The 60,948-nt window shown below is 51.4% G+C and overlaps 4 protein-coding genes and 1 pseudogene across 8 annotated transcripts; 1 reads left to right on the top strand and 4 right to left on the bottom strand.

The window, feature by feature from the left end:
• Positions 1–638: 638 nt before the first annotated feature.
• LOC114695220 lies at positions 639–2,093 on the bottom strand (annotated as a pseudogene).
• Positions 2,094–2,164: 71 nt separating this feature from the next.
• Atg4d (autophagy related 4D cysteine peptidase) lies at positions 2,165–11,540 on the top strand. 3 transcript variants are annotated; one of them, XM_028872449.2, is made up of 10 exons: positions 2,165–2,597; positions 3,635–3,718; positions 3,800–3,973; positions 4,907–5,183; positions 5,264–5,328; positions 7,422–7,552; positions 10,055–10,133; positions 10,220–10,296; positions 10,402–10,494; positions 11,002–11,540. In XM_028872449.2, exons 1-10 carry the CDS (start codon positions 2,363–2,365, stop codon positions 11,182–11,184), a joined length of 1,398 nt encoding a protein of 465 aa, XP_028728282.1. In that variant the 5' UTR covers positions 2,165–2,362; the 3' UTR covers positions 11,185–11,540. The 3 variants fall into 3 exon arrangements, with proteins under 3 accessions (XP_028728282.1, XP_028728281.1, XP_037063613.1); XM_028872448.2 differs by having other exon boundaries at positions 2,166–2,597; positions 10,375–10,494; XM_037207718.1 differs by having other exon boundaries at positions 2,547–2,616; positions 10,375–10,494.
• Positions 11,541–11,636: 96 nt separating this feature from the next.
• Positions 11,637–25,067, bottom strand: Kri1 (KRI1 homolog). The gene is given in 20 exon segments (XM_028872447.2): positions 11,637–11,977; positions 11,980–12,014; positions 13,244–13,342; positions 13,409–13,473; positions 13,807–13,937; positions 14,029–14,155; positions 14,377–14,465; positions 14,549–14,624; positions 17,291–17,461; positions 18,154–18,249; positions 18,353–18,479; positions 18,909–19,033; positions 19,581–19,658; positions 19,784–19,880; positions 19,992–20,041; positions 20,116–20,170; positions 22,438–22,552; positions 23,513–23,618; positions 24,771–24,844; positions 24,936–25,067. Coding segments are annotated over 20 exon segments (2,103 nt in total). The 5' UTR covers positions 25,033–25,067; the 3' UTR covers positions 11,637–11,687.
• Positions 25,068–25,563: 496 nt separating this feature from the next.
• Cdkn2d (cyclin dependent kinase inhibitor 2D) lies at positions 25,564–28,097 on the bottom strand. Of its 2 annotated transcripts, XM_037207719.1 has the most exons (3): positions 28,017–28,097; positions 27,590–27,745; positions 25,965–26,442 (listed from the first exon to the last, which is right to left on the bottom strand). In XM_037207719.1, the coding sequence occupies exons 2-3, from the start codon at positions 27,728–27,730 to the stop codon at positions 26,083–26,085; spliced, it is 501 nt and encodes a 166-aa protein (XP_037063614.1). In that variant the 5' UTR covers positions 27,731–27,745; positions 28,017–28,097; the 3' UTR covers positions 25,965–26,082. The 2 variants fall into 2 exon arrangements, with proteins under 2 accessions (XP_028728283.1, XP_037063614.1); XM_028872450.2 differs by lacking the exon at positions 28,017–28,097 and having other exon boundaries at positions 25,564–26,442; positions 27,590–27,999.
• A 3,520-nt stretch (positions 28,098–31,617) lies between these two features.
• Positions 31,618–47,566, bottom strand: Ap1m2 (adaptor related protein complex 1 subunit mu 2). Of its 2 annotated transcripts, none has more exons than XM_028872591.2 (12): positions 47,423–47,566; positions 44,863–45,019; positions 44,434–44,501; positions 41,507–41,637; positions 41,264–41,411; positions 41,052–41,178; positions 38,216–38,364; positions 38,052–38,123; positions 35,103–35,261; positions 33,682–33,807; positions 32,536–32,611; positions 31,618–32,021 (listed from the first exon to the last, which is right to left on the bottom strand). In XM_028872591.2, exons 1-12 carry the CDS (start codon positions 47,462–47,464, stop codon positions 31,999–32,001), a joined length of 1,278 nt encoding a protein of 425 aa, XP_028728424.1. In that variant the 5' UTR covers positions 47,465–47,566; the 3' UTR covers positions 31,618–31,998. The 2 variants fall into 2 exon arrangements, with proteins under 2 accessions (XP_028728424.1, XP_028728425.1); XM_028872592.2 differs by having other exon boundaries at positions 38,216–38,358.
• Positions 47,567–60,948: the final 13,382 nt, after the last annotated feature.

Below are 60,948 nucleotides of genomic sequence, written 5' to 3'. Positions count from 1 at the left end.
GAAATATGACCTGGAAGCAGGGAACACTTCAGCCCTGCTCCAACAGCTGACTTTGTGATTGTATGGGCTGATTTTGCCAACTAACAGTTATACTGATCTTATCAACCAAATTATTGTTGTAAAAAGGGAAGACTTTCTACCAATGAAAATATGTATATACTCTGGTCTCACTGTTCAGCTCAACAGCAGCATAAAAAGAACTTAAAACCACAGTTACCAAACTGATTTACAGAATTAGAATGCTCCCTGAAATCAGGGTACTACCCCATGTAGTTATCTATACATTTCTTTATAGCAGAGATGACGTAGACTAGTTAACCAAAGAGCTCAAAATAAATTACCAAAATTACCAATTTGTCAATGATATGTAATTATTCCTTTAAAAAACTCTTTAAGTTTACATAGGAAGTTAATTACTCTTAGTTCATACCTAAACGACAAGGAATTCTAAAACTTTGGAGAAAAGTCCATCCCTGAGTTGTGAGGCAGAACAGTATCTCTAACAAGGCAGAGGCATCAGCCCTTTAATAACCTCTACCTTTTTTAACCATAACAAGTGTGTGCAATCCTGGAGCGTTCCTGCCTCTGATGATCTCATCTTTTTGTATTGAAACTACAAGTGCAACATTAAAAAAAAATCAGATAAATAGAAGCTGGTTTTATTGTCAACTTTACATTTTTTTGTCAGCTGCAAGATGAGTCTGTTAAAACATGAATATTCCAGTCACGATGGAAAGAGTAACTTCTGGGGCATCTCTTCTGAGTCTCTGGTTTCCCAATGTTCAGTCAAATAACAAAAGCAATACAATAGTAATTTGAGTTTACTATTATCAGTGGCACTCTCATCACGGTTCTTACAGATAGAATAAGGTTCATTAGCTGAGATTTAATCCCTGGCTCCTCTCGGAATCCGCCAATTCCCTGGTCTGTTCCCCAGCCAATGTTCTTGAGGAGGCGCTCCTCACGCAGCACGGCGATGGCGATGGTGTTCACGCACAGCAGGGCCGCCTGCAGCAGGGAGTACAGCGTGAAGGCCATGGTCACCCCAGACAGTTCCCAGGCCCGACTGACTCCTTCCCGGACGCCGCCCGGGACGTGGCGCCGCCACCGCCTTCTTTTATACTCTTACAGATACTCCGCATTATGCATGGGAGGAAACTGAGGGACAGAGAATCATGACTTGCAGGGACTGGGGCCAAGGATGGGGTCACATCCCCAGGGGTGGCATCCGTTCTGGGTTGATAGACTCTATAATGATGTTCAACAAGCTCTTTTGTTCTCATGAAGCCAGGCTGGCCTCAAACTCTCCGCACAGTGGAGGAGGAGCATCTGCTCCTGCCTCCACCTCCTGAGAGGTGGGACTGCCGGTATGCACCCCCCAACCCCAGCTAATGGGGTTCTGGGATAGAACACAGGGCCTCATGCCTGGGAGGCAGGCCCTCTACCAGCTCAGCTCCACCCACAGCAAGCTCAGGCTTTGAGTCGCCCAGCACTCAAGGCTGAGGCAGAGGACAGCCAAGAGTTGGGGGCCAGGGTAGCCTACACAGTGAGTTCTCTGCTTCGCCACTCAAATTTCACCGCAGCTGGGGCCACATCTTCTGGGTGTGACACCTGGGGTTAGTCATGCCTATGGATGGCTTGAATACACGGAACTTGCTCTCCTCAAGCCAGAGCGGTCTAAGTGTTTCAAAACACTAGAAAAGGGCCTTCAAATGTCTCCGCGGGTAAAGGTGCCTGCGGCCCAGACCGGGAACCTGAGTTGGCTCCTCCCAACCCTCAGGATGGAAGGAGAGAAGAGACTCCAGCGAGTTGCGCGTGTATATTCGAGCCCTCCAGAAACATGAGAAGCCCCAGGTGTCTCACCCAGAAGACGTGACCTCCGCTGCAGCGGGATTTGAGTGGCCCGGCGGGAAATCTCGCCCTGGAGCGAGAAAAAGCCCGATGTCCGCAGCCTGCGGTCAAAACCAGAGTCAGCGAGGCTTCAGGAGGGGGACGTACCGGGGGTGTGGCAACGTGCGTGACTTCCCAGGCTCTGACAACAGATAAGGCTGCAGGGGCTCGCCTCGCGCCTGCGCGGTGAGATAAGGTGGGTGTGGTGAGTCCAAGGGAGGAGGGAGAGTGCAGGGCGTGGCCTGCCGCAGGGCGTGCCCAGCGGGCAGGCCACGCCCACCCGTATCCGGGTGCTCTGGGCCGCCAAGATGGCGCTGGTTATAGAACCCCGGGTACCTGCAGCGGCCGGAGCCGGGCCCGGGAGCTCGGCGCCGGGTACCGAGTAGCGCTGTTCTGGCCACGGGGCTGCGCTCGAGGGTTCGCAGTTCCCCTGACCTCGGGGACACCTGCGTCCTTCCTCCCCGGCGCGTCCATGAACTCGGTGTCGCCGGCCGCGGCGCAGTACCGCAGCGGGAGCCCGGAGGACGCGCGCCGGCCCGAGGGTCGCCGGCCGAGGGGGCAAACTCGGATCCCGGATCCCAACAGCCTGGGACCTTCGGGGTCGGGCGGGGCAGCTCTAGGGTCATCTGGGACCGACCCCGCCGAGCCCGACGAGGTGGACAAGTTCAAAGCCAAGTTCCTGACAGCCTGGAACAACGTCAAGTATGGTGAGGAGGGGGTGCAGAGGTGGGTGTCCGAGGGGTCAGGGCGAAGCAAACCAAACCTTAGCCCTGTCCTGCGGGTGATCCCACCTGAGGGAGTCACCGGCAGGTCCTCCTCCCTGCTCAGTCGGGGACCCGGGACAGGTTGGATCGGAATCCTTTTCAAGCCCCGCCCATTGCTCCTGTTTGACCTTGGCCGGATTTCGTCGCTTTCTTGCGGTCTGTTTACTCCCCTTCTAAAATAGGTGCAATAGTAAGAACGGAGCTAGCAGGTGGTGTGGTTCACGCCTGTAATCCCAGCACTGGCGAGGCTGAGGCAGGAGGATTACCAAGAGTTTTAGGCTAGCATGGGCTACATAATGAGTTCCAGGCTGACTTGAGCCTCTGCCTCAAAAAAAAAATCGGAAAACGGGGCCTGGAGAGTTGGTTCAGAGGTTAAGAGAGGCCTGACTGCTCTTCCAGACAGACAGGGTTCACTTACCAGCACCCACATGGCAGCTCACAGCTGTCTGTAACTCCAGTTCCTGGGATCCAACACCCTCACACAGCCATACATGCAGACAAAGCACCAAAGCACGTTTAAAAAAAAAAAATCAGAAAAGGGCCAGTGAGATGCATCAGTACTTAAAGGCATTTGCCGCCAAGCCTCAGGACTGACTTCAGGTCTGGACTGACTGGACTCAGGACTCCTGGACCCACGGGGTGGAAGGAGAGAACCAACTCCTACAAATGATCTACCCTCCAGACCTAAGGTGTGGCACTTGTCCACACATACACAGGCTCACACACAAAAATGAAATGTGCTTTACACATTTTACAACAAAAATCAACAGTCAGAATAGAATGGCCCCGATTCCCTGAGTCACTGGTGGACCCTTATGAAGGGGTAACTAAGCACCACCTGTGTTTTAGACAGATGTGGCATGGATTTGCACCGCTGCCCCTGAGATCCCAGCTAGGACCAGGCCCATTTCACCGTTGGGGAATGGAAGGCCCACACTTGAGTGCTTTAAGTTGCTGGGAGCTGTCCCGTGTCTCCCCAGGTTGGGCAGTTAAAAGCCGGACCAGCTTCAGCAAGCTCTCCAGTGTTCACCTCTGTGGGCGACGCTACCATTTCGAGGGAGAGGGTAAGATGTCCAATCTGGGACCAGGGTTGGGGAGTCTCAGGCTTCTCCTTGGTTGGCAAGCTGACTAGTTGGCTCTCATAGGTGACATCCAGCGGTTTCAAAGAGACTTTGTATCTCGACTGTGGCTCACATATCGCCGGGACTTCCCACCCCTAGCTGGGGGCAGCTTGACCTCAGACTGTGGCTGGGGATGTATGTTACGAAGTGGTCAGATGATGCTGGCCCAGGGCCTGCTCCTGCATTTTCTGCCTAGAGGTGAGTTGTGTATGTGTGCGTGCGCATGTGTGCAGGCTGCAGAAATAGTGCCAGGCTTTTGAGTCAGCACTTTAAAGATTGCTTTCAAACTGAGAAGTTGAACAGTGCATTGGAATCCCAGCTCATGAGGTGGATTTTGAACTACAATATCCAGTCTGGGTACTTAGTGAGTTTCAGGCTAGTCAGGGATAAGTAAGTGTGTGTGTGTGCGCAGTGTATGTATATAAGTATATATATACACACACACTTATATACACACATATATACATATACACACATATACATATATATATATATGTTAATAAAATGAGACTTCAGTCGGGTGCGGAGCTAGAGCCTGGGGACAGAAATGTAAGGTTAGTTCCCTGGGCTACATGAGAATCTGTCTCAAAAAATTAGATAAATAATTAAGGAGGCGTGTTCCACCACGCCTTTAGCCCCAGTACTTGGCAGCAGAGGCAGGTGGATCTCTGGGAGTTTGAGGTTAGTCTGGTCTACAGAGTAAGTTCCAGGACAGCCAAGGCTACACAGAGAAACCTTGTCTTGAAAAAACCCAAATAAATAAATAAAGATGGCTCAGCTGTTAAGATCTTTGCTGCTCTTGAAGAGGACTCAGGTTCGATTCCCAGCACCCACGAGATAACCTCACACCCATAGGTAATGACGGTTTCTGGGATCTGACACCCTCTTGTGGTTTTTTTGATACCAGGCTCTCATAGAGCTCTTAAATACTTGGAGGCAAAACACTTCTGCACATAGACTAAAAATAAATAAATTTTTATTTAAGAAAATGAGTTTTATGTGTGTTTCAAAATGGTAGGTCAATTCGGAATTCACGTGAGTATTAGAATTATGTGTTGAATAAGAGGAAGTAGGAAAGTTGTCCCACACACACACTACATGTCTTAACTACAAATTTCATCTCTTCTGCAGACTGGAGGTGGATGGGGGGCACAGGCCTGGCTCCCCCTGAGATGTCAGGGCCAGCCTCTCCTAGCCGCTGCCGTGGGCCCGGTCATCGTGCGCCCTCCCGATGGCCCCAGGGTGCACTGGAGATGGAGCAGGATCGCTGGCACCGGCGGGTTGTATCCTGGTTTGCTGACCATCCGCAGGCCCCCTTTGGGCTACACCGGCTAGTGGAGCTTGGGCAGAGCTCTGGCAAGAAGGCGGGAGACTGGTACGGGCCCTCTGTGGTGGCACACATCCTCAGGTGAGGCCCTTTGCAGGGCAGGCAGGTGGGAGCTGCTGGTGACCCCAGGGACTCAGGCCAGTCTGCTTCCCTGCCCTCAGGAAAGCTGTGGAGAGCTGCTCGGAGGTCCCCCGCCTGGTGGTGTACGTCTCTCAGGACTGCACAGGTGAGACTCGGGGCAAGCTTGCACCCGGACCCAGTGCTGCCCAAGGCCCTCATTCCTCGGGCTGACGCGAGTTCTGGGTGGAGGGACACAGACAGAGATTCCACACCTGTGGAGGTGGAGTCAGAGTTCCCTCTCCTGCAGAACCCAGAAAGTCAGAGTGGAGGAGCCAGGACAGGAGCTCCTCTTCACCCTCCTTCGTGCCTGGCTCACTTTGAACAATCTCCAGTTACTTGTTTGTGTGTTTGGAAACCTGCATCACGGTGTGCGTGACATTCCGGGGGGTGGGTATATTCTCCTGTGGGTTCCAGAGATCAGACTTGGTCATCGTCATCTTGGCAGCGGAACCATCCCGTCAGCCCTACTCACTCTTAAACTCTACGAAACTATTCTGGTGTGCTGGCAAGTCTGGGCTCCTCAGCCCATCAGGTGCCAGAGGTTAGTGACTCAGTGATCCAAAAAATCCTGGGTTGGCAAGATGGCTCCGTGAGTGAAGGCACTGGAAAGGCTGGCAGCTCGAGTCTGAACCCTGTGGCTGGCGATGAAGTTGTCCTCTGACCCTGTGTGTGCTGTGGCGTGTGCACTCCCAGCCCGGGTCATACAGACACACAGTCAATGCCTTTACGAGAGGGCGGCCAGATAAAGGCTCGTTTGGCAAAGGGTTTTGCTGCTGAGCCTGAGAAGTGGGTTGGGTTCCTGAACCCCCAAGGTGGAAGGCAAGCACCGAGACATCCGAATCAATAAAACAGTGCTCACAGCAGATTGACCAAAGGTTAGCTATTGCTTTCTTCCCGATTGTCAGCGGGTTGTACTTAGGTAGCTTTGTTTATGTTGAGGTAAGGTCTCTTGTAACCCAAGCTGGCCTCAAAGCCCTTATGTAAGAATTGTGGGAATAACCTTGACCTCTAGACCCTCCTGCCTGTAGAGGATTGCAGTTTAAAAGGGGCCCTTTGGGACAGGAGTGGTGGCGCACACCTTTAATCCTAGCATTGGAGGCAGAGGCAGGCGATCTGGAGGCAGCTGATCTACAAGAGTTCAGACGCTACATGTAGACCGTTCGAGTAAGGCACTGCAGTGGGGCGAGGGGATGTCTGTGAGTTCGAGGCCAGCCTGGTCTACAGAGTGAGATCCAGGACAGCCAGGGCCACACAGAGAGACGTTGTCTAAAAAAAAAGAAAACAAAGAAGTGGTGGTGCCGGTGCCTCAGGGTGGAGTGAGGAGGTGGCTTGGTTGTTCGCAAGAACTGAGTTCCATCCCCAGAGTCTAGGCATGGTAGTAGTGTAGACGAGGTAGTCTCTGGGGTTCTCTAGTAGCCAGCCTAACCTAAGTCCTAACCCTCAAGCACCAAGGTGGGACCAGGCAGTGGTGGCCCACGCCTTTAATCCCAGCACTTGGGAGGCAGAGCCAGGTGGATCTCCGTGAGTTCAAGACCTGGGCTACAGAGCGAGATCCAGGACGGGGCACCACAAACTACACAGAGAAACTGTCTCAAAAACCAAAAAAAAAAAAAAAAAAAAATCCAAGGTGAGGTGTTCCTGGGGGACAGTACTCAAGATTGCCCTCTGACCTCAAGTGCCCCCCACAGGCATGCGCACACACACACACACACACACACACACACACACACACACACAAACAGGCTGGGTGGGGGCTGGTATATAATTTAATGTAAAGGCTTTACACTAATACACAGAGCTCTGAAATTCATCACCACCAGCACAGGAAGCACTCAGAACCCCCGCATCACTGGGTTATGGCTCAGCATGCATAAAGCCCTGGGTTTCATGCCCCACACTGTTCAAGCCACGTTTGGTGGCCCACACCTGTAATCTCAGCACTTGAAAGGTAGTAGCAGGATGATCAGACCTCACAGTCATCTGGCTATTTGAGAGTTCTAGGCCAGTCTGGGACACATGAACTCCTCAGGTCCTCGCTCACCCTTTTCGGTAACTCCTGGAGGCCCCAGGATTGTCTAGGACTTGGTGCACTGGGAAGACATCCTCTGCTGATGAGGATTACTCCTCAGGAGTTGCAGGTGGGATGTGCTGCTGGTGTAGAAGGCTGGTAGAAAGTGACCTGCTGCCCTGTCCCCGCAGTGTACAAGGCCGATGTGGCACGCCTGGTGTCCTGGCCAGACCCCACGGCTGAGTGGAAGTCTGTGGTCATCCTGGTACCTGTGCGCCTGGGTGGGGAGACCCTCAACCCCATGTATGTGCCCTGTGTGAAGGTAAGCGCCTGTGTGAAGGACCCCTGGGGGGGGTCCCTCCATACTAACAGTTGGGGGTCAACCACGGATGTCATTCTTGGGACCTGTGTGCTCTATCTGTGTGTGTTCTCTCTCTATGTAAGTGTGTGTGGTGCATACACGAGTGTGTGTGAGTGTGTGTGAGTGTGTACACGTGGAAGTGATGGGAGGCACAGGATTTCTGTTCTGTCACTCTGCTTCATTCCTTTGTGACAGGGTCTCTCACTAGCCTTAGAGCTGGGGTGGCAACCAGCATCCCAGTGATACCCCATTTCTGCCCCCACAGTACTGGGTTAGAGGCTAGAGGCATGTGTGGCCGTGCCCAGCCTTTTCCCTAGGTCCTGATGTTTTGAACTCAAGTCCCTGTGCTTGGTCAGCAGGTGCTTTTATCCTTTGAGCCATCTCCCCAGCACCCACCTTGTTTTCTGAGACCGTTACAGTCACGTGCTACCATGCTTTTGGCACAGGTTCTGGGGTTGAACACAGGTCCTCATACTCAGCGCTACCCACTAGTGAAGAGCTGCAGCGGATCCATTGACTATCCTCGGGGCTGGGAGCCAGACAGGGAAGTGAGTAATGTTGGGGAGAGGGGACATTCTGTTGAGAACAAGCTGGAATGTTCTGGAAGACTGGGGAAGGAGCTCAAGGTGGAGCTCCGTGCCGGTTGCATCCACACTTGAGTGTGGTCCCAGCACTTGAATACAGTTTCTTATTAAAAACAGACACATCTTCCCGTCCAAGCACTTAAGAGGCTGAGGCAGGAGGATCTAGACTCCAAGGCCAAACTCAGTTACCCAGCAAGTTTGAGGACAGCCTGGGCAGTGAGGCCCCATCAACAAAATTTAATCCCAGCACTCGGGAGGCAGAGGCAGGTGGATCTCTCTGAGTTCCAGGACAGCCAGGGCAGCATGGAGAAACCCTGGCTTGATTGGCGCTTCCATCTGGACTTAAGGGCAGGGGGTGGCTGCAGTGGAGCCAGAGGAAAGCTCCTCCTCGGCCTTCTAGAAGGATGAGGAGCTAGAGAAGTGTCTCAGGGAAGGGGCAAGTTCAGCGGAAAGCCCTGGCATGTTTGCGCTCAGATGGAACCCGACTTCTCCCTGTAAGATGAAGACACTGTCACCCTCATCGCTCTGCCCCCCTCAGCCCCAGCACGCTGGCCAGTGATGTTTGCAGCCTTCCTGCCCAGGCCCTTCACTCCTCTGCCCTCATGGGGGATTCCCCCCCCCCACAGGCCCATCCCTGCCAGCTCTTTGCTGAGAGCTCTCCGTGAGGCCTTTGCCTTATGAAAACATTTTTAAAGTTCTGGCTGCGTATTGGGTGTGGAGCTGTGTCAAGTACTTTTGTAGCCCAAGGCCAGACTTCTTTCCCAGCACCAAAATAATTCATAAAACTGGTTGTGGCGTGCACTCCTGTAATCCTGGAGGTTGAGGCAGGAAAATGTAGTGCTGAAGGCCAGCCTGGGCTACTTAGGGAGACTGACTCAAACATCGGTCGTCTTGGTACACTCCTGGCACTGTAGTGTAGTGGATACAAGGAGGATCAGAAGTTTCTGGCAAGCCTTGGCTATAATGAGAGTCTTATCTTAAAAAAAAAAAAAGTGCTGGCATAATGGTGGATCCTTTAATCTCAGCACTCAGGAGGCAGAGGCAGGAGGATCTCTGTGAGTTCGAGGCCAGCCTGGGCTACAGAGTGAGATCCTAACTTGGAAACAAAACAAAAAACAAAAACAGGTAAAAAAAAAAAAAAAAAAAAAAAAAAGGTGGTTAAAAGCAGTGGTTCTCAACTTGTGGGTCTTGACCCCTTGGGGTTGTCACAGGGGTTGCCAAAGACCATCAGAAGTCACAGACATTTACCTAACAATGCATAACAGTAGCAAAATTACAGTTATGAAGCAGCAATGAAAATAATTGTGTGGTTGGGGGGACAACATGAGGAACTGTACTAAAGGGCTACAGCATTAGGAAGGTTGAGAACCACTGGGTTAGAAGTGGTTCAGTGGTTAGGAGGGAACACTGCTCTTGGGAAGGACCGGGGTTTGATTCATAGCACACATGAGCTGCTCACCACTGCCTATAAAACATCAGGGATCTGACACCCTCTTTCACACACTGCACTCGGGTGCACATGCTCACACACAGATACACAAACATAGTTTCACCCTTTAACTCCAGCACTTGGGAGGCAGAGGCAGGTAGATACCGGAGTTTGAGACCAGCCTGGGCTACACAGTGAGTTCCAGGATAGGGAGGACTACATAATGAGACCCTCTCAGAAAAACAAAAAACATAAAATCTCTTAAAAATGTATGCAGCCATTTCTACGGTCTTCCACCTGACAGCCAGGTTTCTGCTCTAGAATCAGTGCTGGCAGGCGGGTTGGTCAGCGGGACAGCTGCTGTTGGTCCCCTGGCTTCCCAGACTTGCGCACGTGCGCGCAGACCTGCTGTTTGTCCAGCCCATCTGACGCCAGCTTTCTCCTCTACAGGAGCTCCTTCGGTCGGAACTCTGCCTAGGCATCATGGGGGGCAAACCCCGGCATTCACTGTACTTCATTGGCTACCAGGGTAAGCCACAGCCCCTTCCCTGGGTCACAGCCCTTGGCCTTCCTCTTACCCACCGTTTACACTTGCCCCTGCCCCAACCCCCACAGATGACTTCCTGCTCTACTTGGATCCCCACTACTGCCAGCCCACAGTGGATGTCAGCCAGGCTGACTTTCCCCTCGAGGTGAGCTGGTGGCTTTGGGTGGGAGCTGCAGGCACAGGCACAAAATTGGGGTACCTCAAACCTCTCTTATCTGCCCAGTCCTTTCACTGCACCTCGCCCCGCAAGATGGCCTTTGCCAAGATGGACCCCAGCTGTACCGTAGGGTTCTACGCTGGGAACAGGAAGGAGTTTGAGACTCTCTGCGCGGAGCTGATGAGGGTGAGCTGTAATCACTGGGGGGGGTGAGGGGGCTGTAATCTGGGGGGGGAGCTGATGAGGGTGAACTGTAATCACTGGGGGGGAGCTGATGAGGGTGAGCTGTAATCACTGGGGGGGGAGCTGATGAGGGTGAGCTGTAATCGAGGGGGCGGGTGGGGGGGAGGGGCTGTGTGTCTTGGTGGTAGAGCCCTTGCCTACCACGTGCTAGACAGACACTGGGTGCCATGCCCAGTCCTAGGACAGTAACACAGTGCGCATGCTTGACAATGGCAGGGGACATCAAGGGACAGACTTCTTCAGTCCAGGAAGCTCAGCCCGGAACAGATGAGAGCAAAGTGAAGGGCGCCTGAAAAGGCTTGGGCCACTGCTGGGGGGAGGGGTACCTGGGAGCTCATCTCAAGTTCCAGGGCAGCTGTTCACAGGCTGGGCAATTTGTGTATTGTCCAACTGCTGCAGTGGGTTCTGGAAGACCCTGCACTGAGACCATTCTCCTTCATCCTTCTGCAGATCCTCAGCTCCTCCTCGGCCACAGAGCGGTACCCCATGTTTACTGTGGCTGAGGGCCACGCTCAGGACCACAGCCTGGATGCCCTCTGCACCCAGCTCTCCCAGCCCACACTGCGGCTGCCTTGCACAGGACGCCTGCTGAAGGCCAAACGGCCCAGCTCCGAGGACTTTGTGTTTTTATAGTGGGAAGGGATGGGGAAAGATGCCAGACTATTTATTTTTTTATTTATGTCATGTCAGGTATGGGATCTAGAGCTCCGATGGCAGTGCTGGATCCCTGTCCTCATGTCCCCCATCCTCCCCAACAGCTGACATCTGTCTAGGCCCCCAGCTTGGGGCTGTGCCCTTTAGCTGCCCCCATGCCCCCTCAGGAGCCAGGGATGGAGAGTGGGCTGGCTCCAGGGCACTCACTCAGGGCCTGATTCAAGTTCTGTAGCCTGCACTGGATCACTGTACTCACTGGTCCCAAGGTCCCAAAGCCCCCGTCCTGGGAGAACCGACTGGCTGCTGGGTGGAGGCTGATAAAGACGCAGACTTGACCACGCTGGGGTTGCTTGACTTTCCAGGCTGTTCTATAGACAGCTCTGACAGCCTGTGTCCACACTGAGAAGAGACGGCCAGCACCCTTGCCTACAGGCAGATTACACAGGTTGCTTGGTTGTAGAGGTAGCCTGCTCCCTCGGCCCTCACGGGTGGCTCTGCTGTTTCCGCCTCTGGCGACCCAACTGGCGGAAGTGCAGCCGTTTTGGGTTGAGACCAAAGGCTTGCAGTCTCTGTCGGCTGAACTTGTGACCTCCAAGTGTCACCGTGGGACCCAACAGCCTGGCCTTCTTGTTCTTCTGCCTCTGGGAAGCTGGCTTCTCTGGGCAGGGTGTGTGCGTGAATTCTTCTTCCTTGGCTACTTGGAGCTTGTGGGAAGAGGCCAGAGTCTGAGACCCATCAGCCACAGACAGCTTTGCCTGTGGGCTGGCCTTGCCCGGGACTTCCCCGTGGCTTCTGTGGGCATTTCCATCCTACAAGAGAAAAAGTCAAAGTTCAGGTCAGCTTGAGTTCAGAACAGGCAGTGATTCCCCCATTTTTCTTTTGTTCTTTTTTTGGTTGTTTGAGGAGGGTATTCTGTAGCCCAGGCTACCCTCAAACTTGTACCCAAGGATGCCCTTTAACTTTTTTGTTTGCTTGTTTTTTTGAGACAGGGTTTCTCTGTGTAGTTTTGGAGCCTATCCTGTATCTCACTCTAGCCAAGGCTGGCCTCAAACTCACAGAGATCTGCCCGCCTCTGTCTTCCAAGTGCTGGGATTAGAGGCGTGTGCTGCCGCCACACCCCCCCCAACTGCCCTTTAGGAGTGAGGTGTTGAGAGGGTCTCACTAATATAGCTCTGGCTGTCCCTAAGCTCACTGTAGACCACACTGACCTTGAACTCAGATCCATCTGGTTTATCCAGTGCTGGGATAGAACCCAGGGCTTTGTATGTGTCAGGTAAGCACCCCGCCCAGCCCCAGCCTGTTTTGTTAAGATAGTCTCGTTATGGAACCCAGATGGCCTCAGCTTCCTGAGACAACTGTCATAAATATGACAGTCACAAAGTAGCTGGACAAGCTGAAGCCCTTTGTCTCAGGCTACTCCTTGTAACTTCAGTGCAGTTAAGAGTTATCTGTCTCGTTGGGCGGTGGTGGTGCACGCCTTTATTCCAGCACTCGGGAGGCAGGGGCAGGCGGATCTCTGTGAGTTTGAGACCAGCCTGGTCTACAAAGCGAGATGCAGGAAAGGCTCAAAGCTACAGAGAAAACCCTGTCTCGAAAAACCAAAAAAAAAAAAAGGTCTCACCTGAGTTGGGGAGGGAATGGCAATCATCCTTGTAATAGCTAACAAGCCTGTGAGGTGCTTCTAAGAATTTATTTTATCAATCGTGCTGTGTGGTGTGCACCTTCAATCCCAGCACTTGTGAGGCAGAGGGAGATCTCCTAGCTTGAGACCATCCTGGTCTACACAGGGAGTGTCTGGTGTAACGACAGGCTGTTGCTGTGGACTCGGGTGGCTTCAGATTTATCCAACTCAAACCCTGCCTCTGCCTCCCTAGTGCTGAGATTAGAGGTGCGTGTCCAAGTCCCCTGATCCTTACTCTTGAGTGTTTCATGCATGCACTCAGACTGAACCATGAAGTCCCCTTACTGAGAGGGACAGTGACTGGTCTAAAGATGACATGGCCGGGCTGCTCCATCCTCCCCAGGGCCCAGTGCTTACTCTTCCTGGCACAGAGATTTGAAGATCTGCCTCTTCTTCCACAAGTTCTGGGCCTTCTGGCTGTACACCCGCCTCTCCTGCATCTCTTCCTGCTCCGACCTGTGTGTCAGAGGTGTTCCAGAACTGTCCAAACTGGGTCCCCCACCCCCACGTCCCTGCCGTCACCTGTACATGCAGGTCTTCTTCAGGGAACACCAGCGGTTCAGCTCCTTGTCATCAGCTGCAAGGATCTGCATGGGAAGGAAGGTGTCTACTGTGGGCCTGGGGCTGCCTCTTGAGCCTCACTCACTCAGTGGGGATGTCAGCGGAGTTTAGGGTTTCCCTGTTGTTGAGACAGGGTCTTGTGTAGCCCAAGCAGGCTTGGATTTCCTGATTCCCCTGCTTGTACCACCATGCTGGCGCTATTTTTCAGGGTCACTGTATAGGTCAGGCTAGCCTGTAATTCTTCTCTAGTGCCGGCCTACATCAGCCCTATTTCAACTCCTCTTGGTTCAACACAGAGAATGGTCACCTCCTTCCATTCTCTGGACTCCTCTACTTTTCCCGTCTGCCCTGGTCCTAACCTCCTCAGTGCTGAGCCCAAAGTCGCAGGGCACCACAGTACGGTACTTGAAGCGACAGGGCAGGTCGTCGATGATGTCCTCATAGTCCAGCCGGTAGTACTCGTCCAGGTATTCCTCAAAGGTCTTGTCCCCTGCACATGGGACAATACACAGCCAAGGTATTGAGTGTTCAAGGCCCTGTGAGCCATGCTCCCACACTACCCATCATGCCTTGTGTCTCACCAGGGTCAAACGTGGGTTTCTGCTGCCCCACTGCAGCTGCAAAGGGAGACTTGCGCTTCTTCTTGCCTGAGGAGGGGGCCTCACGAAGCTTCTTCCGAGGTTGGCTGGGGTCATAGTCAGCATCCATCTATCAGGAAGCGCTGGTTAGATCAGGCCAGTTCTAATGCACTCTGGGAGGCTCCAGACCCCTACCAGGGACACTCGTTGTTCTTAAGGTCTCAACCCATGCTGGCCTCAAACATGCTGTGCAGCCAAGCCTTGAGCTCTGCCTCTCAGACAGGGCTTTGCTCATGGAAAGCTTCTGCTCTGCCAACTGCACCCTCTTGGAGCTCAGCCAGTGGCACTCACGTTAAAGTCAGGGTCCTCACAGTGCAGCTCCTGCTGGCTCCAGGCTCCATCTTGTTCAGGTCCACCCCATGTGTCCCAGTTCCAGTCATCTGCTTCCACAGAGGACAAAGTGAGGACTGCACGTAGGCTACACAGCCGAGCCCTGGTCCCCCTGCTTTCTAAGGACACTCACCTTCAAGCCCTTCCTCTTCCTCAAACTGTGGCTTCTCTTCCTCCGCAGTGCCATAGAAGGCATCTCCAAAGCATTTCTGCAAGGGAAGGCCAGGTCTAAGGACAGCAGCACCTGCATGCTTACAGGAACTCAGCTTCCCCATGCCAACGCCAGCATGCCTCCCCAGTCTACTGTTTAGTGTTGTGAGAAAGGGTTTCATGTAGGCCAGGCTGGCCTCAAACTCACTAGGTAGTAGAGGCTAGCCTTGACACTATGATCCACTTGCCCTCACCTCCTGAGTGCAGGGATTACAGGTGTATGAAGGGCAGTTTTTTGCTTTTAATGAGACAATCTTTTAGTCCAGGCTGGTGATCCTTCTGCCTCTGAACATGCCCAACTTTATATGGCTCCTGTGCCTTCCAAGACATAGCTCCGTGAAAGGGTCTCCTGTGTGCTGGGATCCCCCACATCACCACCTGTTGTCTAGGTTGCATTTCACACAACCACACTGTGCTCCAGCTCTGCAGGATTCAGACCCTGCCATCATCTGTGCCCCATGACCTAACACTAGTCAGACTCAACTGAGCTGCCATCATTTGTGACAGGCCGAGAGGAAGTTTCCTCCAAGATCCTACTCCACTAGATAGGGTACACACCTATACTTAGCACCATGGAGGCTGAGCCCAGGAGATCAATGAGTAGCAGGCTAGCCTAGGCTACAGAATGAGGCTGGAGCTCAGATGGTAGGGTGCTATCCCAGCATGCACAAAGCCGTGGCACCATCCCTAACACTATAGTCCACATCTGGAGCCACAGCTGCAATTAGGATTCAGGGAGGCGAAGGCCACGTATATCTCCATCACTCCCCTGATCCCTGAGTCTTCAGGGACATGTCAGGAATAGTGTAGGCTCTTGATGGCAAAGAGGCTGGGACTGGAGAAACTCTGATATCCACGGGGGCATGGCAAAGGAAGGCATTTCAGCCTTTACTTGTACTCTGTGTATGTGTGGGTGTTTTGCCTGCCTGTATGTCTATGCCACATGCAATCCTGGTGCTCCTGGAGGCCAAAAGAGTCAGATCCCCTGAGATGAGTTACAGACAGTTGAGAGCTGCCATGTGGGTGCTGGGAATTGAACCTTGGTCTTCTGGAAGACCAGTCAGTGCTCTTAACCCCTGAGCCGCCTCTCTAGGCCTGTCTGCATTTATTAAACACATTCTATATGCACAACCCTAAGCAGCTTCTCATGGTGATCCTTACAGCCACCATGAGCAACAGCAACTGGCTCCCCTCTATTGAGAAACCAAAGCTGGGAACCGAGAAGCCCCTAAAATATTAAGAAAGCAGACATCTCCACAGTGCTCCCCCTTGGTTTTTACCAAGCCTACCAATGCCCCTTCGGCCTCCTTCCACAACTTCCTAGGCTTGGCTAGTGGCCTCTTTGGGGCATGTCACAGTGCCAAACCTTTTTTTTTGTTTTGAGACAGGGTTTCTCCATGTAGCTATGGAGCTTATCCTGGAACTCTCTGTAGACCAGGTGGGCCTCGAACTCACAGAGATCCACCTGCCTCTGCCTCCTGAGTGCTGGGATTAAAGGCGTGTGTCACCACCACTTGGCTCCAGGCTTTTTCTTACAGATCTCTCAGTACCTGTTTCCAAAGCATGATGCTATGTTCTCCTAATACAACAAAGGTTAGTGGTTCAGAAGACGAGCTGAAGGGCTAGGCTAGTCAGTGCATATGCAGGGCTTCTATGGTCCTGTCCCTACGTCACCAAAAACACACCACGACAAAAACACACTCAAGGACTATGAGATGGCTCGGTGGATAGAAGCACTTTAGTGTGATCCCTGGAACCCACACGGTAGCCAGAGAACCAGTGCCACCAAGATATCTGCCACATAAATGCCAAGGAACATGTGACACCGCCAACATGTAAATGTTAAATAAAATTTACAGCCAATAGATAAATTCAAGATTCAAGCCAGGCATGGTAGCACACACCTGTAACCCAGAACCTGAGAAGCAGAGGCAGGAGGTGGTAAGATGGAGGCTGGCCTGGATGCGTGGTGAGAGTCTTTCTCAGAAAACCAAAGGAAATCAAGATATCCTGATGTATGTCCATGACTCGGCCTGAACTCCTATCCTTGCATCACAAAGCCAGGCTTACAGAATTGTATCTAGTGCTATCTGTCTGGAACCCTCTGCTGATGGCAAACAGAGCGGTGACTGAGTTACAGCCTCAGCCCCATAGATATTAAGAAAACAAGGCTCAACTGTGCTGTGTGCTACTCTGGGTTATTCATTAGCTTTGTGGGGTTTTTCACTCATTTTTGTGGCACTGGGGCTGGAACCCAAAACTAGGTAGTGGCTCTACCACAGCCACGCCCCAGTCCCTCACTGAGGGTTCTAGGCAGGGTTCTACCTCTGAGTCACACCCCAGCCCTTCACATGCCTCCCCACTCCAGATATTATGTAGCCAAGTGCTGATCTCCAGCCCAGTATGTACCCCAGGCAGGCCTTGAATTCATGATCCTCCTATCCCAGTGCAGGAACTTTGTATACAACCCACAGTTCCTGAGCATGGATCCTTCTATTCTTTCAGGTCAATTCCTCCCATCCATCCTTTCCTTGGCCCAAGGCAGTGGTCCGATAAACCTTACAATGCAGGCAGGGGAAAGGTTCAGAGAGGTCAGGTCATTTCTGAGGCCACATAGCCAGGAGTTGACCTCTGGCCCCACAGACAAGTTCCCGAGCAGTCGTACCTGCATGAGCTGGTCATGCTGGGCAGGGTCAAAGTCATCCTCCAGGTCCTGCTCCTCAAGGCCCAGCGTCTCGTTGCCAGTGACCTGCCGCAGCTTCTCCAGCTTGGCCAGAATCTCCTTCCTCTTTAGGTTCTTTAACTGTTTCAGCTCCTCCCGCTTCCTGGCCTTCTCCTGTGGGCGAAAGAGGCTCAGCACTCCTGAGGTGGAGCCCCGCACACAGGGCCTCCCAACGCAAGCAGTTTGCTGTTCTGAGATGGTCTCAGGCAGCTCAGGCTAACACTGAACTAGGGATCCTGCTGCCTCCACGTCCTGAGCTCTGAGAATACAGGCACTGTCTGCTGTACCCGGTTCCTTCAGGGATCCCCCCTTCAGGGCTTGGATGACAACTGTGCTTTGTGCACAGGCAAGCGCTCAAGCCACCGAGTGGCAGTCTGCGTTTTGTTTGTTTATGAGACAGGCTCTCACTATACAGCTCAAGATGGCATAGAACTGTCTGTAGACCAGGGACCCTGAGGATGTGGTGACCTGCCTCTGCCTCCCAGTACTGGCAATACAGGTGCATACCACCATGCCAGCTTAGTTTTACTATTTAGTGTATTGTTATTTTTTTCACACAGGGTCCTTGTAGCCCAGCCTGGTCTAGAACTCAGAGATTCTCTACCTCTGTCTCCTGAGTGTTGGGATTAAAGGTGTATGCCATGAGCTTCTTTTTACTATCTTCTGTGGAGATGGTGTAATTAACTGTTCCCCAGCTTGGCCTTGAACGCTCTACCTACCTCAGGCAGGCCTGAAATTTTCAGTCTGTGCCTTGGCTCTAAAGGGCTGGGGATGGCTGGCATGCATCCACACCTAGCCACACTCACCCTCTTCTTCCGCTCCCTAGTCTCTTCCCTCTTCTCCTTCCTGCGCTCATCCTTGCGGCGCACAGACGACGCAATGCTACGTGGGTATGTCTTGACCTGTGAGCAGGGGAGGAGACCAGAGGGACCTCAGAGATGATATGCGGTGAAGGACCGGACCCAGGGCAGGCATGTCCTCCCTGACCCAGGCCTGGGCACACACTGAGGCTGAGTCAGGCTCCTCAAAGCGGAAATTGTACTTGTGTTCAAAGTCTTCCTGCTTCCTCAGGAACAGTTCCCCTTCATCCGAGGAGTCGTCCACTGCCAGCTGGACTGGGGGGCCTGGAACCCTGAAGGATATGATCGAGCAAGGCTCAGGGACACTGAAGACTCCAGTCAGACATGAACTCATTTTACCCCACAAGACTCTACAGCAGGGGATGGTGAGAGGGATCAGCAGGCGCTTGCTGACAAGCCTCAGAGTCTAAGTCAATTTCTTTCTTTCTTTTTTTTTTTTTGGTTTTTCAAGACAGAATTTCTCTGTGTAGCTTTGCGCCTTTCCTGGATCTCACTCGGTAGCCCAGGCTGGCCTCGAACTCACAGAGATCCGCCTGGCTCTGCCTCCCCAGCCTCAGAGTCTAAGTTTGATCTGCTAGGTCCACATAGTGGAAGGATTGACTCCCACAGGTGTGTGCTGCCCCACCCTGCAAATACATAGACGTAATGAAGAAATCCGAAATAACTGAGGCACACCCTGGGAAGAGGAGGTGGCTGCTCACCCCTCCTCCTCCTCCTCCTCCTCCTCTTCTTCCTCCTCTTCGTATCGTTTGTTGAGAATATAATCCCTCAGGAATTGCTCCCCCTCATCCAGTCCTGGGCTGTTCCAGTATTCCTTGAGGTGTGTCTGTGGGGAGAGAGGGTGGCACAAGCTCAGTCCCTGGAGGGACAAGGAGGTAGCCTGGGATGGACCTCAGGAACTGAAACTCCACAGCTGACCTGGCACAGGTCCCTTTCTCCTTTTCTATAGCCCAGGCTGATTCTGCACTGACTGCAATCCTGTGTTAGCCTCTTGACACTGAGATTACAGATGTGGGCAACCACACCTGGCCTGTATTAGCCTCGTTTTATTCACTGAGAAACTGAAGCCCAGAAATTGTTCATCTTTATCCTTAAAGAATGTGCCTTTGTTTTTGGTGCTGGGGCTGGCACCAGGGCCCTGTGCATGCTAGGTAGGCACTACCCCTAAGCCATGACCAGCTGCTCACTGGAGGGTTCTGGAAAGATGCTCTACCACTGAGCCACACCCCCAGCCCCTCACTGGGGACTCTGGGCAGGGCATCTACCACTGAGCCACACTCTAGTCCCTCTACTGTCCTGGGGTATCTGGAAGCGGAAGGTGAGACAAAGTTATCACAGGCCGTTCGGCCCTGGGGACTGCATTGAGGACTTACCAGTTCTTTCAAGGACTCGGAGCCATGAATCTCCTTCTGGCCCTTCAGCCATTCAACGTAGTCCACTTCCTCCCGGGCCTGCGGAAGGCCAGCAGTGAGTCCCTCAGGAGTTCCGCTGCCTGTCAGGCATCCCAGCAGCTGGGCAGGCAGGTACCCCGCTGGCCGGCAGGCAGGCGCCCCGCAGCCCGGCACTAACCACTAACCTTCTCTTCCCCACTCTCAGTGTGTCTCCGCAGCAACCCAGAGGCGCCCTCCCCGGCGCTGTCCTCGTCACCGCTGTCCTCCACGAAAGCGCGGAAGCTGCACACGGAAGCCACGGAAGAGACGTCGCTCAGTGACACAGCAGCACTCAGCTGCTCCGTCCCCCCCTTCCGGCCTGTCCCTGTAGCCACCAACCCCCCCCAAGCTCACCTTTCCTTCAGCTGTTTTTGTTCTTCTACGTAAGTCCTGGTTGCTGTTTCCTGCGGAGGAGGAACTGGTGTGGGCCTCGGGCCGGCCATGAGCCCTCGTGCCCTCAGCCAGCTGTTCCACCCACCTTGAGCCTGGGGTCAAAAGTCTCCTCATCAGAGTCGTCCTCGTCCACGTATTTGCTGTACAGAGAACAGGAGACTTAGGACGGTGACGGATGCACAGTAGCTCAACCCACAGTGTCGTGACTTTACAATGGGTTTATTGGGCATTAGTGTCTATTTAGGATTTACTTTTCCCAAAGAAATCTTTTATATGTGAATGTATGTAATGTGTGTGTCTGTCTGTGTGTTGCCTGTACGTGGCTGCAGAGGCCAGAGGTGTCAATAGAAACAATAGAAAACAGAGAGCCATAGAGGGCATATGTAGCCTTCGCTGGCCTAGGACTAACAGAGACCACCTGCCTCTGCTCCCAGAGCACTGTGACTGGAGGAGTGTGCCGCCATGCCCAGCCCCCCCCCCCCCCCCTGATATTTGGAGTCGGTCGCTCTCACGCTCACGGTTACAGCTAGGCTGGCCCCACCAAGCTCCTGCAATCCACGGTCTCTGCCCCTCAAAGCTGAGGTAACAGGTACACTCGTGGCCATGCCCACATCTAACATGGGTGCCAGGGATTTGAACCAAGTCCTCTAGCTTTAACAGTAAGTGTTCTTACCCACTGAGCTATTTAGTCTCCCCCAGCCCCTGCCAGCATGTGGTTCCACCTGAACTAGTCTGACTTCAAACTTATGACGATTCTGCTGCTCCTGTCTCTTACAGGTATGTGCTCCTGAGACTGGCTAGAACTCTTTAAATACATTTTTACGTCACAGTGTTGAGGAGCAAACCTATAGCTTCCACACGGCAGACAAGCAGTCCACTGAGGTCTATTCCCCGACCCTTGTATGTTTACTATTACTTATGTGTGTGTATGTGCATGTGTTTATATGCCACATGAGTATGGATGTCTATTCAGGCCAGAAAAGGGGTTGGATCTCTTGGAGTTGGAATTACAGGCAGGTGGTAGCCACCTGATATAGGTACTGGGAATTGAACCCATGTCCTCGGAAGAACAGCAAGACTCCCCGCCCCGCCCCTCCAGAAAGGGTTTCTCTGGGTAGCCTTGGCTGTCCTAGAACTGGCTCTGTAGACCAGGCTGGCCTCGAACTCACAGAGATCCACCTGCCACTGTCTCCCAAGTGCTGGGATTAAAGGCGTTCGCCACCAGTGCTCAGTTGAGTCAGGTAAAGGCTCTTAGTGCCAAACCTGCAGACCTGAGGTTTGATTACTGGACCCATAGGTGGAAGGAGGCAACAGAGTCCCAGAATTTATCCTCCAACATGTGCTGTGGAAAATAGATTAGGAATGTTAGGGCTGGAGAGATGGCTCAGAGGTTAAGAGCACTGACTGCTCTTACAGGGGTCGTGAGTTCAGTTCCCAGCAACCACATGGTGGCTCACAACCATTTATAATGGGATCTGGTGCTCTCTTCTGGCCTGCAGGTAGACATGCAGGCAGCATGCTGTATACATAATAAATAAATAAATTAAAAAAAAAAAAAAAAAAACCAAAATGTTAAATTGGGGGTTGGAGAGATGGCTCAGAGGTTAAGAGTACTAGCTGTTCTTCCAGAGGACCCAGGTTCAATTCCCAGTACCCACGTGGCAGCTCACAACTGTCTACAGCTCTGATTCCAGAGAATCTGGCACCCTCACACAGGCATACATGTAGGCAAAACACCAATGCATATTTTTAAAAAATGTTAAATAAATAAATAAAATTAAGAATGTAGCGGGGCGGTGGTGGCACACGCCTTTAATCCCAACACTCAGGAGGCAGAGCCTGGTGGATCTCTTGTGAGTTCAAGGCCTATCTGGGCTACAGAGCGAGATCCAGGAAAGGCGCAAAGGTACACAGAGAAACCCTGTCTCGAGAAAAACAAAACAAAAGAATGTTAAAAAGACCAGGTACAGTGGCATATGCCATTAATTCCAGAACTCAGGAGGCAGAAACAAATGGATCTCTGAGTTCGATGCCAGCCTGGTCTACAGAGTGAGTTCTTGTCTGTTTGTTTGTTTTGTTTTTCGAGACAGGGTTTCCCTGTGTAGCTTTGCGCCTTTCCTGGGACTCATTCTGTAGCCCAGGCTGGCCTCGAATTCACAGAGATCCGCCTGGCTCTGCCTCCCAAGTGCTGGGATTAAAGGCGTGCGCCACCACTGCCCGGCTACAGAGTGAGTTCTTAGACAGCCAGGGCTATATAGAGAAACCCCATCACAAAACAAAACAAAACAAAACAAAACAAACAAAAGACCAGCACCAACAACAAAAACCTAGCACCAACAAAAACCCCCGAAACCCCTTCACAGTCCCTAGAAAGCTGGAGGCTGATGGGGGACGAGGGCCTCCTTACCCTTCTTTCTCTAAGATGACCTTCCTCTCATAGTCCTTCAGGTACATGGGCTGTACTTTCTTCTGCTTCCCGGAGGCTGCTGGCTCCTCCTCACTCTCTGAAGATGAGGTTTCAGCTGTGGGCCAATGAGAAAATACCTATTCCTGCTCCCAGCTTCCCTCTCCCATGGGCAGGACTGGGAGCAGACATGATTCTGAATGCCTGCCAGCCACTTCCAACTGTAAAACAGCAAATCATCCTTACTCTAGCCTGTATTTTTCCAGGGACAGAGTGTAATGTGGACCAGGCTAGACTAAAACTCACTATGTACAAAAGAAAGAAACCAATCAACCAAACAAAAGGTATGGCCTCCCAAGCCCCAGCCGCTCTGTCCAATTTTAGTTATGTGCACACACCTGGAACCCCAGCATTCTGGAGGCAGGAGGCAGGAGGATCACAGGTTCAATCACATTCTTGGCTACATAGTAAGTTAGAGGCTAGACTAGGTTGCATGGGAAACTATCTCAAAAATAAAAAGTAAAAAAGTAAAAATATCTGACCTGGTATTTAGACTTACAAATTCATAGAGGGCTTTTTTTTTTTTTTTTTTAATTTAAAAAATTTTTATTTTATGTGCATTGGTGTTTTGCCATGGGTGTTGTGTCCCCTATAACTGGGGTTACAGACAGTTGTGAGCTGCCACGTGGGTGCTGGGAACTGAACCCGGGCCCTCTGGAAGAGGGTTAAGACGCTCTCACTTGAGCCATCTCTCCAGCCCTGGGGTTTTAAGTGAGTGTGGACGCCAGGTCATCCTGTGTGTCACTCCTCACACGCCATCCACTCACTCTTTTTATTTTTTATTTATTTTTTTTTTTTTTAGGCAGGGTTTCTCTGTAGTCCTGACTATCCTGGACTCACTCTGCAGACCAGGCTGGCCTCAAACTCACAGAGATCTGCCTCCCTGCCTCCTGAGTGCTGGGATTATGGGTTACACTGCCACTCTGGTGTCTGGCACCTCACTCAGGCTGGGAAACAATACATTCAACAATTCAATTCCATCAACACTAAGGAACTTAGAGAAGCAGCCCCTCCATACCCGTTCTCTGATAGAAGGTAGCATCTTTCTGGTAAATTCGGGGGTCCTTCTTCTTCAGCAAGGACAGAGTCCTGTAAAAGTCTCTCTCCTGCTGGGGGTCAAACTCCTAGAGCAGGAAAAGGAGTGGGCTGACTTCAGAAGGCAGGCGGGCACAGTGTGAGCAGGGCTGGTGAGGAGGACAGCAAACAGCGGGGACAGGCAACCCTGAGGAGAGTCCTTTGAAGAGAAGCAGGTGGGGGCACTGGACCTGGGCAGGTGTGGCCAGACAGAGGGCAGGGACCATGGGTAGAGTGGGGAGAGGAGGTACATCCTGAAAAGGGCAGGGTGGGCCACTGAGCAGGGGCACTCAGAGTGACCCTCTTGGGTGGACCACTACAAGGCTTGGCTACGTTGGATGAAGCCAAGATTAGAGCTGCCATGGGAAGGCAGTGGTGCCCCACGTGGTCTATGCATTACAATGACGACTCGTGGGTTTTAGAAATGGGAAGGGTGGTTCTCAGCGGACAGAAGGGTTGGCGGGGTCAATCTGTGATGATGGAGGATAGAGTGATCATAAAGTAGAGGGCATAAGACAACCCTTAGCGGCGGGTAGGGCACTGTCTGTCACTTAAGGGATGGGGAGGTGTCTTGGAACTACCTTAGGGCTCTACAGAGTTAGGGGAAGTTTCCTTCTGCAAACTGATGGGCGGCGTACAGTCAAGCAGTGATGATTTGGTGTCTCCTAGACAGGAGGAGGGTACTGCTGGCAACTCAAGGGGCCACATGTGATTAAGGTAGGGTGCCCTGTCCTTCTGGGGAAGTAGGGAAGATGTGGCAATTCCCTAGGGACAAGAATACTGCTTGTTACTCAAGGGATTGGGATGCAGGTCTTGGGTGTGCCTAGGGGACCCATGTGGTTAGGGTCTGACTCCCGCTGTGTACCTAAGCAGGGGTGCTGTGCGAGGCCTGTGGCCAATTTAGGAAAGTAGGAAGATTCAGCGACCACTGGGAAGGGGCTGTCACTCAAGGGGTTAGGAGCTAAGTCTGGAACCATCCCCGTAGGGTACGGCACTCCGGTGCGGCCAGATGAGAGATCAGCGGATGGGAGGCTTGAGATCTCTCCCAGAAGGAAGGGTGTCTTTGGCGATCGCCGGGTTGGGGGGAATGCCTGTCATTCACAGGATGGGGGCGGGTCTTATGGCTCCCGGACAAGGCAGCCCGGCCAGGGAAGGCCCCCAGGACGCCGGGTAGGACGGGAAGCCTGGCCGCGGAGGCTTACCACGTGCTCGTCGCTGGAGTCAGACTCGGAGCTGGAGTCGCCGTCGCCGCCCGGATCCCCGTAGCGATCCTTCACTGTGGGGTACACACGGGTTCTCCACAGCCACCATCGCCGGATGCACCGCAGCTCCCCACCCCCCGGCCCGCGCGGGCGCCCCTCACTCACGCCGCTGCAGTTCCTCGCGCTCGCGGTAACGGCTGTAGCGTGCGGCGAACGCCGCGTTCACCCTCAGCGACCCAGAGCCGCCGCGCGGTTCCGGCATGGCGGCTGTGTGGCCCAGTGCGCACGCGCGCCGGGCCCCTCCCGTGCGCCCTCCTGCGGCACGCCCACTGAGAGCCCGTCTTAAAGGGGCCGGTCCCCCAGACGCGCCGCGCTCCACCCCCGGCTCTTCCGGGACCCCGTTGGCCTTTCGCTCCGCAGGCCACACCCACGGGCCAAGCCCCTGCGGGGAAAGGCCACAAGCCACCGCCCACCCTTCCCCACCCTGCCGGCTCCCGGCACCCAGCTGACATCTGGGGGCCCCTTTCTCCGCTCGCGGTTTCCTGCCTCCCTTCCGTTCCGACAGCACCCGACCGCTGCCCCACCCAGCCCGGTTACCCTGACGCCTTGGGAATGACCACGTCGCCCCTTGGCCCCACCATCCCTCGGTTTCATCCCACACGCACGCACTTCCCAGAACCCCAAGTACCCCAGCCCAGACTCCCAAATCGGAAGTCACCCTCACCGTCGTCATGCCGAAGTCTTAACTTAATGGGCAAAACAGTAAATGATCACACAAAACCATTTCTTTCCATAAAGCAATAAATACATATATTTCAAACTCTGTACAACAGACTGGAAAACAAGCTTCCAAGAAAAAAAAAAAAATCAACTCACGCTATCCTTTTAACTGATTCGAAATGTTTGCCCTCCCCCTCCCATGCCCAAAGTAGGTGGCTCACACTTCAGGGCTCTCTAAGCACAGCCTGCCAAGGTCACCAGCTTCCAGGAGCCCAGGAGGTGATGACCTCACTCTGAGGCTAGGGTTTTAAACCTCTGCCCTGAGGTCTCTGCAGCCGGGTGCGGGGAAAACTGAACCGTTTAGGTGGCTGTCGCCTGTCGGAGCCCCTTCTCTGTCCAACACACCGACTGGGGTGAGAAAAACAAATGAGAAACGTCCCCCAAACACACTCACTCAAGAAATCAACACCAATAAACCACAAACTGCTCCTCCCACTCCCTTCTTCAATGGACGGGAGTGTGGAGCGAAAGTTTCTTTCCTCTGTTGGTGACTTGTAACCCAGTGAGACTGGCTGGAGACAGTGGCCCTGGGTCACAGTGGGATCACCATGTGCCCCTGCAGGATGTCCATGAGGTTCTGATCCCCTCTCTGCCGGGCCAACTCCAGGGGGGTGAGACCCGAAGCGTCCCTGTGATAGAGGTCAGATTCAGCAGCTAGGAAGCTGACCACGGAGCTATGGCCCTCTCGGATCGCCAGGTGGATGGGGAGCGAGCCGGTGCTGTCCAGGACGTTGACATCAGCACCATGCTCCACCAGGACCTTCAAGGTGTCCAGGAACCCAGTGCGGGCTGCATCATGCACTGGACTGGTACCAGAGGCATCTTGGACATTGGGGCTAGCGCCTTGCTTCAGGAGTTCAAGAGCAACTGCTGGACTTCCAAACATCATGACCTATGGGGGTGGGGAGCAGAAAGTCGAGAGGTTCCCGTTGGAAAATGGTCAGGCAGAAAGAGAGGTCTACCAGAAATCCGGAGTGCCACTGAACAGGGATGCCCCAGGAAAGACAGGCCCCCAAGGAGCTGTTTGGGACCTGAAAGAACAGGTTCTTTGGAAATAAGGACCAGACACACCCAAAGCTCATGTAACAACACAAAGACCCTAACTCCAAAAGTGACTCATGAACACTCTAAGCGGCCAGGCATCGTGCCCACTCCCGTAATCCCTGCACTTGGGAGGCCCAGGCAGGGGGACAGCCTCCAATTCAAGGCCAGCCTGAGACACAGAGTGAGACTTTGTCTCAGAAATAAAGAAGCAATGAAGAAGAAAGAGAATGGAAAGGAAGGGGAATGGGGAAAGGGAGGGAAGGACAGGAAGTGAGGAGCCAAGAGCCTCTCTCAGGGGCAGGGCTCTCCCATAGGGGAGATCACTACAACTCTTAGACCCCTCCAGACAATGAACCCATTTTCTGAGAACTACTTAGAATTTTTAAGAAAAGAGATGCTCTAGGGAACTTGGGTCCCCTTTGTCCAGGGAAAACTTCTTTAGACATTGGCATGATCTTCAGAATTATGAGCACCCATGAAAAAGTGGGATCCCCTACAAATGCCACCCCAAATTATGGGGCCTTCAAGCAATAGGGATTTTTTTTTGTAACCGAGGCACTCAAAATATTAAAAAAAATCCACATCACTTTCAGAAATGACCTCTCCCCACCCCCAAATAACCAGAGACCCTTAAAAAGGACTCCTACCGAGAAAAAAAAAAAAGGCTATCTCGCTTAGAGAAGACGTACATCCTACCTTCCTGAGATCGAATGTCCTTTTAGAAGCCCCAAGAAATGTGAGCTGTCCTCAAGGACTGGCATGAAAAGACACTGAACCCCAACCCACCCAGGGAATAAAGGTCTGCAGCGAAACCGAATCCTCTAGGCTTGAAGACAAGGGATTCTTTAGAGCCGAAAAGTCACCCCCTCCCCCACCCTCCCTGCACCACCCCACCCAACATTGGTGCAAATAAGGAATGGTCCTCAGGGGATCACCAAGGCGGGTCAGGACGAGGGAGGGTGGGGTGTGGAAGCCGGGCGTCCGCCAGGCCTCACCTGCAAGGCTGTCTTGCCGAAACGGTTCAGAGCGTCAGGATGCACCAGCTCCCGGTGCAGAAGGCGGCGCACCTCCTGCACGTCGCCTCGGGCCGCTGCGCCGCTCAGCCGGTCGCCAGCGAGGACCTCTTCCAGGAGCATGGTGACACGGGCGGTCTGTGAAACCCACCCAGCCCCGAGCCCAGCCCCGGTCACGGCTGAGGAACCCGCGAGCGCAGGAGCCCAACACCGGGGCTGCCCTTCCCGGGGGCTGCGGCGCCACTGGGGCCCACTCTACGGCTACTCCCCGGCCGCAGACCCTCCGCGCTCGGTCCCGTACGACCCCGGCTGTCGCACCCGGCTCCTCCCCCTGTCACCGTGAGAGGCGGCGAGGAACCCCGCCCAGCCCCCGGCGCCCGCCCCTTGGGCCGGGTCTCCCCGGACTCACCCTCCCTCCTCCGCGTGCGCGGGCGGGGTCTGCTCTGAGCCGGCTCTCCCCGGCCGCCGCAGTCCGCCGCCGCCGTCACCGGCCCCGCCCAGAGCTGCCTTGTTTTCTTACAAACTCGCAACACAGTAGCCGGAGCCGGTGTGCCCAGCGCCCGACCTCCGTAGGTCCCGCCCACCGGCGACCCCAGCCAATCAGCGCGCGTTGCTGGGAAGGTTTGTCTCGCCCACAGAGGTGGTGCGGCTCGTGATTGGCCAGCGCGCGGCAACCGGTGGGGCGGCCCGCCACCGCGGGGAGTTTGGTTTTTCAAACCCGACCGGCGGGCGGGCGGGCGGGAAAGAGAGGGAAAGTTTAACTGACCCCGGGAGAGAGGCTGGAGACTGGCTGGCGCGGACGGACCCTGGATCTTTAGCGCCTCCGAGAGGAATGGAGGCGGGACTGGAAGTTCCCAGAACGGGGACGTTCTGTTCCTTTATGTGCCCCGGAAGTCCTAAGGAGCGCTTACTACGCGACGGGGAACTTAGTTCATCCACTCGACTGCTAGGTTAAAGGAATGAATGGCCTCTGGACGGCCAAGTGCGCGCCTGCTAACATCTTTTTGTTTGCTTTAAAGGTATGAGACACGTCTCACTATGTAACCTTGGCCGGCCTGAATCTCACTGTGTCATCTGTCTGGCCTCAAACTCAGGTATCCACCTGCCTCGACCATCCGTGCTGGGATTAAAGGAGTGGGCTCCTTTTTTTTTTAAAAAAAAAAAATAAGAAACGATCTTGGAAGGCCGGGCAGTGGTAGCTCAGGCCTTTTAATCCCAGCACTCCGGAGGCAGAGCCAGGCGGATCTTTGTGAGTTCAAAGCCAGCCTGGGCTACAGATCGAGATCCAGGACAGGCACCAAAGCTACACAGAGAAACTCCATCTGGGGGGGTGGTGTCTTGGAGCTGGAAAGATGGCTCAAGGGCTAAGAGCATTTGACATTCTTGTAAAGAAGCAAAGGTTCGGTTTCCAACACCCACGTGACAACACTCAGCCATACATAACTCCAGCTCCAAGGAATCCAACACTCTCTTTGGACCTCTTAGTGCACATACAAATACCCACATAGTCACATAATTTCCTTAAGTTTTTTTGAGACATGATCTTATTATGTAGCTCTGGCTGTCCTTGAACTCACTATGTAGACCAGGCTGACCTTGAATTCAAACAGATCTGCCTGCCTCTGCCTCCTAAATGGACTATGCCTGGCAATTTTCTTTTTTAAAATGTGCATTGGTGTTTTCCTTGCATGTATGGTTGTGTAAGGGTGTTGGACCCCCTGGAACTGGAGTTACAGTTGTGAGCTGCCATATGGGTGCTGGGAATTGAACCCAGTTCTTTTGGAAGAACAGCCAGTGCTCTTAGCTGCTGAGCCATCTCTCCAGCTCAGCATTTTAATTTTTTTTTAAAGGGTCTCATGTATCCCAGGCTGGCCTCCAGCTCCTTATGTAGCCAAGGATGATACCTGAGCCTCCTGAATGACACTCCCAAGTGCTATTACACACTGTCCATTCGGCACTGGGGATGGAACCCAGGGCTTCATGGATGCTTTGCAATCACTCTGCTAACTGATCTATAGCCACAGCCTCTTAACATTATTATTTATTGGAACAAGTTCTTTTTTTTTTTTTTTTTTTGGTATTTTTTAGACAGGGTTTCTCTGTATAGCTTTGAAGCCTGTCCTGGAACTCACTCTGTAGATCAGGCTGGCCTCAAACTTGCAGAGATCCGCCTGGCTCTGCCTCCAGAGCGCTGGGAGAAACCTGGGATTAAAGGTGCACTTAAAGCCACCCTACCCAACCCGACCCCTGCTGAAACAAGTTCTTATGTAGCTCAGGCTGGCCTCTAGCTAAGTCTAGACTAACCTCAAACATCTGATCATCTTGCCTCTACCTCTTGAGTGCTAGCTAGGATTACAAGTATATGCCACCATGTGTGGCTTAACTTTAGACTAAAGTTAGAAATTGTAGTTGGTGAGAAAAGAATCATGGTCCTTAGTTAATCATAGCTCAAAAAAAAAAAAAAAAAAAAAAAAAAAAAAAAAAAAAGTCAGGTTAAGCAGTCCTTGCTGAAAAGAAAGTTGGCCTGCTGTCGGCCATGTAAGGTTCTGGGAGGCAAGTCTTGCTAAGAACCTCCTGAAATGGCCATGCAGAGAGCCCACTAGACACCCACAGTCTAGGCCAGGAGATGTGACTGCATTTTTTCAGAGTAGTAAATGTTGTGAGGTGATAAAGGAAGGCCATTAAACCTAGTAATCTTGGCACTCAGGAGTCTGAGGCAAGAGGATTAAGTTGTAGGCCATCCTGGGCTAGATTGCTAATTTTCAAAACTATATTGCCAAGTGTGGTGGTAGATATCATTAATCACAGCATTCTGGAGGCAGAGGCAGGTAGATCTATGAGTTCAAGGCCAGTCCAGTCTACATAGTGAGTTCCAAGACAGCCAGGGTTACATAGTAAGGTTCCATTTAAAAATCCAGAAAAACAAGACACAGGCAATTGCATCTCTGTGAGCCTGAGGCCAGCCTGGTCTACAAATCCAGTTCCAGGATAGTCTGGACGGTTACACAGAGAAACCCTGTCTCGGGAAAAAAAGAAAAAAAAAAAAAGAAAGAAAAGAAATTAAAAGAAAAATATTAGGATATCAGCTGAGTGTAGGGTCACTGCATATGCAAAGGCCCTGAAGTTTGAAAGCATCTGGTATGATAAGGAAGGGAGAATGGGAGGGCAGGAAGGTGAGCAGGTGGTGGAGTAGTGTGCAGACCACTATAATAACTACTTTTAAGAAGATGGGAAGGAGCTGGGCGGTGGTGGCGCACGCCTTTAATCCCAGCACTTGGAGCAGAGGCAGGCGGATCTCTGTGAGTTCAAGTCCAGCCTGGTCTACAGAGTGAGTTGCAGGAAAGGAGCAAAGCTACACAGAGAAAGCCTGTCTCTAAATAAATACATACATACATGTATACATACATAAATAAATAAGAATAAAAAAAGACGGGAAGGGCATCAGGGTTAAACAAGGCAATGATGTACTGAGATTTTACAGTGACCTTTGGTGGCTACAGAAGGGACCAGCGAGTGATAGGGAATGAAGGGAGGAAGCATCAACATCTTGTTCAGACCTTATCATCACTGTGGAGCAGGCCAGCCACCCCATTCTAAAGATGTATAAGCTGACACCCATGATAAAGGATGGGTTTGGGGCTAAACATGTCAAGTTTTAGAACTGTCCCAAACATAGCATCAAAGTCATCAGCCCCCATGCCCTCCATTTTTCCCGGGTGGAAAAGAATGGCAAGTAGGGCTGGAGAGATGGCTCAGTGGTTAAGAACACTGCTTGCTCTTCCAGAGGTCCTGAGTTCAATTCCCAGCACCCACATGGTGGCTCACAGCCATCTGTAATGAGATCTGGTGTCCTCTTCTGGCGGGCCGGGATACATGCAGACAGGACACTGTATATATTATAAATAAATTAAAAAAAAAAAAAAAGAATGGCAAGTAGTCAGCGGACACGCCACCTTGACATGCCACCAAGTATGGTCATTCCCAGTCCATAGCCAAGAAGCACACTCACAGCTGTTAGATTTATTTTAATGACACCCTAAAACTCAGATGGAGGGCCACCAGGGCCTAGGCTCAGCAGCTATAAAAGAGCTGCCCAAGGCAGGTCATTGCAAGAAGGCACTCACGGAGCGGGAGGGGCAGTTCAGGTCCTCTTATATTTCTTCATATAAAATCAGGATGGGAGAGCGCCAAGGCTGAGGGACACAACCATCCTAGACAGCTGGGAGGTACAGGGGGTGGGGCACTGGCAGCAAGACTGTGTTGTTAGTACCCCAACCCAGCATGAACACACGCACGCACGCACGCACGCACGCACACGCCTTCATAGTCTGAAGCTGTGTCTGAGAAGGAAGCCACATGTTCAACTCATGTTCAAAGCCCACATCTCCCTTCTAGCTGGTACGAAGTTGATAATCTGCAGAAAAAAATGAGTGGGGGGACCATCTGAGAATTGAGAAAGGGGAAAGAGTCCTCCAACACCCACAAAATCTATCCTGGGTCCCAACACACAAAATCACCCCTGGAAATATTTTACAATGCTTAGGGATACAGGCTTGGGACATGGGGTGGCTGGATGGTAGAATTCCTACCTATCATATATAAAGCCCTGATTTCTGTCCTAGTATCAAAAAAAAAAAAAAAAAATCTTGCTTAGGTCAGGATGGGTTCCACCGTGAGCCTCCATCTGGTCAGCATGCCCACATTGTATAGAGATGCTAAGCATCAGCATCTTGTTCAGACCTTATCGACACTGTGGAGCAGGCCAGCCACCCCATTCTAAAGATTTATAAGCTGACACCCATGGTAAGGGATGGGTTTAGGGCTAAACATGTTAAGTTTTAGAACTGTCCCAAACATAGCATCCAAGTCATCAGTCCACATGCCCTCCATCTCCTTAAGCTCACTGTCCCAGAAAGCCAGGCTCTTACCCCCACTCTGGGTGATGTAGCGGACCCAGGGCAGGGCCTGGTATCCACTTTTCTCAATGATCTTCATGTAACGGACCTGGAAGACAATAGAAAGGAGTGCCAAGGACTAGAGATGTATCTCGGCATCAGAGCTTCCTTGTAGAGTCACCTGTGAGGAGCTGGGTGTGACTCATGGGAAAGGTCCTGCCTAGCATGCACCAGTCCCTGAGTTCTATCCCAGTGTGGGGGGATAGTGGGAGGGGGAGGTGACTAAGAAGGAAAAGGGATAGCCCACGTCAAGAGAACATACAGGGCACCCATTAGGATACAAAATGACACAAGTTGGGAGTCTCTGGGCATGGCATGGGCAAAGAGGAAGTGATCCAAGCCAGTAGGGAAAAGGAAGTACAGAGGAAGATACAGGACAGAGTTGGGGACAGGTCAAGAGAATGGAGAATACTCTGCAGGTGGGGGAGGGCAGAGGCGAACAGTGACTAAGCAAGGGGACAGCAGATGCCAATGTGAGAGGTAGAGGGACGAGCCCCAGCCGAGAACAGAAGAGGCAGCATTCCCTAGGGGAAGACAAAGAGGTGGACACCCTGGCATGGGGACACATGACTTTCATCCTAGAGCTTGGGAATCTAGACAGAAGGATATCATAAGTTCAAGGCCAGCCTGGGTTGTGCAGTGGGTTCAAGACCAGCCTAGATTCAGAGTGAGTCCTCGGCTAGCTTGGGTTACAAAGTACAAATGCCTGGTGTGGTGCACACCTCCGGTCTCCACACTTGGGAAGCAGAGGCAGGCAGGTCCTGCCTGAGTTCAATGCCAGCCTGGTCTACAGAGTGAGTTCCAGGTCAGTCTGGCCACAGTGAGACCCTGTCTCAAAAAAACAAAGGTGGTTAAGAGCTCTGGCTGCTCTTCCAGAGGACCTGGGTTAGAGTCCCAGCATCCGGATGGTGGATTGCACACTCTGTAACTCCAGTTCTAGGGGATCTGACACCTTCTGACCTCCACAGGTACTGCATACACACGGTACACAGACATATATGTAGGCAAAACACTGATACACATAAAATAAGAGCTCAAATGAATAAATAAGATGTGAGATGAGAGGTGACTGAAGCCAAGAGGGAAGAAAATAGGGACTTCCCCCCCGTTGTTCCTCACCTGGATGCCAGAAACTGTAAAGTATGGAATCTCAAACTTGACCCCAATGGGTGGCCGGCCCTCCACCTCCTCAGTTTCCACGCTCGGGAGCCCAAAGTGGGCACGCATCAAGTACTCTTTGCCGCCCTGTGGACACACAGAGGCATCAGACTCTCTGGACCACCCTCTGTCTCTCAGATCTCTCTCACAACAACCTCTACAGAGAAGGTCCGTTACAGAGACTTCAAAGTCAAGAGTGTTCTGAGACTCAGAAAAAGTCTAACTCTTGTCCTTCAGTCTGGAGGAAACAGATCAAATCCTCCAGTGGCTGGATTCAATGGCAAAGGCCTATAGTTCTAACTACTCTTGAAACTAAAGCAGGACGATCAAAGATTACAAGTTCAAGGCCAGTCTGAGTTACAGAGTGAGACCTTGTGTCAAAAACCAAGGACCAGGATTGCAGAATAGTGGTAGAACACTTGCACAGGATGTTCAACCCTGTCTCAAAAAACAAACAAACAAACAAATAAATAAATAAAATAACAAATAAAAAAGTCAGTAATAAATAAAGGGCTGTCAAGATTAAGAAGCAAGAAAGTACTTCCTGCCAAGCCTGCCAAGCTGAGTTCAATCCCTGGGACCCACGTGGGGAAAGAGAACCAATCCTACACACACACACTAAATGCTCAGTGCTCAGATGTGGAGAATATGAGTCATAATTGGACATTATGGCACACACACCTTTAATACTGGCACTTGAGAGGCAGAGGCAAGCAGATCTCTGTGAGTTTAAGGCCAGCAATGGCTATACAGTGAGACCCTGTCTAAAAACATCAACAAAGAGAATGTGGGTCAATTGTCATCCATCCCATTTCACAGATGAGCTGAGTCTATGAAGGAAAAACCAGGAACCAAGTCCATATCCCTGAAGGACTTATGGGAATAGGGAGATGCTGTTTGAGGAGGCCTCAGTTTCCCCACCTTGGTTTGGTTTGGTTTGGTTTTCAAACAGGGTCTCATGTAGCCTAGGCTAGACTTGAAGTAGTTATGTAGGCAAGGATAAGCCTGAATTCTTTTTTTGTTTGTTTGTTTTTGTTTTTGAGACAGGATTTCTCTGTGTAGCATTGCACCTGTCCTGGATCTCACTCTGTAGCCCAGGCTGGCCTTGAACTCACAGAGATCTGCCTGGCTTTGCCTCCCAAATGGTGGGATTAAAGGCATGTGCCACCACCCCAGCAAGCCTGAATTCTTTATCCTCCTACTCCACCTCCCACGTGAGAAGAAGACAGACATGGCCACACATCAAGTGCCAATCAAGAAATAACCTGGGTTCCCCATTCATCAGCCCCACAGATTGCCATGTGCATACTGATGAGGTTCTCTGGGCCCCACCACCACTGAAGTGCCCTCTCACCCTGGGCCCCGCCTTTCTCAATACTCACAGGGAAGGACTTGATACTCCAAATGACAACATTCTTCTCAGGCACATACTTGGCACTGCCCACACTGGTCTTGAAGCGTGGGGAGTCTGCATCACTGGGAACAGGCACAGATATTTCCACGCCATTGGCCACTGACTGCTTCTTAAATTGCCCCTTAGCCTGCCAGGAGAGAGCAGGAGGCAAAAAGAATTTATTCCTGAGCAAGACTAGAGGTGGATGCTTGTGATCCCAGCTACTCTGGAGGCTGATGCAGGAGGATGTCAAGTTCAAGGCCTGTTAGGACTATAAAGGGAGTGTTGAGTCCAGCCTGGATATAGACACAACATTCAAGGCTAGCCTGGACTATAGTGAGTGTTCAAGGCCAGCCTGGGCAACTAAGTGAGATCTCTTTTGTAAATACAAAACAGAAAAAAAAAAGGATGAGAATATAGCTTGGGGCAGAGTGTATGCCTAGCATTCAAGAGGCCCCATAACATCCCTGGCCAGAGAAAAGAGAATAGGCTGGTGAGATGGCTCAGCAGGTAGAGGCACTTGACACCAAGCTTAAGGACCTGAGTTCAATCCCTGGGACCCACATGGTAGAGAGAGAGAACTGACTCCTGCATGTTGTCCTCTGACCTGTGCCTGCCCACACACATACACATACACAAAATAAATAAATGTGGCCTGGCGCGGTGGCGCACGCCTTTAATCCCAGCACTAGGGAGGCAGAGGCAGGTGAATCTCTGAGCTTGAGGCCAGCCTGGCCTACAGAACAAGTTCCAGGACAGCCAGGGCTACACAGAGAAACCCTGTCTTGAAAAAAAAAAAAATCAAAACACAACAAAGCAAAAACAAAACAAACAAACAAGTAAACAAAGAAGGATCCATGTGTGACGGCCAACAACTATAATGGCAGCACTGGGTAAGTGGAAGCAGGGAGAACGGCACTTCCAGGTCATCCTGAGCTAGAAACAGGGCTGACAACCTTCCTTGAAGATTGATGTGCAATTAACAGTTGCAGCAGGGAGAACTCACCAGGCCCTGCCCCGAGGAGAGAGAGACCTTCTTCAGAGGTGTGGTCACTGGTAAAAAGCCCACAGCCCTGTAAATAACCCCCACGAAACTCACTGGGTCACAAAAAAGAAAAAAAAAAAAAACAGAAAGTAGAAATGGGAATGGTTGGGAAGGGAGAGGTTAGCAGATTGGGAGGGGATTAGAGGGTGGGGAAATAGATATGATACATCATATGTCTTGGTTAAAGTTTCTATTGCTGTGAAGAGACACCATGACCACAGCAACAATTATGAATGAAAACATTTCATTGGGGTGGTTTACAGTTCAGAGGTTTAGTCCATTATCATCATGGTAGGACATGGCATCGTGCAGGCAGATACGGTTCTAGAGCTAAGATCCTACATCTTGATCCACAGGCAACAGCAAGTGGGCGTGGCTTGAGCATATGAGACCTCAAAGCCCACCCCCACAGTGACACACTTCCTCCAACAAGGCCACACCCACTCCAACAAAGCCACACCTCCTAATGCCACTCCCTATGAGCTTATGAGGGCCAATTACATTCAAACTATCACATCATGTAAACTATGAAAATGTCATGAGTTGGGTGGCGTGGCGGCAGCGCAGCGGCAGCGGCAGCGGCAGCAGCGCAGCAGCAGCAGCAGCAGCGCACTCAAGAAGCAGAGACAGGCAGATCTCTGTGAGTTGGCCTCTGTTGAAGCCCAGCTGGTCTATTTGGCAAGTTGCAGGCAGCCAGGGCTACCTAGAGAGACCTTGTCTCAACCCCCCACCCCCCAAAAAAAAAAAAAACATGAGGCTGGAGAGATGTCTCAGTGGTGAAGAGAATTTGTTACTATTGCAGAGGATCCAGTGTTAGTTCCTAGCAACCACAGGACGATTCACAACCATCTATAACTCCAGTTCCATGATACAGAACAACCTTTTCTCTCATGCAAGGGTACTAGGCACACAAGGTGCACGCACATAAATGCAAATAAACATCTGTGGTAGTTTGAATGTAACTGGCCCCATAAGCTATTGGCACTATTAGTAGGTGTGGCCTTGTTGGAGGAAGTGTGTCACTGTGGGGGTGGGCTTTGAGGTCTCATATATGCTCAAGCCACACCCAGTGCTCAGTTCACTTACTGTTGCCTGTGGACCAGATGTAGGATTCTCAGCTCCAGCACCACGTCTGCCTGCAGGAGGACATGTCCCACCGTAATGATAATGGACTGAGCCTCTGAACTATAAGCCAGCCTTAATTAAATGATTTCCTTTACAAGAGTTGCCATGGTCATGGTGTCTCTTCACAGCAATAGAAACACTAACTAAAGGCTGAGCAGTGGTTGCGCACATCTTTAATCCCAGGACTTGGGATGCAGAAGCAGGCAGATCTTTGTGAGTTCCAGGACAGCCAGGGCTGTTAAACGGAGAAACCCTTGTCTCGAAAAAACAACAACCCCCCCCAAATAAACCAAAAAAACCCCAAAAAACCACAAACCCTAACTAAGACAACATCTATTCACATAAAATAAAAACAAATCTTAAACAAATAAATAAGGGCTGAGAAGATGCATTCATCTCTAGACCCAGCCCTTAGGAGGCAGAGGCAAGCAGATCTCTGAGCTTGAGGCCATCCTTGCCTACACAGAGAGTTCATCCAGGGTTACACTGTGAGAGCTTCCTTCAAAAAAAAAAAAAAAAATAGATCTGGAAAGATGGCTCAGTGGTTTGCCTGCTCCTCCAGAGGATTCCAGCTTGATTCTCAGCACCCACATGGAGGCTCACAAACATCAGTGCCCTCTTCTAGTCTCTGTGGGCACCAGGCAAGCAAGTCTTGCACATCAGACATACATATAGGCAAAACACCATACACACAAAATTATGGAAAAAAGAATTAAAAACAAACAGAAACCCTGTATGCCCAGCCAGGAGCCTTCCCCTAGAGCTCACCTTGACCATGATCTCCACTCGGCTGTGGGAGAATTTCTCAATGACCGACTCGATCCAGATCAGGGGTTTGACCTGCAGGCAGACAAGACAGTTACCGCAGATCCTGACGTCAGCCCTTGGTCTACCGCCCACCACCTCTTTGTGTTGGGCTGGACGCGGCTCACCTGGGTGCTGAGGCGGTAGGACATGAGTTCAAAGTCCCCATCTGGGGGGATGAAGGAGATGGTGCGGTCATTGTCAAAGCGCGAAAGCCTCACACACTGGTGGAATTTCACATCTTCCAGTTCCACAGACTTGTTCTTGCTGCCTGAAACTCGGAGTGGAGCAAGCAGAGTGACCCTGGGGTGAGCAGTGCGCTCCACCCCACCAACCTTCTCCGGGTTTGCAGAGGACCCCAGGACCTGAGTGGTGGTGCTGAATCAGAAGCCGGGCCTGCCTCTCACCCCTGAGCTTCTGTTTTCTCTTTTCATTTTATTTCGAGTTTATCTTTCTAAAAATTTTAGTAGGATTTTTTTTCTTAAATTTTGTTTTTTTGAGACAGGGTCTAACATAGCCTTGGCTGTCCTGAGATTCCATATGTAGACCAGGCTGCCTTCCAAATCAGAGAGATCTGCATGTGCTGGTGCTCACAGAGGCCAAAACATGGTGTCAGAGCTCCTGGAGTGTGTGTGGGGGGTTGTGAATAGTTGTAAGCCACCTATTGTAGGTGCTGGGAACCGAACTCAGGTCCTCTGCAGGAGCAAGAAATGCCCCAAGTCACTGGGTTGCCTCTCCAGGCCCTAATTTTCCCTTTGTGTGCATGTGTGTACTCCGAGAATATCATGTGTATGCACGTACTATATGGTTTCATGTGTACATGTGTGCATTAAAAACCAAAGATCAATCACTCCCTAACTTCTTCCCTAGATTATTATCACATTTATTTATTTGCTTGGGAGGTGGGGCACGCTTGCCCCAGTGCAAATGGAGGTCAGAAGACGACTTGTAGAAGTCAGCTCTCTCATTCCACCATGTGGGTCCTGGGGATTGAACACAGATGGTCAGGTTTGCTGGCAAGTGTCTTCAGTCACTTTGCCTCTTATGTTTAACATATTGTTGTGGGTGTGTCTGATGTGTACAAGCACAGATGCATGGCTGCCAAGCTTCTTCCCTCCGCCTTGTCAAGGATCACTTGTTTCTGTTCTGCGATGCCATCCAGTCTAACTAGGCTATGAGCTTCTGGAAGATTCTCCTGTCTCTGCCTCCACTGAGCATAGTAGCCCTTAGACTTCATGGGGCTGGAAAGATGGCTCAGTGGTTAAGAACACTGGCTGCTCTTGTAGAGGACCTGGATTCAATCCCCAGCACCTTCATAGGGGTTGACAACCATCTGTATGTAGCTAACTCGGGTCCCAGGGAATCTGACACCCTCTCCTGGCCTCTGTGGGCACTGCAGACACAGTGCACATACATACATACAGGCAAAATACCCACACACAATAAACAAACAAACACCAAATAAATAAAACCTTTAAAAGGAATGCTGAGATTTAGATGCACACCAGCACTGTGTGGGTTTAGGGATCTCATTCAGGTGACTATGTTTGTGGAGATTTCCCTGCTGAGCCTTCTCTCATTCAACCTGGAGCTCACCAAATGGCAAGCAGGGCTGGCCGGAGCACTCCAGGGATCTCCTGCCTTATTCCTCCAGTGTCACAGAACAGATAAAGACCACCATGCTCTCCCTTTGTAGTTTATTTGTTTTGGGGGACAGGGTTTCACCATGTAACCTTGGCTGTCCTGGAACTCACTCTGTAGACCAGGCTGTTCTGGAACTTACAGAGACCTAGCCACCTGCCTCTGCCTCCTGAGTGCTGGGATTAAAGGCGTGCACCACCACCGCCACCGCCACCACCACCGCCCGGCCTCTATGCCTGCTATTATTTATTATTTACTTATTGATTTTTAATTTCATGTGCATTGTTGTTTTGCCTGAATGTGTGTGTGTGTGAGGATGTCAGATTTTGGAGTTGCAGACAGTTGTGAGCTGCCATGTGGGTGCTGGGAACTGAACCCGGGTCCTCTGGAAGAGCAGCCAGTGCTCTCAACTGCTGAGCCGTCCCTCCAGCCCTATGCCTGCTTTTTATATGTCTTCTGGGGTCTGAACTGGGATCTTCATGTTGGTGTGCAGGACTATACTGGCTGAGCCATCTCTTCAGTTTCTTTTCTTGTTTGTATCGTTCCTGCTTTTTGTTTTCTTTGTGTTGGTGTGATCTTTTGAGATGGGGTCTTATGTAGCCCAGAACAGCCTCAAACTTCGTAAGTTGCTGAGAATTACCTTCAACTCCTGCTTCTACCTCCCAAGGTCTGGGGTCACCCTTATGTAACACTATGCTCTGCTCCACTTGGTTTTTATTTCTTTGGTTGATTTTATTTTATGCTGTGTGTGTGTGTGTGTGTGTGTGTGTGTGTACATTTGTATGTATGTGCACATGTATACACGGACACCAGAGGGCAATACCAGGCGCCCTTCCTCAGGTGGCATCCACCTTGTTTTTTTGTTTTTGTTTTTTCCTGAGACAGCATTTCTCTTTTGGCATGGAACTTGCTGATTAGGCTAGGCTGGCCCCCTTGGAATTTCTAGTGAACCAATCATTTGTCTCTGCCCACATCTCACAAGGATCCCACTAACTTAAGGAGATGACATTGAACTGCTAACTCCCCTGCCTCAGCCTCCAGAGTGCTGATATTACAGCTTGGATTACTATGCCTGACTTTGTGAGATGTTTAAATATTATTAACCTGTCTCCTCCTAACATTAGAATGTCAAGGCCAGAAATGGGCTTGGTCTGCAGCCAGCTCTCATTAACAAAGGAAGCATTTCCTAGGTGACCTTTGCTGCTGAGATGCAAGGCTCAATTATCAGAGGGCATGTGAACACTTATCTCAGAATTGGCTGCAGTCTAGGAGGCCTCAGTCTAGCCCATCCCCAGGAAAGGGTCCCGCCCCCCCCAATCTTACGGCCAGTAAGCTCAAAGAGCACTCGGTCATTGAGGCCCAGCCGCAGCTCTGGCATCCCAGACAAAAACACCTTCAGCTTGATGGTGCCCACAATCTCGCTGAGCAAGACACTGCCATTGGCATTGACCTGCAAAGGGGGTATCCCAATATGGGGTGTCAACAGGTATAGAGTTACCTCTCCTGCCCCCAGGACATGAGGCACAGAAACTCACCAGAAGGTTAACAGACTCTATGACGTCAATGAAGACCTCATTCTTTTTGTACTTGATCCCCTCGGAGCGCCATGAAACAGCATTGGTGACCGTAGGTGGTACTCGAGACTTGCCTGTCTCCAGCTTGTTGCCCTGTTGTGTGATGTACCTATTGGGAAGAGCAGTGAGGGTCTGCAGCTGAACCACGGACACCTACCTCAGAGGGACCAACCTCCCGGTCACAGGCGCCTTTCCCGCACTCACTCCTGCAGGATCTTGCTGTCCGTGGTCTGTGGAAAGCCGAAGTCCATGAGCTCATCCAGCAGCTCATACACAATGACAAAGTTATCTCGAATGCTCTCCTCCTCCAGCTCCTTAAAGTACTCACAGAAGACCTGGGCGTGGGGTCCCAGGGAACACACTCAGCCAGCCAGTAAGCAATTACAAACCATCTACTGTGAGCCTGGGCTGCAAACAAAGAGACAGGCTCTCTCCCAGGGAGCAATTTAACAAAGAAAAGGGATCCTTGGTGGTGGGTTCAACCATATCCAACATGTCAGCATAGGAAGGAGAGAAACAGCAGTGGAAACCTACACCTTGAAGAATCTGGACAGACAGCCAGAGGGGGGTGGGAATGGATTTTCTAGGTGTGGGTACAATACAGGGGCTGGAGGAAACCAGCATCTCGCTTTAGATCAGGACTCAACAAATGAGCAACACCCCCAACCCCTCACTGGAGGAGTCTATGCAGGGGCTTTACTGAGGAGCCACACTCCAGGATTTTTTTTTTTTTTTTTTTTTTTTTGGAGACAGTCTAGGTTGGCCATGAACTTTCCATATTCTTGCTGTAGCCTTTAAAGCTCTAGAATGAGAGGTCTGATCCATCTTGATCTCCCTAAAAAAAAGTGTGGAGGCCAGGTATGGTGACTAGTGTCTTTAATCCCAGCACTCAGGAGCCAGAGACAAGTGGGTCTTCCTGAGTTCAAGGCCAGCCTGGTCTATATAGCCAGTTCCAGGACAGCCAGGACTAAATAGAGAGACGCTGTCTCTACAAACTAAACAAAACAAAACAAACAAAAAGTGTGGGGCTGGAGAGATGCTCAGTGATTAAGAGCATTGGCTGCTCTTGCAGAGGACCTGTGCCCCATGTTCAGCTCCCAGCACCAAAAACGGCAGCTCACAACTGTCCGTAACTCCAGTCCCGGAAGATCCAACATTCCATTCAGGCCTCTGTAGGCACTGATTACATGAGGTACACAGACATACTTGCAGGCAAAACACCTACATACATAAAATTAAAAGTAAATAAATCTTTAATAAAGTATATAACTTAAATTTTTAAACGTCTGCGTTCTGCATATACATCATGAATCTGTGTATCTGCCAGGTGATGTATAGGGGCCAGTGATGTGAGGAAATAGCTAAGAATAAAATGGAGTGCATGGATGTAATTCTCTAGCTCAGGAAAAGCCAACATCAAAACAAAACAGACTAGACCAAATGGCTCAGCAAGAAAAGTCACTTGTTACCAAACCCGAGGACCCTAGAATCGTGTGCTGGAAGGCTAGCTGTCCTCTGATCTCCACATGTGCACCCATGCCTCACACACATGTGCGCACACGCACACATACACACACACACACACACACACACACACACACACACACACGCAAGAACTGAATAAATGTAAAACATTCCAATATAAAACAACCAGGTACACCTGTGATCCTGGAAGTTCAGGGTCGGATGGGCTGCGAGAGAGCCTGTCTCAAAAATAAATACACAGACATGACTACCTGAACTAAACTGAGCAGGCAGCAGTCTATCGTGGGGAGGGATGCAGGAGACGCCACCACCTCCATGGATCTATAGGCATTAATGGTTCTTTCTTTCTTTCTGTGTGTGTGTGTGTGTGTGTGTGTGTGTGTGTGGTTTTCTGAGGGTTTCTCTTCGTATTCCTGGCTGTCCTGGAACTTGCTCTATAGGCCAGGCTGGCCTCAAACTCATAGAGATCCACCAGCCTCTGCCTCCCAAGTCTGGGATTAAAGGCCTTGGACACCGTCATCTGGCAAAAACTTTTTTTTTTAATGGCCTTCCAGAGGCTGTAAAGATGGGCTCAGTCATTAAGAGCACTGGCTGCTCTTCCAGAGGACCCAGGTTTGATTCCCAGAACCCACATGGCAGCTCACAACCATCCTTTAACTCCAGTCCCAAGGGATCCAATGCTCTCTTTAAGCCTGTTTGGGCATGTGGTTCACAGAAACACATTCTAGCACACTCATACGAATAAATAAAATACATTTTTAAAAATTTAAAAATTATCTTTTGTCAGGCGGTGGTGGCGCACACCTTTAATCCCAGCACTAGAAAGGCAGAGGCAGGAGGATCTCTGTGAGTTCGAGGCCAGCCTGGTCTACAAGGCAAGTTCTAGGATAGCCAGAGCTGTTACACAGAGAAACCCTGTATGGGGGGGAGGGGGAAGAGATGAAAAGAAAAAGAAAAAAAAAAGCCTTCCGGGTGGATAAGGTATACATGTATACATCAAACACAAACTCATTTCCTGAAGTCTTTGGTACTGTTCCCAGGATGCCTCACTACACATCTGTAAAGATTCTAACATCTGAAAACATCTACTATCCAGCACCAAACACACTGATGCTCAGCCTGCATCTCCTGGGAGGGGAGACGCACTCGGTCAACATCTTGCTCTGCTCAAATCCCTTAGCCTCTGTAATTTACTTTTTTTTTTCTTCCAGAGCTGAGGACCGAACCCAGGGCCTTGCGCTTGCTAGGCAGGAGCTCTACCACTGAGCTAAATCCCTACCCCAAACCTCTATAACTTACTCTATCCAAGTAACTCTCGTCAGACATACTTGTAAGTGTATTTCTAGTCACACCTCAGGGCCTTTCTGCCCTCCGCTGGGGACACGTCCTCCGCATCACTTCACCCCCAAGGCCGCCTTTGCAGCTACCTCTTCTCCCCTTCCCTTCCCAGGCACAGAAACAAGGGACTTCGTGAAGGTCACACAGCACAGAAGTGGGATTAGACCCAAGCGCGGGTCTGGGGGAGCCTCTTCCTCACCCAGGTGTGGGAACAGAGTGGGGAGGCTTTAATGAGCATGGTCAGAAGGCGGCAACTGACGGGTGAGCAGACAGACAGACCAGCTAGCCAATGAGAGGCCAGCACCTACCTCCACGGTCTTGTACAGAAAGGAGTACACCAGGGAGGCGTTGGCGTTCTTCAGGGTGGTGGCCACCACTGGCACAGGAAGGTCAAGGAACAAGGCCTTTTCGAGGGAGGGGTGTCAGGAGTCCCCTGTGGCCCCCCACCCCATTTCTTTTTTTTTTTTTTCTTTTGGGTTTTCAAGACAGGGTTTCTCTGTGTAGCTTTGGTGCCTTTCCTGGATCTCTCGCTCTGGAGACCAAGCTGGCTTCAAACTCACAGAGATTCACCTGCCTCTGCCTCCCCAGTGCTGGGATTAAAGGCGTGCGCCACCATGCCCGGCCCCCCCCACCCCATTTCTACTGGCCCTTACCCCACACACTGTGTAAACTCTGTTCTCAGTACCCTGCCCTCTGGATGGAGTTCTGGGCACTCCTGACCAGTGCGGGGTGGATGCAGTAGAGGTTGCTGTGTTTGATCCACAGGAAGTGCACTCGGCCATGGCTCAGCAGCGGGGCCAGCACCCCCTCCTCCTCACGCTGCATAAGCAGTGGCATGAAGTGGTCGATCTCCGTCATGGGCACATCACCTTTGTAGTTTCGGCTAATCAGGGGCTAAAGAAGGCAAAGGAGTTGGTCACCATCAGTACCCAGACCTGGGGACGGGGGCCTTCGGCTGTCGATTCTCTTTTCTCATAGACACCGCCCTCTAGTTTGTTTTATGGAGGGGATGGTGAGATAGCACCTCATGTCGCCTAGGCTGGCCTTGAATACAAATGTAGCTGAAGATGACCTTGAACTCCTGATCCTCCTGCTTCCACCCAGCTAGAGCTACGATTACAAACCCTCTACCAAGTAAACTACATCCGCAGCCTGTCTTTTCTTTTCTTATTTATTAGATAGTTTTTCTATGGCGCCCCAGCTGGTCTCAACTCTCAATCCTCCTGCCTCAGCTTCCTGAATGCTGAGATTACAGGTGTTTGCCACAATGTCATGCTCAGTGTCTAATTCTCACAGAATTTGTTATCTGAGGGGCCTAGGTAAGAGTTTACCCCTCTATGCCTCAGTTTTTATGCCTGTTAAGTGGGTGCACAAGACCCACAGCTAAAAGTATCCTGGTCCATACCAAGCCCTATCAACTCTCTACTAATGAGTGTTATGCTGGGCAGAGGTTTGGGAGGTGGAGGCAGGGGATCAGAAGTGCAAGACCACCCTTGGCTACCCAGTAAGTTCAAAGCCAACCTGGACTACCTGAGATTCTGCTCAGAAAAGAAAATAAGAAAAAGGATGGTGGGCTAGAACACAGCTCAGCGGTAGCGTACTGCCTACCACGCATGAAGTCCTCGGCTTCATCCTCAGCACTTCGAGGAAAGTCAATCAGCATCAACCAGGAAGACTGGCTGTGCTGGACCTCGCCTTAAAGAGGGCCTGCCATCCCAGCTGCTGTGGAGTCTGAGACAGGAGGACGGCAAGTTCCGCCTAGCTAAGCTACGGAGTAAATCTGAAGCAGACCTGGGTAACTCAACCACTTCAAAACAAGAAGCAGAGAGGGCTGTGAGAGACCAGTGGTGAAGGGTCTTACCACCAAGGCTGACGGCCTGAGGTCCACCTCCAGCACCCACATGGTGGAAAGACAGAAGTAAGTGAGAGCCGGGCGGTGGTGGCCACGCCTTTAATCCCAGCACTCGGGAGGCAGAGCCAGGCGGATCTCTGTGAGTTAGAGGCCAGCCTGGGCTACAGAGAGTTCCAGGACAGTCAAGACTACACAGAGAAACCCTGTCACAAAAAACCAAAACAACAAAAGTAAAGAAGAGGATTAGGATGTGATTTAGTGGTGGTGTTCGGGCTTAGCTTGGGATCTCTCCCCACCACTGAGGAGGAAGAGAAGAAGGAGCCTTTGCTAAGGAGTTCAGTGCCTGCCTCATCTTGAGGAAGGTGTCTTTGCCTCCATTTTCCAGACTGAGAAAGTGGAGGATTTAAACTGTGTCCACAAAAAGTAGACAAGCAAAACCGGACCACCCCTCCCGAGCTGTTCTCGTTCAAGGATATTTTATGTCTCTGTTGTAGCCCAGGCTGTTCTGGAACCCAGGGCTCAGGACATCCTTCTGCCTCAACTTCCAGAGTAGCTAGGATGGCAGGGTCGTGGTACTAGATATGGCTCTCTTGTCCTTATTTTTTGTTTGTTTGTTTTTGTTTTTCCAGACAAGGTTTCTCTGGGTAGCCCTGGCTGTTCTGGAACTCTCTGTGTAGACCAGGCTGACCTCACAGAGATCTGCCTGCCTCCGCCTCCCGAGGCGTGCCTCCCTGCCGTCCGGTTCCGTTGTCGATATTGTTCCTTTGTTTTTACATGCACCATTATTTCCTGTGTGTGCATGATGTGTGTGAGGCGGTGTGGGTCCGTGGCCGGTGTGTACGCGGTCAGAGGACAACCTTGTGGGTTGTTCCCCTTCCCCTTGCTTGCTTGGGTTTGAGGCTGAAACTCCGAGCCTGGGCAGCCTGGACCTCGCCTTGACTCGCTGAGCCTGTTTGACTCTGGGGCAGTGTGTCATGTAGCTTCCCACCCCCTGGTCTCCTGAGCCCTCGGCCTCCGCCGCCCAAAGCTGGGGTACGGGTGTCCATGCAGTGCTCTGGGAGCGAAGCCCGCCGGCTCACAACTGAGGCCCTTGCCCGGCCCTGTGGTTTTATGGCAGGGCTCTTGTTTTCCTCTACCGCTCTGGCTGACACCGGAGAAGGGCGGGCGGCTTGCAAGGGGCCAGTCCAGGCCTTCCTTCCACTCCAGTTAGTCACTGTGCGAACTCACGAGCGCCATGCTTTGCAGAAGGGCTGAGCTCACTGGTTCAGGGCGCTCATACGGTAGGGATCGTCCTTATTCCCATTCTACACTCAGGGAAACTGAGGCAAGAAGCGGAGCCCCTCGCCACAGACGCTGGCTGGAGAGGGTGGGTCCCCAGCTCGGGCCCTGCGCCCTGGGCCCGCGGCCTCTCCCGGGGTCCCTCGATCCCTCGCCCCCTGCCTCACCTTGCCCTTGACGTCCAGAATGAAGACTGCCGAGGCCGACATGGTGGCGGCCGGCGAAGCTGAGAAGCCGGAGCGAGAGGCAGAGGCGGCAGGGCAGCTTCCTTCTTCCTGCGGAAGCGCGCTCACCCAGGTGAGCCGCCAGGTGAGCGCGTCTTAAAGGGGAGGCCGCCAGGTGAGCGCGTCTTAAAGGGGAGGCCGCCAGGTGAGCGGCGTGGTCGGCAGCAAACGCCAATACTGCTTCAGGAGCTGGGAAAGGCAGAACTTGAGGTGTGACAGCTGCTCTGTCTCAGTTTCTCTCGGCGATCGAGAATGCCTGGGTGGACGGTGAGGCCCCCACGACATTGATCCATTGATCCGTCTACTCGCCCACCGTGCCTCCGTGCGTCTGTTCATTCATCCTCTCACTCGCCTACCCATTTATCCGTCCGTCCATCTATCCTGCCATCCACCCACTTACATGCGTACACCCACATCCGCCCACCCAAGCACCGGTCCATGCACCAGGGCATCAGTCTATCTATGTATTGTTCTCTCGCCCACACGTGCCAGTCTCCGCGGGACTTTGCCCCGACTCACTCGGGCACGAATGGAGCAGATTCTGTCCGCGCCCCAGCGCCCACCACCAGATGCTCAGTGATGTTAGCCCCTCTCACTCACTCACACTACACATTTTACTACCTTGGGTTTGTTCGTTTGTTTTTGAAACACGGTTTCTCTCTGTAGCCCTGGCTGTCCTGGAACTCGCTCTGTAGACCAGGCTGGCCTCAAATCCGCCTGCGTCTGCCTCCTGAGTGCTGGCATTAAGGGCTCCACCACGTCTGGCCTGCTTTTGTATTGTTTTTAATTCCAGAAGGAAGGTTGAGATAACCGAGGATGACCTGGCCATTGTGCGGTTCAGACCGGCCTCAGTCTTACAAGTCCCGAGATTACAGGCACGAGCCACCGTATCCGACTTTGTTTTTTGTTTTCTAACTTCATTTATTTATTTAATAGCCCAGGCTGGCGTTAAACTCAAGATCATCCTATCTCTACCCTCCAGTTTCTGGGATACCGTGTCGCGGAGGTGGGTTGGGGGCGGAATACCCCAAACCTCCCCGGAGCCGGGGGCGTGGTGCTCTTGAAGAAACGTTCCCCGCACGGCCGTCAGGGGGCGACACAGCCCGCTTGGGCCTCGTTGCCGCACCCTCCCACCCCACCCCACCCCACCCCACCCGGTCCGCTAGCCAGCCTCAGACCTTTATCAGGCCAGGAGTCCAGATGAAGAAAAGTCAGAGATCAGCTACAAGAACCGCCCGCGGGAATTGTCCTAAAGCAGAGGCAGGGCGCCGGTCCGTAGAGTTGAAGAGCCACCACCCGGGAAGAATCCGAGCACAGACTGGCTCAAGGCCACACAGCCAGGTCACTAAGTCACAATCCTGTTGTTCTAGCTGTTTTTGCAGTCCCGTGGGGCGGAAGGCCCACCTTTGCGTGTGCCAGGCAAGCGCTGTACCACTGGGTTACACTCCCTGCCCTTAAAACGTTTTTGTTGGGAGCCTCCATGTATAACCAGGCTAACCTTAAACTCCAGCTCTTCCACCCCACCTGCTCCCTAGTCGCTGCACGGTCTTCAGGCTTGCCATAAATACCCCCCAAGAAGAAACCCGACAGATAATCACACATGGACCTTCTAAAAAAGGTCCATGGAGCCCAGGCTTTCCGATACAGCCAAGGACCGCCTTGAACTCCTGATGAGACTCTACCTTCTAAGTGCCCAGATGACATACATACCCCACCACAGTCCGCTGACACGATGCAGCGGTGGCGATGGAACCCAGGGTTTGTGTATGCATAGCCTGCGCTCTACCAGCTAAGCTACAGCCTCCAAGCACCTGGGTGGTGGTGACACAGGCTTTGATCCCAGCACTGGGGAGGCAGAGGCAGGCGGATCTCTGTGAGTTCGAGGCCAGCCTGGTCTTCAGAGTGAGTTCCAGGACAGCCAGGGCTACACCGAAAAATCCTGACTGAAGACAAAAACAAAAACAAACACCCTGTGAGGGAAAAGGAGAGCTGCAGTTATCTTCCCCTGACAGATGGGGAGCTGAAGTTTGGCTCCAAGAGGGTAAAGTTTTGATTGTCTGATTTTGTGGCTTGTGTTGTTACATAGCCCAAGATGGCCTGGAAGTCATCATCCTCCTGCCTCAGTGCTGGAGGAATCACAGGAATGCACAATCACGCTCAGCTTGTGAGGTGCTGGGGATGGAACCCAGGCTTCTTGCCTGCTGGGCCCCGCTGTACCAGCTGAGCTCCAGCCCTGAGGTTTTAGGTTGTCTCTGCTCACGCGAAACCTTCCCGATCATCAGCTGACTCGGGCAACCTGGGCTCACCTCATCCCTGCTGGGAAGGGAGGGTACAGATCCCTGGGGCTCCCTGACCAGCCAGCCTAGCCTGGCCACCGTGACACACGCACACACACCACACACACACACACACACACCACACACACACACCACACACACACACACACACACCACACACACACCACACACACACACACACATACCACACACATACACACCACACACACACCACACATACACACACACATCACACACACACATCACACACACACACCACACACACATCACACACACACACACACACACCACACACACACACACACACACACACACCACACCACACACACACCACACATACACACACCACACACACACACACCACACACACACACACCACACACACACACACACACCACACACACACACATACAACACACACACACACACACACACACACACACACACACATACACACCTTTTCAAAAAACAAGGTGTGGAGCCCAGCTGGCAGGCAGCACAGGCTTTTAATCCCAGCAACACCCCCCCACACCCACATTCACACACAGAGGCAGGCAGATCATAGTGAGTTCCAGGCCAGCCAGGGCTACATAGTGTTACCCTGACTGAAAACCGAACAAAACACCAAGGTGTGTTTATGGGGAGGTGGTCAGTGAAATGACTCAAAGGTGCCTGTCTCAGAGAGAGAACCGACTCGTCAGCTTGTCCTTTCACACACACACACACCACACACACACACACACACACAAACACAAATCAAATACAGTTTAAGGAAAGGTGGAAGGCTCCTAAGGGTGCGTGGGAGTTGTCCTCCGGCCTCCAGACTTAAATGCGCACTGCACAGAGCCCGCGGCAGTCTCCTGGGGCCTGAGATGCATTCACACGGTAAATGGAACCCAGAAGCCTGGGCCCAGCGCCCTGGAATCTGAAACTCAAGGCCTATTTAGCTAAAAAATTCATGAAACCAAGAGCTTCAGTGGGGGAAGAGAACAGACTAGCTCTGTCTTGTCTCAGCCAACCCAGCCCAGCCTGACCTAGCCCTGCCCACTCTGGCCCTGTAGCCACCACCATCCCCCAAGAGGTGGTGGCTTTGTCCCAGTTTGTCCGAAACATCTTATCCTCCTCCAGGACCAGCTTCTACTTACCAGCCTCCTTCCCTTTTCCCTCCTTAAAGAAATCTAACTCACCGAGATGGCTCCCTGTCATACCTTCTATGACCCCCAACCCTGCATGGTCAACTTCCTGCTGGCCTCAGGCACAGGGTTTCACTACACCAGGGCCCCAGACTTAGTGACTTCTTCCCCTTCCTGCCCCTGACCCCCATTGCAAAATTCTCTAGCCAAAATGGCTGGATTATAGAGGGAAGAGCCTCTGGGGGAGGGGCAGCCCAGCCCCTGGGCTGGAGAGTTCAGAGTCGAGGGCAGGGCGTGCCAGCCATAGGCTGGACAGGTAAGGACTGAGGGATGCTGGGAGAACCAGGAGGCCAGGTCTGCTTTGATATGTTAAATAGGCACCTCAGCCAGTTGGCCTGGGTTTGAGACTTAACATTCACCATCCTGCTTTCTTTGCATCATTCTTTGTCTGAGGTTTCTCTGTGGAGAGGTCCCCCTGACTCCCACTCTGTGTCCAGGGCAGGACCCTCTCCTCTGCGCTTTCCTGTGCCCAGCAGGCTTGTAATCATGAGCTTTGTTGATTTTTGTTTGTTTGTTTGTTTTTTGTTTTTCAAGACAGGGTTTCTCTGTGTAGTTTTGGTGCCTGTCCTGGATCTCGCGCTGTAGATCAGGCTGGCCTCAAACTCAGAGACTCGTGCCTGGCTCTGCCGCCCAAGTGCTGGGATTAAAGGGGTGTGCCACGACTGCCTGGCCTTGTTGATGGTTTTAAGACGGGGTCTCATGAACCGCAGACTGGCCTTGAACTCCTGATTCATCAGTTTCCACCTCCTAAGTGCTGGGAAGACAGCCCTATGCTTGTACAGTATATTTTATATCTATTTTAAAGGATTTATGTTTTTCTTTTGTTTACCTATTTATTTGTGTGTGTGATGGGGCAGCAGGGGCAAGGGTGGGCTGTGCCAGGGCACACATGGGAAGATCAGAGAGTAACTTCCAGCGGTTGGTTCTCTCCTTCCACCAGGTGGGTCTCAGGGATCAAACTCTGGCCCTCAGGCTCGGCTGTTGAGCCCCGCCTCACCCCATTTGAAGACTGCTTGGTGGATAAAGCGCTGGCTGTGCAAGTCTGTTGGATCCCCAGCACCCACAGGGAAAGCCAGGCATGGTAGAAACATGGTGGATCCCTGGAGCTGGCTGGCCAGTCAGTGTAGTTAAACTGGTGAGCTCAAGGCTTAGCAAGAGACCCTGTCTGAAAAATCAGTGTCAGGAACTGTACTAACCCCCCAGATGTTCTTGTTGTGGTTAAGACAGGGGCTCACTTTATAGCTCTGGCTGGCCTGGAACTCCTTATGTATACCAGGGAGGCCTTGAACTCACAGATCTATTTATCTGAGTGCTGGGATGAAAATTGTGCAATGGAAAAGATGAAATAAATCTTTTTTTTTCTCTCTCTCTTTGTTTGTTTGTTTTTGAGACAGGGTTTCTCTGTGTAAGAGCCCTGGAGATTGCCTGCCTCTGCCTCCCAAGTGCTGGGATCAAAGGCACCACCATGCCCAGTCCTGAAATAATTTTTTAAAAAGTCTCCTTTGCACCTGCACTCCCAGGTTCCTGTCTCTCTGAAAACCATTATTTGTTCCCGTCATTCACATACAAATGTATGCACACATGTGATGTCTTCTCAAACTCAGTTTCTTCTCATCCACTGCCACCCCCAACACACCATATGAAACTAAAAGACTAAATATATACTTTGCCCAAAACCATGCCCAGGAGTCTGCTGCACAACCTTGGAGAGGTTCCACTTCCTGGGGTTCAAGTCCTTGTTCCTCCCTGTGCTCACTGTGTGGCAGTGGGGAAATTGCTTAACCTCTCTGAGTTCTTTCCCCACACTGGGAAGTTGCTATAAAGACGTCATATGGCAGTGGTGGTGCACGCCTTTCATCCCAGCACTCAGGAGGCCCAGGCAGGCGGATCTCTGTGAGTTCGAGGCCAGCCTGGGCTACAGAGTGAGTTCCAGGAAAAGCGCAAAGCTACACAGAGAAACCCTGTCCCGAAAAACAAAAACAACAAACAAACAAAACAAGCATAAGGCTTCTATTGCCCAAAAAGCATTTTGCCCTACAGGACACACAGCATAAAATATATGCTAAATGGAAAGATCTAGAAACTAATTGATGGGAAGGGCCCGATGGTCTAACACCAGGGTGAGGCTATACTTGTATTTTTTCAGAAAATGAGTGAAGTCCCACATGGCTCCTGCTCCAATGCATCTGACCAGGACAGCATCCCAGAGACCCCCAGACAAATGAAGAGTCTGAAGATAGACAACAAACCCATCAAGAAGAGACACCCAAGAGAAAAATAAGCTGATGATTAGTGAGAAAACAAAGACACAATACTACTGACCCAAAAATGATGCTGTGATGCTGTTACCTTTACCGACTGGGAGGGACGACGACAAAAACCCAACTATCTTTACGGAAGATGTCACATATAGTCAATCTGCAGAACCCATTTTTTTTTTCAGATGACAAAAATGTATTGTAATCAAGCTACTACTGATAAATCAGGGCCACAGAACAGATTCAGGAGCTGAACTATGTGACCCTGCTCCAGAATGTCACAGAGCTTTTAAGGCTGAAAACTGCAAACATCTATGCCATGTTACAGTTCCATTTTCCACCAATCAGGATTCAGGGGTAAGAGACTTTCCTAGGAACACTGCTCTGTGGCACATTTATCTTGTCTTCATTGGCTGGTTCACTGTAGTGTAGTTTGCCAGCTTACCCACCATTCACGTCTCCTCTTGCCAACCAGGATACCAGTGATGTCGGTTACCCAGGGAGGTCTGGGAACTTAAACTTTACTTGACCCGTATTCAAAATAGAAGTTTTATCCAAAATGGCTTCAGTTTGGTTCCTTCTTATACTTCCAGCTCAGATACCACCTCTCCCACTGACAACAGTGTTCAGCCAAATAAATGGTAATGTGCACCCAACTCCTCGATGTTCCCAGGCGGTGTAGGGTAGGCTTATGATTCTGGTGATGTGGTTCGGTGGCTGGGCAGTGCCTTCTTTTGTGTTCTCAGTTCACGGTTTGCTCATTCGTCAACTCCTCAGCTGATCTTGCTTCCTCAGACTGCAGGCTGCAGGATTCTGAATTCATCTCCTGAATGGATCTCAGCTGAGCAGGTTGTTCAGTAGGGCAATCTCACCAACACCTCCAAGTTGTGGGTTTCTCAGGATCGGCACCTGGGCCCTGGGTTGGCCTCAGGCAGAGTGTTCGGATCCGTTCTCTCTCTCTCTTTTTTGTTTTGTTTGAGACAGGGTTTCATTGTGTAGCCCTGGCTGTCCTGGAACTTGCTCTGTAGACCAGCCTGGCCTAGAACTCAAAGATCCACCTGCCTCTTCCTTCCGAGTGCTAGAATGAAAGGTGTGGGGCCACCACCACCCAGCTCCATTTAAGTTTTTGAGATGGTTTCATGTAGCCCAGGCTTTCCTGAAACTGGCTGTATAGCCAAGGATGACCTGGAAGTTCTGCTCTGTTTGTACACCATGCCCAGCTCCTCTTTGCTTCTTTCCACAGCCCATGAAACCCCACACTCTCCTAGCAGACTCTCTTACAGCACATGCCTCTCCCTCCCCCTCCTTTTCTCTCTTTCTTTCTTTGCAGTATCTGGGGATGGAGGGCATGAGCCTTACACATGCTAGGCAAGGGTTCTACCACAAAGCCACACCCTCTTCTTTCTCATTTTAATCATTTTCAATTTTAACTATTTCTCTTACTTTTTTTGTTTGTTTTTCTTTCTTTTCTCTTTTTTTCTTTCTTTTCTTTTTGTTTTTGTTTTGGTTTTTTGAGACAGGGTTTCTCTATGTAGTTTTGGTGCCTGTCCTGGATCTTGCTCTGTAGACCAGGCTGGCCTCGAACTCACAGAGATCCGACTGGCTCTGCCTCCTGAATGCTGGGATCAAAGGTGTGCACCACCACCACCTGGCCTATTGTTGTTTTTCAAGACAGGGTTTCTCTGTGTAGCCCTGGCTGTCCGGGAACTCAGTCTGTAGACCAGGCTGACCCTGACTCTGCCTCCAGCTCTCGAGGGCTGGGATTAAAGGTGTGCTCCATCACTGCTTGGCACTTTTACATTTTCTGTGCCACCATGCACGTGTGGTGGTCGGATGACAACTTGCAGGAGTTTCTGTTCTCCTCTCACCCTGTGAGTTCTGGAGATGGGACTCAAGTTGTTACACTTTGTGGCGAGTGCCTTTACCTGCTGAACCATCTTGCTGGAACCCACTTTCCATTTTTTTTTTTTTTAAAGCTTATTTAACTTTATTTTATGTGCATTTGTGTGAAGGTGTCCAATCTCCTGGAACTAGAGTTACAGACAGCTGTGAGCTGCCATGTGGGTGCTGGGAACTGAACCTGGGTCCTCTTGAAGAGCAGCCAGTGCTCTTAACTGCTGAACCACCTCTCCAGCCCCCCCACTTTCCATTCTTAAATGTGATAAGTACTAAAGGGGCAGAGGTCAAGTCCCCACACAGTGAACCACAGTCCCTTGATCACCTGTCTCCCGGATGTCCCACCAGGCACTGTCACCTGCAGAGCAGCTGCTGATCTAAGTTCTGTTGAGCATTAACCCTTCTTATTCTAGAACATTATGGCAAAGATGTCTTCTCCCGTTCAGCATAAAGTGTTTAACACTTCTTTGTTTTAGATTGTGTCTGTCAATGTTGAACCTTCCACTGACCAAAGAAAATTGTTTTTGTTTACTGAGACAGGTTCCCATGTACCCCAGGCTAGCCTCAAATTCTTTATGTAGCTGAGGCTAGCCTTGAACTACTGTCCTTCTTCCTCCACCTCCCAAGTGCTGAGATGATAGCTGTGTGATATTAAACATGGCTACAATTTTTTTAATGGGCCTCACGGCTGGGCAGTGATTTTTTTTTGGTTTTTTTTGTTTGTTTGTTTGTTTTTTGTTTTTGTTTTGCTTTGTTTTTTGCTTTTGTTTGTTTGTACCTTTGTGAGTATGCCACATGAATGTCTGGTGCCCATGGAGGTCAGAAGAGGGTGTCAGATGTCCTGGAACTGGAGTTATGTATAGTTGTGAGCTGTCATGAGGTTGCCGGAAACTGAATCTGGGTCCTCTGCAAGACCAGCCAATAGTCTTAACAACGGAGCCGTCTCTCCAGCCCCTCCACCTTATTTTTTGAGACAAGTTTTCTCACTGAGTCTGGCACTAGCCAGTGAGCTCCATAACTCCTCTTGGAGGGTGAGTGAATTGGTTAGTTTTATGTCAACTTGACACAAGCTGGAGTCATCAGAGAGGAGGGAACCCCAATTTAGAAAAAGTCTCCATTAGATTGGGCTGCAGGCAAGCCTGTAGGACATTTTGTTAATTAGTGATTGATGGGGAGGGCCCAGCCCCTGCTGGATGTTGTCACTCCTGGTCTGGTGGCCCTGGGTTCTATAAGGAAGCAGGCTGAACAAATCATAGGGAGCAAGCCAGTAAGCAGCACCCCTGCCCTGCTTGAGTTCCCGCCCTCACTGTTTTTGATGATGAACTCTTTATGGAACTGGGAGTGAAATAAACCCTCTTCTCCCCAAGCTGCCTTTGGTCATGGTATTTCATCACTGCAACAATAACCCCAAGACAGAGCGATAGTGCAGCAATTAGAAACATTTGCTGTTTCCGTAGAGAACCTGAGTTCAATCCCCAGCACCCACATGGTGGTTCACAACTGCGTGGAACTCCAGTTTCTGGGGATCCATCACCCTCCTCTGGCCTTGGAGAGCATACATACATGTAGCCAAACACTCATAACCATAAAATAAAAATAATAAAATTTAAAAGCAACCTTTACCAATGACTTATTTTTATTTGTTTGTGTGTCTGTGTATGTACATGCATGTATTTTTTCCATGTTTTTTATACTAATAATCAAGGCTGGCACTAACACTCTTTGGCTCCTTTCCTTTCCATGGCTTCTCTCATGGCTTCGCCAGTGAGACCACTCTGGGATGAACTTGGTTGGAATTTCATCTTCTTGCCACTTGACTATTTTCTTTCTTTTGTTTTTTTATCTATGTGTGTGTGCACCCACGCACACATGTGAATGCAGTGCCTGTGGAGGCCAGGAGAGGGCATAGATCCTCTGGAGCTGGAGTTACAGGTGGTTGTGAGTCTCCTAATGTGGGTGCTGGGAACTGAACTCAGGTCCTCAGGAAGAGCAGCTAGTGCTCTTAGCCACGAAGCCATCTCTTCAGCGTCCCCCGCTTCTGAGACAAAGTCTTGCTTTGTGTAGCCCTATTTGGTTGGCCCAGAACTAAAGGAGATCTTCCTGTTTCTGCTTCTCTATTGCTGGGATTAAAAGATTAAAGTGAACTACCATTCCTGGCTGACAGGGAATTTACCACTCCTCAGCTTTTTTTTTTTTTTTTTTTTTTTAAGAGAACAGAAAAATTATTTATTATCTCACAGTTACAGAGCCAACAAATTTGAGGTCCAGTTGTGCACAGATTGGTTTCCTAGAGGATGAGCCGTAGCGTGTCCAGCACATCTCCTAGTTCTGGTATCCGTTTGCCGTCCTTGGTGTTCCTTTGGTAGCTTGTGTCCAGTTAACATTCTTCCTGTCTAGTGCTTCCCTCATCCTCAAGGGATTTCTTCCAAGATGTTCAGTGAATGCCTGAGATCACTGACAGTTCTGAACTCTACATTTTGTTTTTTTCTGTAGATAAATTCCTCTGATAATATTCTAACAACAACAACAAAAGAACAATTATAACACTATCCTAAAGCCGTTGTCCTAATAACCAACTGGTTACTGTGACAAGTGGTAGCTAACCTACACAGTATGGATATGTAGGACAAAGGGATAATTCACATGGAAGTTTATCAACAACTTGGTACATCGTATGACTTAAAACTTACTTCTCTCTGGGGTTTTCATGTAATGGTTTGACTCCAATTGAGCATAAGTAGCTGGAACCATGGGAAGCACAAAGCACTGCTAAGGAGGAATGTGGAAGGCACTTGCTCAGCTATGTTCATATCAGCATTGTTTGTAATAGCCAGAACCTGGAAACAACCTAGATGCCTTTCAACTGAAGAATGGATAAAGAAAATGTGGTATATATACACAATGGAGTACTACTCAGCAGAGAAAAACAATGACATCATGAGGTTTGCAGGCAAATGGATGGATCTAGAAAAAAATCATCCTGAGTGAGGTAACCCGGCTCCTCAGCTTTTATTCCTTTTTGACTTGTGTTCAAACTTTCAAATTCTTGCCAATCTGATGAATGAACACATGACAAGTTTGTTTGTTTTTTTCAGTCCTCTAGCTCACAGTCAGAGCTCAGGACCCGGGACAAAGAATGACTTTCTGGGCAGTAGTGGCTCACACCTTTAATCCCAGCACGCAGAAGGCTGGTCTACAGAGTGAGTTCTAGTCAGCCTGCGCTACACAGAGGAACCCTGCCTCAAAAAACACAAAGCATACAAACAAACAAGAACCACTGACAAGCAGATGCCACCCACTAGCTGCGGATTGGAAACTGGAAGGTGGCAGCCCGGCCACTCCGGGCCCTGGCCACGCCCCCTCAGGCGCGGGGCTCCCATTGGCGTGCGCTCTGGGGGCGGGGCCAGCCGGGGCGGGGCGGGGCCTGCAGCGCGCGGTGTCTCCCGCCCGCCTGGGTAGGGGTCGTGCTGTCTTGGACCCGGCTCCCCTCCGCTTGCGGCCATGGAGGACGATCGGAAGGACGCAGTCTATGGTAGGAATCTCCTCCGGCCTGGAGGTCGCCTGTGCCCACTTGGGAAGGAGAGGGGTTTTGAGGAAGGACGACATCTCAGAGCCTTAAAACAAAACACTCGTGGCTGCAGCCGGGACGAAGGCCCTTCTCCCCGCGCCCTCAGGCCTCTGCATCCCGCGCTGCCTCAGCCAGAGCGTTGGGCCGCAGCCCAGGTTGTCCCTTCTCTAGGATCCTCAAGCTTACTCCCTTCCTCCTGAGCGATGGGCCGAGGAGTACGGCGCATGCTCCTCCCCTGGAGGTCCCGTTATCTGGGCGGATTAGGTGGTGGGCGGGGGAGGGGAGGTGCGGCGGTCATAGCTTCGGGTGTGGGCAAGAACAGGGCCCCGACCTCTCCACATGTCCCGTCTCCTCAAGAGCCCAATGTTCTCTGCATCTCTGCCATTACACCCAGAAGTAGCGATCCCAAGCTTTGGTGGGGAAACTGAGGCAAGGTTGGACGCACCTGTCTACTGGAGTTGGGCGCTCATCCTGTCAGGGAAGGGCAGAAACGAGGGTGCCTTTGATGAGGGACGAGCTGGGAGCAATTCGGAAACTTTCTCTGCCTAAGCGGATTATTGCAGGTGTCTGTAATTTTAAGGGGTCCGGGAGACCGGGACCCTACCCTCCGTGAGGCCTGAGGGCGGCCTCAGCCACTTGAAGCTGGGGGTGGGGCCAGGATGCGGCTTTCTCACCCCGCCCGACTCCGGATTCCCACGGACCGGGTGTTGAACTCTGAGCCTCCTTCCTCTTATCTATTTTGGGTTCCCTGGACCCAAATCCGTCATGAGCCTTAAGTGGCATGGCTGAGACTATGGCAGGGGGGCTCTATCCCTCCCCCGATCTCCCACTTTGTGTGACAGGAACTTCCTGGAAACTGCTAGACGCTAGAGTCTTGAGGAGTGGGCCGGAAACGGCTCAAAAATAACTAGAAAAGCAAGTAGGCTCTCCCTGAGCCTCCTCCTCGTTCCCCATACTGTGCCCTAAAGAAAAACGTGAATGGGCAGATGAGAGAGGCTGCGACCCACCCTGCCCAGCGTAAAGGACCTAGCCTCCCAGGGACCTCCTGGGGTGCTTGAAGTTGCCAGCCCCAGACCACCAGAGAGGCTCACTGCCTGAAGCCCAGGCTCTGGGGTCGCTGGTGCTGTGCAAGTCTTGGGTGTGGCTGGCTGTCTCTGGTGTGGGAATCTCAGTCTGGGAGCCTGAGTACGCTTGGGTATCGCACCTGAGGGTATCGTTGGTCTTCTTGAAGTATGTTTGGAATAAGAATGGGGCAGAGGGAACAAAGATATGATTTGCCCAGGCTTGAATTTGGCCAAAGGGTGCGACTGTTTTTATGTGTACATGTGTGTGGGGGGGTGCAGAGGGAAGCTATATATTGTTCTAGGGTGGAACTCAGGTCCGCGCCTGGTCAATAAACGATGGGACTGAAAGCTGGTGGTTCTTTTGTGTTTAGTGAGAACTGGAACCCAGATGGTGTCGCGCATGCTCAGAAAGCACTGGGGGGGGCGATGGAACCCAGGGCCGGGAGCAAGCTCTGCAAGTGCAGACTGGAACTCAAGGCAATGCCATGCTCAGGCTGGGACTGGACCCTCAAGGTCTCGAGGATGCATTGCTGAAACCCAAGGCCTCAAGCATGTTCCGCAAGTGGCTGGGTCTAGATCTCATTCTGCTGCTCAGCCAAACATCCCAGAATTTCAGACCTCCAAGAATGGAACGAACCTTTCACAGGCAATGGTCTGCCAGGGAACACAGCAGTCCACTAAGCAGAGAAACCCCAGACCGCGTGGGAGTGGACAAGAGAATGAACGTGTAATTGTAGGTTGTTAAGGTTGTAGAGCAACGGGCAAGACGTCCTGCGTGGAAGAGCCACTAGGGGCTATTTTAAGAGATGAATGCTGGAGAGGGAAGGCCTGTGAGATGAATGGAGACGTGTCTTCCAGCAGAAGGAACAGCAAACAAACCACAAGCTTGCTTAATATTTTCCTCTGCAAGACTTGGGGAGCCTGTGAAAGAGACCTACCTGCCTTCCAGGCCACCATCCTACTTGGCTGCTTGCAAGTCGAATTTTTCTCTTCCTTCCTCCCTCCCTCTTTTCCTCCCTCCCTCTCTTCCTCCCTCCCTTTCTTCCTTCTTTATGGATACTAAGGATTGAATGAACCCTGGGCCTCAAGTATGCAAATTGTTGGCATGAGTCTTGCTGTGTAACTCAAATAGCCTTAAACTTGGCCTTCCCTTTGTGCCTCAGCCTTTACGAGTAGCTGGGATTTCAGGCCAC

Source organism: Peromyscus leucopus, chromosome 7, assembly GCF_004664715.2.
Source record: "Peromyscus leucopus breed LL Stock chromosome 7, UCI_PerLeu_2.1, whole genome shotgun sequence".
NCBI lineage: Eukaryota > Metazoa > Chordata > Mammalia > Rodentia > Cricetidae > Peromyscus > Peromyscus leucopus.
The sequence above is the reverse complement of the archived record's forward strand: the minus strand, read 5'-3'. Positions and strand labels throughout refer to the sequence as shown.

What these genes read in the sequence shown, in the direction of transcription:
- Atg4d (XM_028872448.2), top strand. Translation starts at nt 2,363, where the DNA reads ATGAACTCGGTGTCGCCGGCCGCGGCGCAGTACCGCAGCGGGAGCCCG. An exon ending in AGGCTGACTTTCCCCTCGAG is followed by an intron (nt 10,297 to 10,374) that starts GTGAGCTGGTGG and finishes TTATCTGCCCAG; the next exon opens with TCCTTTCACTGCACCTCGCC. An exon ending in TCTGCGCGGAGCTGATGAGG is followed by an intron (nt 10,495 to 11,001) that starts GTGAGCTGTAAT and finishes ATCCTTCTGCAG; the next exon opens with ATCCTCAGCTCCTCCTCGGC.
- Cdkn2d (XM_037207719.1), bottom strand. Translation starts at nt 27,730, where the DNA reads ATGCTCCTGGAAGAGGTCCTCGCTGGCGACCGGCTGAGCGGCGCAGCG. An exon ending in TCGGCAAGACAGCCTTGCAG is followed by an intron (nt 26,443 to 27,589) that starts GTGAGGCCTGGC and finishes CCACCCCCATAG; the next exon opens with GTCATGATGTTTGGAAGTCC.
- Ap1m2 (XM_028872591.2), bottom strand. Translation starts at nt 47,464, where the DNA reads ATGTCGGCCTCGGCAGTCTTCATTCTGGACGTCAAGGGCAAG. An exon ending in GCTCTTTGAGCTTACTGGCC is followed by an intron (nt 38,365 to 41,051) that starts GTAAGATTGGGG and finishes CTCCACTCCGAG; the next exon opens with TTTCAGGCAGCAAGAACAAG. An exon ending in CTACATCACCCAGAGTGGGG is followed by an intron (nt 32,022 to 32,535) that starts GTAAGAGCCTGG and finishes TTTTTTCTGCAG; the next exon opens with ATTATCAACTTCGTACCAGC.